Genomic DNA, 72,089 nt, shown 5'->3' with positions numbered 1-72,089 from the left:
TTTAGTACAGATGGGGTTTCGCCGTGTTGGGTAGGCTGGTCTCGAACTCCTGACCTCAGATGATCTGCCCACCTTGGCCTCCCAAAATGTTGGGATTACAGGCAGGAGCCACTGCACCTGACCACTTCATCTTCATTTGAAGGATACAAAGTTTTGTCATCCATTCTTGCTTCTGTGAATGCAAGGAATTCATTCCTTGAACAGAGAATAGAATTCATGACCTGTTTTTATCCAGAATTCAGTTTAGAACCTTGGCAAATGTCTTTCAAGAGAAGTAGGCATATTAAAATCACATTTTAATAAATTAAACTTACTTTAGTCAACTTTTCATGGCAGGGCAGGGTCCATCAAGCCAGGGGGATAGAGAAATATTTAAACACTGGTATGGCCCAAGTCCCAACCAGTTTTAGTATATGTGCTGCTGAAGTGAGCACCCAAGTCCCAACCAATCTGAATGAATCGTTCTACCATATCCAGCCAATATTAATATTATTCATAATAAAATCTTAATAAATGAAAGTACAGTAAATAAAAAATGAATATAAAATACCTAAACATAAATGTGTCTTGAAACACTAGTTGAGGGTTCTAAACATACCAAAAGTAACTGTTTCAAGACGCTTTAAAGCATTGCAATTTGTACAACCAAAAGGAAATACATCCTAAGGAAAAAAATGAATTGCCAAACAAGGACCCTAAAACTGTTTGTTGTTGGCATTGTTCATCTTCAATTTGTAGATCGGTATTATAGGATGAAGGAGATGAGGAGAAATAATACTTTAATTCTGTCATTCCTGTTGTCATTGAGGACCTAGGATTCTTAGTATAGGAGAAAGGGGATACAGATAGAAGTTACAGAGTAATAAACAACTACTTTATAGTCCTCAATTTGTATAGGACAAGTCATCATGGATTCATGATTTTTTTTTCTTTACAACCTACACTTTATTGATTTTATAGCAGGAAATTAGAATGGAGAAGATTAAAAACTTAAAGACATTGAACTGTCCCAGAATGATAACTTTAGAACTTGAATGAATTCAGAAATCTGAAAATTTAATGAATTTAAGTTATATTGTGGAAATTTCAAATTGCTTTAGAACTGGACTTAGTCCACATCTTTCAATATATCAGTGTGTTGTGGTTTCACAGACCTACAATAATACACAGAAATATTTGATACTTACAGGTTGCTATTTGTAGATTTTCTTCTTGTTATTTGGTTTGAAAGTGCATATGTTACTGCACTTTCATGCAACTAATATGATGGTTATTGGTCATCAGTAATAATTTATTGAGCTCATGACTGATGCAAAGCATTGTGCTAGGAGTTATGGTGGATACACAGAGGTTTAGAACTATGATCCTGGCTATAAGGAGCTTGCTATCCAGTTAGGTAGGACTGATGGGAGTTCCCCCCTTGAACCTTTGCACATTTTTCACTGAGAATTTACTGATCACCTAAAGTATATCGCAAAAACCGCTATACATTTTCTGTGTACTAACTCATGTAATCATCAAAATAAATAGTCTGGAAAGGAAACTGAAACTCAGAGGCATAATTTAACTTGATTCATGTCATGATATGTTTTAACTCTCAGAAAAAAGAGAACCCAGAAGGAAGGAGAACTCCTGTATGTATTCACAGAAAAAAGCACGAATCAAGGACCAACTTAGTAAGGCAGCATTTCTCACATCCAGTCTATATGCTGGAAATAACAATTTTTTTATAAAAAGAGATCAGAGTTCCTTGGAGAAATGCCTGAATTTAGGTCTGGACAGAAGATGTATGAGATGATTCTGGATCATTCTGACATATCATAAAATAAGGATGCTATGAAACATAACTAGGGTATATCAGGGGGCCTAGGAGATGACACGATGCTCCTACTGTCCAAAAACAGGACAATTGGAACTTCAATTGGTATACTAACAGCAATAAATGCATGGATTTGTAATTATAATAAATAAGTTTACAAGCAAGAAAAAGGCTGCCAGTGATCCAATTTATTATTTGGAAAGCTGATAAGGGAATAATTCATCTATTCTGCATTTCCTGTGTGGGTGGTGTCACTGGATAACTAACAGATCAAGGGGAAGTTACTTTTTATGTAAGTATTTCAGCTAATAAATGAAGGTGTAATGATAGCATTAGAATATTACTATTTTGCAACTCCTGGTGAAATAATAGATCTAGCGATTGATCATTGTATGAAAGGACAATAAAAATTGGGGACCCAGTTTACTATGCCAAAAGAAAAAAGTTAACCTGAAAGCTGAGTCATGCAAGAAGCCACCTTTCCTTGGCTTTGTAAGCAGTTACAGATAAAAGTTTAAACATTTCCACAGGTAGCTACCCTGTTCATCTTATCTAATCAAGTGCTGATTTATTGAGCATAAGATCAGTACATAATTGACTATTTCCCTACCTGCTCCTTTTGTCTTGCAATGTGAGGATCACCACACACTTCCTATTTCCTCTCTAGGTCACTTTTCCTTTTTAAATATTGAAGCCCTCAAAATCATCTTTGGAGAAAATCACAGACCACAGACTGTGTCTGTGATTCTGTGTTTATTTCTTCTGGGCATGTTCTTAACCTTGGCAAAATAAACTACTACATTGATTGAGACCTGGCTCGGATACTCTTTGGTTTTAGAATTGCTATGGTCTTAATGTATCCCTCAAAATGTATCCGTTAGAACTCTAATCCCTAAGACCGCACTGTTGGGAGCTGCAGCCTAATGGAGGTGTTTAGGTAAAAAAGCTACGTATTATTTGGAAAACTGATAAAGGAGAGAATAAATTATTTATCTATTCTGCATTTCCCATATGTGGATGGTATCTACTATCCTCTAGTAGGTGAGGGGGATGTTACTTTTTATATACATACAAAATAGTTACATCTTATATAAGTATAAAAAGAGCTTGAAGGATTCAGTTTCCTTTTTGTCACTCTTCTGTCATGTGAGCACATCACATCCATCCTCTCTCCCTTTCACCTGCCTCCATGTGAGGATGTAGTAGGAATGCCCTCTCCACAGGCCTCTTGATTTTGGACTTCCCAGCCTGCAGAACTGTGAGAGAATAAATTTCTGTTCTTTATGAGTTACCTAGGTTCAGGAACTCAGTTATAGCAACAGAATACTCCCAACTGGAGTTCTTCAGCACTCCCCAGTCCATCCCCTCACTAACCGCCCACCTGTCCAGTCTTATCTGCCTTTATATCAAAAGCCCACAGCTAACCCAGAGGGCTTCAGCCCTGCCCTGCCTGACTTCCTAGGAAGCCCCCCTCTCCACCCAGAACACTGTCTGATCAGAACACTGTCTGAAGGTTCTCTCTCACCATTTTAAAAAGAAATTTGTCTGACAGAGAGGTTCTGGTGAGGAGGCCAGCTCCCACATCGGAGGGAGATCGCAGTTTGGGCTGGACCAGGATAAAACCGTGCTGTCCCGGGGCTGGCCATCTGATAAGGGGCTCCAGAAAGTGCAGTGATGGACCCCTGGGAGGCTTTCTGCTCTCCTGTCTGCAGGTTCCTGGTGAAAGGACCTATTGGCCACTAGGGTGTCTGCATATGTGTTTGTATGTGTGTGTGTGTGTCTTTGTGTGTGTGTGACAGAGTGATGTGTGTGTTCTTGGCTTGATTGCTTTCAGCATGAAGCCCACTTTTTTGCTGAATGTATCTCATTGTTTCCTGAAACTCAGTGCCGTCAGCTGGTTCAAGGGTCCTGGGGCCTCACCATGTCATATTTGCACAAGCCTAGTGTCTGTGCAGACTGTATGCTGGAGTTCAGTTGTAAGACCCTTTTGATCCCTTATCCTGACCCTGTAATAGAAAAGCCATTTCATTCAATGGAACAGAAACCCAGATCTAATGGAGAGATGGTCTAATCTGCCATACATTGGAGCACTATCCAGTGATTTGGATTTTGTGGCATTGATGGAAATTTCCAGGTTCTCTAGGTGGTGGGCAGAGACCTCACTTTTTTAAGAAACTCCCCCACACCACCCCTGCCAATGAGGGCACTGCTTGAGGACATTCCTGTTAATGTTAAGTAGAAGAGATGGTTTCTTTTCTTTTCTTTTCTTTCTTTTTTTTTTTTTTTTTTGGAGAAGGAATTTTGTTTGGTCTTGTTACCTAGGCTAGAGAGCAATGGCCCGGTCTTGGCTCACTGCAACCTCTGCCTCCCAGTTTCAAGTGATTCTCCTGCCTCAGCCTCCCAAGTAGCTGGGATTACAGGGGCACACTCCCACGCCCAGCTACTTTTTTAATTTTTAGTAGAGACAAGGTTTCACCATGTCGGTCAGGCTGGTCTCGAATTCCTGACCTCAGGCAATCCACCTGCCTCAGCCTCCCAAAGTGCTGGGATTATAGGCATGAGCCACCATGCCTGGCCAAGAAATCGTTCCTTGATGTTGAATTTCAGGTAAGGAAGCCAGCTCCTGCATATCAGGGTGGCGGTGCTTGGGCTGAGACGGGTCTAGACAGCACTGTCTGAAAACGGGCTCAAGGAAGTACCTGTGAAAGGCCCCTGGGATGTTTTCTGCTCCCCTCTCTGCAAATGTCCTGGAGGGACATCCTGTCACTTTGGGGTATGTGTGTGTGTGTGTGTGTGTGTGTGTGTGTGTGTGTGTGTTCATCACTTGGTTTTGTTTGTTTTTGCTTTTCTTCATGAAATCTGCAGAGTTGCTCCAAAGTACCTTGTTGTTTTCTGAAAGCAGAGCCAATGACCACACTCCAGGGACTGAGTCCTCAAATCTGTGGTATTTGCTAAGGATGGGTGTATACCTGCAGACAGTGTGATGGGGTTCAGGGCCAAAGAACACTAGTTTCTGTGCCCTGTTTCTGTGTTAAAAAGACATTTCATTCAACTGGATAACAGGGCAATCTGGTGGAGAAAAGGTCTACTCTGCCATAGGATGGGGCAGCAGCCTGCAGTTCAGAACGCTGGTGTGTGTCTGGAAATTTCCAGAGCCTCCAGTTGCTGGTAGAGGCCCAGAAGGTAGGGGGCATTTGTCTGCAGATCAAAGGTGAGGGTTCTGCTCACCCCATTATCTGGGCCATGTGTGCACTCTTGAGTTTGCAAGGTTGGATGTCCTGACTGACTGTGCCATAGGAGGGTATGAGACTGAGGGTGACAAAGCTATAGGCTGTGGGGATGACGTACATAGGGAGCTTCCCTGCTGCCTGTGGCAAGAGTAAGGAGTGAAATGCTTGGGGCTGGGAAGAGACAACAAAAGTCTACAGAATCTATTGTCCCCAGATCATCTCCCATCGTAGTCCAATCATGGCCTAACATCCTTAGCTACCAATTGCAGAGGAGACTCTGTGCATTTGTGTTCATGTGGCCTTGGATGTTGGCAAATTCAGACTGGTGCCCCAGGCATCTGTGCCTGTAACTGCAGTTTCAACAGGCTCAGGACTAGGCTAAAGGGCCTCCAAGCTTCCTCCAGTTTTCTGGCGCATGCATGTGCAATATACTCCCCTGGCCTGGGTCTTTCCTGCCTCTTCTTGCCAGTTGGGTCAGAGCTAGCTTATTAACCAGTGTTTTCTGAGATTTAATAGAACTGGCTCAGAGCAGTTGGAGACTTGAAAAGGGCTACGTGATAGTAATAGATTTTTAAAGATACATTATTATTTTAGAGTAGATTTGAGTGTACAGCAAAATGGAGTGCAGAGTCCAGAGTTCCCATATGCCCTCGATTCCTGTACACTCTTGGGTCACTCCACCAACAACCTCCTACACCAGAGTAGAATATTTATTATAGTCAGTGAACTTACATTGACACATCATCATCACCCAGAGCAATACTCTTGGTGGCACACATTCTAAGGGCTTGGAGAAATGTATAATGAGAATGAAATGTATAATGAATGTATCATTATAGCTGTTATGATATCCTGCAGTGTATTTTCATTGCTGTAATAATCTTGTGCTCTATTTATTTATCCTTTCTTTTCCTAACCATTGGAAACCACCAATCTTTTCACTCTCCATAGTTTTGCATTTTTCTGAATGTTATATACTTGGAATCATAGAGTAGATAACTTTCCAGATTGGCTTCTTTCAGTTAGTAATATGCATTTAGTGTGTAATACACAGTTAGTAATAGCTCATTTCTTTTCAGAGGTGATTAATATTTCATTTTCTAAATATATCACATTTGTATTTATCATTAAGCTACTTAAGGACATCTTGGTTCCTCCTAACTTTTGGCAGATATTTTAATAGCTGCTATAAACATCTGTGTGCAGGTTTTCGTGTGGACATAAGCTTTCTGGTCATTTGGATAAAGACCTAGGGAGTGCAACTGCTGGATCACATAGTAAGATTGTGTATAGTTTTGTAAGAAACTGCCCATATTAGGAGAGTCTTTATGATGGTAGAAGAGAACGTGTTCACATACTGAGAATCAATCCCATGAAGGAGGTAGAACTTGAAAATCCAGAAACAATGACATAACCATGAGAGCTGTTAAAAGATACAATTAGGCTCTTTGGAACATTAGGAAGTATATTTGAGCATTCAGAAATGCATAAACCAGGCAGCCCGAGACTGCAAACATCCCAGAGCTCCAACAGAGAGGCTTAGGGAGGGTGGGGGAAGGCTTTTATATGGTGAATATGGAAGAAAAAGCAAATACTTGATTGGGTAAAGTGCAGCAGTGGCCTCATTTGGAACATTACAGTGGAAAGTCTCTGGTTAGATGGTAGTTAGTGGTTTCTGATTGGTTAAGCTTAAGTTTCCTTTTATTATTTAATTGAGTCAAGTTTTGGTTTGTTGAAGGAGGAACTGAGCGTACTGGAACCACCTCAGCCTCATAGCCATCTGTTTATTTGATCATTTTTAACAGAGAAGATCCTTTTAAAAATATGTGTTGCCCCACCTGGAGTGCAGTGGTGTGATCACGGCTCACTACAGCCTCAACCTTCCAGGCTCAGGTGATCCTCCCACCTCAGTGCTCCCCACCCTGAGTGGCTGGGACTACAGGCATGTGCCACCGCACCACCACGCTCAGCTACTTATTTGTTTGTATTTGTTTTAGAGATGGGTTTCCCTAAGGTGCTTAGGCTTGTTTCAAAATCGTAGGCTGAAGTAGTCTGCCTGCATTGGTCTCCCCAGGTGCTGGAATTACAGGCCATGTAAATCTTTTATCTCAGATTTGCCTTGTGAGAAAAGGAGAGGTACTTTTTCTGACATGATGAGGCAGAGAAGGATGAGGTGGGTGCATCCTGTGCATATTATTTTCTTAGGTGATGAGAGGATGATCGGCTCTTGCCTAACGGGATATATTTTCTCCTTGAATGATATGGCAAGATATTCAGGTGAAAGAAGTAGAATGAAAGTTAGAGGAACATAGAAAAGATTGGTTATACATGTTGGGTTTCTGAAGAAATGATGTCATTGGAGAAACAAAAGTTTTATTGATTTTTGGAAATATTTAGGGCCAATTTGTTGTGTAAGTAATTTGAATTTATGATGACACTCTGACCACTTTTTGATATTTTTCTGGTTCAGCTGAGTGGTGTCATTGAGCCAACACAAAGTGGTGCTCATCCAGGGATGAGATTTTGCCAGAGAAAAGACAAGCATTGAGTCAGGGAGCTTAAAGTAATTATGACAAAGTGACTATCTAAAATTGCTTAGGTAGGAAAGAGATTGGATTTTTGTGTATTTGGTATTTGGGAGAAGAGGGATGTGGGTATGTACATGAGATGTGTTGTTTATTCTCTTAAGAGAGAAAATGAGGGGATTAATGGACTGTAGTTCTGGACAAGGTGGAAAACTCTTAAAGTGGAAGTATTGGTGCAAGTGCTGTGACAGGCTGGAATGGTGCAGTCAGTCCCTTCATCCATAAATCAGTAGAATGTTAGCAGTTCAGACTCAAACCTTGTAAAAAATAGGTGGAGAAAAGGAAGTCCCTCGCAGTAACTGGCACCATAATCAAGACAGAATGTTTCTAGAATAAATGGAGTCATCTGCTTTCAGCCCCAGGTTGTAGCTATTGTCTGCCCTGATGACATGTGATAATAATTTGTGATCCCAATGTCTTAAAATGGGGTCACTCATCTCCAGTAGAATTCAGTCCACAATGAAGTTGTCCCCTCATCCCCAAAGAGATAAACATATATGATTGGACTGAGATGATAACAACTACTGCTCCCTGGGATCATGAGAGACCTAAAACGAACTGATAGGAAGTGAAAGGTGGTTGAGAAAATGAGAATGGACCCATCTGCAGAGGATCATGAAACCAGCAAAGACAAGGTCTTGTCCAAGATGCCTTCAGAAGCTTTGTCCATGAGAACTCTAAGGACTTCTCCATACCTGGTGGCTGCTGCTGTGATCTCTGCCCAAAAGGAGCCTCTGACCAGTATCCGAAGGGCTTCTGGATCCACTGGACTCTTCTGGAGGTACATTGGTCTCCCGAGTCACTGTTGTGGTTTTTTATTCCCTTTACTACTGCCTGTGTGTAGAATGATATTGCCTAATGGATTATGTGAATAACTCTTGATACATGGTACATCTGAGCATATGTAATTGGCTGCCATGTCATTGTGAAACCTCACAGCTTCAGTCAGTGTCAGCACAGCTAGGCAGCTTGCACCTAACACAAATATCAGTGGGCATAGTCCACAGGCACCTAATGACTCAGGCACTTTTAACAGTCACTAAGAGTGTATCTGCAAGGAATAGTCCAACAACACATGGCTGGCCTGACCCAAGGTAACTATATGTCCAATCCAGGGTCATACTGAGTGGACATCTGCCAAACACAGGTCATTCCCCCTGCCTCCCATTGAGCGTTCAAAAGTGACTGGTGTAAGCAGACATGAGTGAGCTTATTCAACTCAGTATTTGCTTCTTCCGACGGGATCATACTCAGGATCTAGGTCATTGTGCCTTATTGGAGTCCTATACATTTCACTTGTAAATGATATTGGAAAATTAAATTACCATGTTGCTAGTCGTTCACAAAACATTTTTAAAAATTACATTCTAGAACCCGTATTAACATCCTGTGACCTGTAGAAAACAATAGAGAAATGTATTAGGCAAAAAGTTCTGGCAAAGACCAGCCTGATACTGGCCTGATTACTCAACCTCAGGCATTGGTCACATTAACTCACAGAGCTAACAAAAATAAAAAGTACTAGTCTTGTTACTCAAGACATTAGGAACTATCGATTTAGATAGATAAAAGATTTTACCTAACAAAATATTATAATGTCATCCTGAAGAATATGTCCATCTTCCAGAGAACCTAGGAGGTTATCATCACATCTGGAAAGCCTGACCAGGAATAACAGTGAAAGTTACATAGCTGCCTGAGTGCAGAAATATAATCTCTACTGAAAATAAGTTTTATACTAGGCACAAATTTCAAGACATCCATAGAATTTTTGCTCACAAAGTCAAATCACATGTACAAATTCCATATGGTTTAGAAGTTAATGGTGGTAAATTCATTATGCTTAAGGGAAGCGAAGTAGGACAAATGATTGGAACAGCAAATAACTCCAGGATTCATGATGAATTAATTGATAGAGCACAAAATATCCAAGACCTTCATGACTTATGCTGTGGATGGGTAACAGAAGTTGGATGAGACAATACCCAAAAGTGATTCCCAGGTTTACCTAAACTAAACAATGGAAGACTGTAGAAGTTGCCATTAAGATATCTCATGAATATGGAGGATTATTATTCACTTCTGATGGGACAGGACGTTATAGGGCACCTGAAAAAATTCTCATAAAAAACGACTTTTACAAAATGTCAAGTTATGATATCCAAGATGAAACCAACGAGTCACAACATTCACATAATATACTGTACAACCCTGATCTCTTGACTGTCATAAAATCTTTCTTACCTCTAAACCAAAGTTTCATTTAATAATTTAATTTTTCTCATTTGTTCTGTCCTCTCAGCTTAAGAAAATATCATTACAACCTTTTTTTGTATGTTTTCATATATGCTTGCAAAGGATTGTAAAATTTTATTGTGATTATTCTTGCTTTAAGCCAAAACTTCCCTAATCTTTCTTTAGAGATTGTGGAATGGCATGCTAGTTTCCTTTCCATATCCAATAGTTTCTTCTGTATTCATTACCCTAGCTATATGGTCATGTCTTTTGAACCTCCCCTACAGCTAGGTATGGTCTTGTGACTAAGTTTTAAGCCAATAATTTGTAAGCACTGTGCTATAAGTACCTTCTAAAAAACCTTCCTTCTTCTTTACTCCCTCTACCCTGTTGTCCGGAATGAAGATCCAATAGCTGGAGATCAGTAGTCATCCTAGGTAAAGCAGGCAACATGGTCTGTTAACTCCCTTACTGGAAGATAAGTTTTACAAGAATAAGAACCTTGTTTATGTTGGTCCAAGCAATAGCCCCAGAACTTACATACAGTGTGCAGCATGTTTGCTAAGGGCTCAGGTACTAAATAGGTATTGAATGAATGGATGAATTAGTTTACTTTGGAGCCATAAAGAAACAAGGTCTCAGCTTATTTCACAGAATCAAGCTCCTGATTAATTCAAATCACAGCACTCTAACTTATTTCTCTTTGCTCTCTCAGACTTGCCAATGTCATGGTAGGATAGGATTTTTCTTAATGTACTTCAATATTGTCTTCAACCAAAATGTTTTAAAATCTATTTTCATAACAATGCTTCCCAATATTTTCCTGTTTAGAGAGTTTAAAATTCTTCCATTTTTAAAGTCATGGATATCTGTGGGCTGGGTGCGGTGGCTCACGCCTGAAATCCCAGTACTTTGGGAGGTCGAGGCGGGCAGATCACGAGGTCAGGAGTTCAAGACCAGCCTGACCAACATGGTGAAACCCCGTCTCTACGAAAAATACAAAGATTAGCTGGACTTGGTGATGTGCACCTGTAATCCCAGCTACTCAGGAGGCTGAGGGCAGGAGAATCGCTTGAACCCAGGAGGCAGAGGTTGCAGTGAGCCGAGATTGTGCCACTGCACTCCAGCCTAGGGGACAGAGTGAGACTGTCTCAAAAAAATAAAAAGTAAAGTAAAGTCATGCAGAGTGTGTCTGTTGTTAAGTGCAGACACTATTTTGTAACTTTGAATAGACATCATCTCAAGTCTACAAAAATTATCCAAAATGGTATCTAATGATATTTCTAGGTCTTCAGATGCTATTAATGCAGATTGTAGCCACTAGGTCCTGAGGGTTTTACTAGATATTGGTTACTGAAACTGAACTTTCTTGAATTCTTTTTTTTTCCCACTGTGTTTTCCCACATTTCAACATATCACCTATTTTTGTCCTCGAACTTAAATATTTTCAACAAAATTAAATTACATATGAATCATCCCTTCTTCCCTGATTTTTAAAATTACCCATTGCTTCCTATGATGATGATTCTTCTGGTCCTTTTTGTAGTGAACTTATGTTAGAGTTTGTAAATACTCACACATTTCGGAATTGCATATAATTTTCTTCTTCTTTTTTCCTCTTCCCCGAAAGTTGTCGTTACTTTTTTTAACTCTTTGTGGGAAAAATTAAACCCATGTTTCACTTTTTTGATATACTTATTGGTAATTGAACACCTTGGTTTACGCTCAAATTGCTTTTTCAGTTATCCACTTTTAGGGAAGACATTATTTGGGTTTTGTTTAGTATATCAAGCTTTTTTGTTGTTGTTGTTAGATGTATCAGGAACTGTAGACTTTTCTATACATAGTATCCTTTTTCCCACAGTAGTTTTTTGAAGTCTATTAAAATAAAGGTCATCAAAAGATCTCTTCCTAAACCTTTCCTCTACCAGAAATACCTCTGGAATGACGTGGTCCTTTCTCCTATCTTGCTTTTGTAGAAGTTCAAAGCTAATCTGCCCTGATCCGGATTGCATGCACTTGTGCCTTTTGGGGGCCCTTCTGCATTCGTTCTTCCTTCTCTTCTAAACTCAAAAATGTATTTTCTCGGTGGGCTCTTTCCCTTTAACATAGAAGTATACTCATCCTTTTTGTTGAATCTTGGAATAAAAGGCTTTCTTTACCATATTTACCCTTTAACTACTACCTACATCTCTCTTCTCAGCCAAATACTTGGAAAGAGAAGCCCTCAGTTTGTGTCATTGTTTTCTCACCTCCAGTTCAATACTTTACCCATTACCTGACATGCAGCTCACTCACACACACACAAGCCCAATAATTAAGTTACCATAGCCAATTTGTAGCTTTCCTGCCCTCCTGGCAACATTTGACTCTGTGCATTGAGATAGTATATGTTGAGTACCTATTGACCAGGCACTGTGTTAGGTGCTGCTGTTATAGAAATGAAAAGCAGACATCATCTCCTTTCTAATGACTTACAGAGGCAGCCATTCCTGATTTATATGCAAGTCTCTCGACTCCCAGTGCTCACTTTGCCAAGCTTCACTTAATGCCGTGGAAATCACCCTATTCTCCAGGGTTTTTTTTCCTCCCAATTCTTCTTACTGTACACAACTTCTCAAGGTAATCACTTCCATGCCCACGGCTTCAGTTGCATTCTCTATTCTCTGAGGACAATAGAATTTTAAATGTTTTGTTTCATGTAGTAGCTTTATTTTATACAAGGTGCCTCATTTGCTATAGCCATAGATTCAGAATTGCTCCATGAAAGTAATAAATGAAAAATGGTGATATTATTAGCATGCAAATTTTAGCAAATTTCCCCAGTTATTCTTAATGGTTTGATTTAGTATGTGTGTTATTTTTGAAAACATATGTTGGGATGTCACAAATGGACTTAGCCTACAGAGATTTATATTCAACTTTTGACCATAGAATTCCATTTTATGTGACACTGAGAGTAAAAAACTATCTTTTCCTCCTTACCTATTTCACTTCCTACATTCTCTGCCAGGAGGAAGGCACTGCTACATACCCAGTCTTCCCCAGCAGAGCCTGAGCAGCTCTGTTTTCCCTCTACTTCCCCTCTTCTTTCACATCTCTTGACCACGCACTTCCTATTCCATCTCTGAAATGATCGGAAAACTTTTTCCTCCACTTTTGTCACTGCCACTGCCTTTATCATTATTCTTCTTTTAGAGAAAGTCTCTTAATTGGTCTTGTTACTTCCTTCAGTCTTTCCTTATTATACAGACCACTATACACACATCTGACAGAGACTCTTCACCTTTGTATGGTTCAATGACTCAAATTTTTGGAATAAAATTAAAGCCATCCCAGCATCAAATTTGGGGTCAAATAGAGGTGGGTCTGTATCCCAGGTTTATACCCTGTCCAGTAGTGTGGTCTCAGAAAACTGAACTCCTTAAGCCTTTATTTTTGTATCTGCCTATGAGCATTAAGGGTTAGGACTGTTTTGGCCTGCCATGGTGGCTCACGCCTGTAATCCCAGCACTTTGGGAGGCTGAGGCAGGTGGATCACGAGGTCAGGAGATCGAGACCCTCCTGGCTAACACGGTGAAACCCCATCTCTACTAAAAATAGAAAAAATAACCCGGTGTGGTGGCGGGCACCTGTAGTCCCGGCTACTCGGGAGGCTGAGAAAGGAGAATGGCGTGAACCTGGGAGGCGGAGCTTGCAGTGAGCCTAGATCGCGCCACTGCACTCCAGCCTGGGTGACAGAGCAAGACTCCGTCTAAAAAAAAAAAAAAATAAAAGTGAAAGGACTGTTTCACACATACAGTTACTGGCATGTAGAAGGGACTTAATCAATGTTGAATGAAGCGGAGGCATTTTAAAATCCACATCAAAAAAATGTTTTTCTTTTAAAAATGTGCTAATCTACTATGTCACTTTCCCTCCAAGCTTGACTTCTACCTTTACTTTCTGATATTGTTTGGGCATGTCCCCACCCGAATCTCATCTTGAATTGTAATCCCATAATACCCACTTGTTGAGGGAGGGACCCAGTGGGAGATGACTGGATCATGGGGACAGTTTTCCCCACGCTGTTCTCATGATAGTGAGTGAGTTCTCATGAGATCTGATGGTTTTATACGTGTTTGACAGTTGCTCCTTCACACGCTCACGCTGTCTGGCCTGCCACCATGTAAGAAGTGCCTGCTTCCTTTTCCACTGTGATTGTAGGTTTCCTGAGGCCTCCCCAGCCATGTAGAACATGAGTAAATTAAGCCTTTTTCCTTTATAAATTACTCAACCTTAGGTATTTCTTTATAGCAGTGTGAAAATGGACCAATACACTTTCTGACAATCACGCTTGAGTAATTGGGGAATTCATACTACCTGGGATCAAATCGTGGCCCCAGCCTGCACAGTCGTGTGACCTTGGGGAGATAACTTACCTCTCCATTTCAATGTCGTCTGTAAAACCTGTAAAATGAGATTGTTCTGAGGGTTAAATGAGCATAGCATAGTTAGAACACTGTCAGGCACATACTGATTGCCAGATGTTGAATATTCATCTTTACTGAATTAGGACTGTGGTACCCCACTTTACGGCTCTCTATTTTGTATGACAAAATCATGCTTAATGCTTTGTTAGTAAAAGAGAGAAAATCTGAAAGTCCTTGCCATGGAAGGAAGAAACAGGGGAGAAAAGGGAGTTGGTAAGTCTCAGCATTTCAGAAATTGGAGGGACAAGTTAGGTTTCTATTTTATGGAGAAGGAGGTGGAGGCAGGATGGGTCCTAAGGTGTGATTCAAGACACACAGCCATAACTCTTTATTGAGAGTAGAGCTAGGGCCCCAGGGACTGCTATGGTCAAGCTGCAGACAAAAACTCCACTCACTGGAAGACAGGAGAGGAGTATTTAGTTACAAAAGCAGTCAACAATTCAGGTGTATCTACATTGAGTCAGCAAATAAAAGTTGTTCAACTTGGTTGCTAATGGGACCCACTCTACTAACCGAGGGTTTGTATAGAACTCATAGAGGAAGATGGCTTCAAGTAAGGAAACACCTTATGCTTTTCTTAGGACTAAAAAGCTCAGGAAGCTGGTGATGAATGAAAATCTTAGTCCCACTGGCACTGCACGAGGGGCCAGGAGAGCAGCAGCAGCATAAGTCACAGGGTGGGGCAGGCCAGGCAGGGGCATTCTGAGCTGTAGGGGAGCGGTGGCAGCCAGAGTGGGGCATTGTGAGCTGTCAGGGAGGGCATTGTGAAGTGTAGGGCAGGGCATTGTGAGCCACAAGCCTGGGCTCCCACCTGGGCCAGTGGGCTTCCGTCTGTAGGTGACTACAGAAGGAGGAGGAGCTCCATCTGTTCTCTCTTCAGGCAGTTGTTGTGTCTCTCAGCGCTTGTTGGGTTCACAACCTATTAAATAAGCTCGCTGGTCTTCACCCTCCCAGACAAGTCAACTCAGGGGAGGCGGCAGGGCACGGGCCTTGGCCTGCAGCCCCAGCCGGGGCTGGGGCTGGGCTGTGAGGTGGGCAGGCGAGCAGCGGGCAAGACCATCTCTGCATGTGCAGCATAGCCTCGGCCTAGGGCAGCGGGAGTGTGTGGCCAAAGCTGTGAGCAGAGGCACAGGTGGTGACAGGAGTAGAGGCACCCCATGGGAAACATACTGACCTGTTGTGTGTGTCCCAAGGCCAGCCCCGAGTTGCACCAGCACGAGGGGTCGGTGTGTCACTGTGAGTCTGAGACCTATGAGGCAGCAGCTGGGGACCTGATAGCAGGAGTGCCTGTGGCTGCGGCTGTAGAGCCTGGTGAGGTGACTTTTGAAGCTGGTGAGGGCCTCCACATGTACCACATCTGTGAACGGGAGATGCCTGAAGGTAAGGAGGTGACAGGTGCCTTCTGCCCTCGGCACACTTCTGGCTACTGCTATCCCCAGGGTCCTCTGGGAGGCATCCCCCACCTCAGGCTCCCTTCTGCCTGTAGCCAGCTATCCTAGGGCTCTCCAGGAACAAAACCTGGCTTGCCTTGCATTCCCACCCCTTAGTCTTTCCCCACAGAGTCCAGTTAGTTTATTGTTTCCTTCTCTCCAAAACTCCCAATTCTTGCTCCCTCATCTCATTCTCCCTTTCTGTCATGGGACCATTTATTTATGGCTGTTCTTGTCTGTAGCTCTGTTTAGTATCCTGTGGGACTTTGTTGAGGCTTCTTTGGAATATTCTCTTCCTTTTCTCAATAAAAACTCAAATATCCCAACTTTCCAGTACCCATCCCATTCTCTTTATACTTATCCAGATGGTACCTAAGTGAAGGGACCAGGTAAGTGCCTAATTGTTTCTTTTGTTAAAGTAGCCATATCTCAGGACAATTCATACTGAAATACTTGGGGATTTCTTATTTAAAATCAGAATGCAGGTTGCCATAGGAGAGACTATATGGGTTGCTTTAAGTCACCTTGATAGAAGCTGCTTAGTTTCTTCTAACTAATTTGAACACAGAAGGAAAGAAAATGCAGGGTGCTTAAAATAATTGGGAAAGGTGTGAAATGTCATGGCCAGGGCTGCAGAAAAATGGGTGTGGGGGGGGGTTGCCCCAAAGGAGTTTACCTATGAGGCTCTGATTACTTTAAAATTCTTACTTTAACACAAAATGTGTCTCCAGATTTATTCTGGCTTCTTAACAGACATTATTTACCTCTTCGTTCTAAAAGAGAGGTGCGGATGATTTGTGGTCAAAACTTTCGAAAGACATAAAACGTAAATGTAGACTTTGAATGTGTAATATAAAGATTGAAGGTTAAAATGTCAGACCTTGCCTGTGTAAGAGTGTTTGTTGCCATGGCTTCCCCTTTGTCATTCCCCCTCCTGACAGTAGCATCTTGTTCAAAGATAAGAAATTTAGGGTTTTTCAGTCTCTACACTACTGGGAGAGGCGGGGTATGGGAGGGGGTAGAAAAGAGAAAACAGTTGATTTGCCTCTAAAATTTTGCAAAGAGATGAATCTAAGTAAAAAGAATTCTGGGTAACAATATGGTTCTTGAATAAAAACTAAATTTTTCCAAATAGAAAACATTGTATCATAAAGATATTAAATCCACTGGCTCTTTGGTTTCATTTAAATGTCAGAGATTTATTACTGTAGAGGAAATGTCTTATAGCTCTTCTATTTAAACTTTGATTGGGCTTCGTATAGCCAAGACAATCCTAAGCAAAAAGAACAATGAGAACACATGGACACAGGGAAAAGAACATCACACACTGGGGCCCATCAGGGAGTGGGGGAAAAGGGAGGGAGAGCATTAGGACAAATACCTCATGCATGTGAGGCTTAAAACCTCGATTGTGGGTTAATAGCTGCAGCAAACCACCATGGGACATGTATACTTATGTAACAAACCTGCATGTTCTGCACATGTATCCCAGAACTTAAAGTGAAAAAAAACAACAAAAAAAACAAAAAACACTTTGGTTGGGCTTTTATTTTTTTCAGAGGTAGAATAATTAAGACTCATGATGAGTGTGACTTTGTAACTTGGAGTATTATACTCACTTTCCAAGATATTTAAGAATTTAGAATAAACAAATATGTGAATTAATTCATTATACCTTTATACCCAAAGCATGTAAGTACTTGTGTAAACATACTCCGCTTGGTGGTGTAAGGAAAGCCTCTGAGTGATTTTACACACCAGTTAATAGATGGGTAGTGTTGGATGAGAGCTCAAAAAAGGCTCTTTATTGTCATTCTTTAGGATTACAGCACAGTTTATGTATGTCTCATTTGGTTCTTTGCAATACAAATAAGGCCTATATATGTTCTCCCTACATTTTGCTAATGAAGAAATGAAGACTTAGAGATCTCATGTGACTATGGAAGACAGCTACTCAACAGAACTAAGGTTCTGTGTCCTCAGAATGACATAGAAGAGACAGATATGCTGAATTTACTTTTTTAAAATTTTAAAAACTCCAGATTACATCTTATATTTTGCCTATAAAATAGACCTGTCTTTTAAAACATACTGCCATCTTGTTTTATTCTATGCAGTTGATTTTACACAACTTAAAGGCAAATTTACCTTTTTTTAAAAAAAAAAATAAAGGAGAGTCTCACCATGTTACTCATGCTGGCCTCAAATTCCTGACCGGGGCTCAAGTGATTTTCCCATCTCAGCCTCCTGAGTAGCTGGGACTACAGGCATGTACCATCTTGCCTGGCTCTATCTTCTGTCTATACATTCATTTCAATGGATAAGAATAAAAGTAGAGGTAGTGAAACAGCCTAAATGCAGCAGTCAAATAAATGACTTGATAAATTTTTATAAATGATCACATCTTTTTTTCTTCTCTCCCTCCATAGATATACCTTTGGAGCCCAACCCTTCTGACCATCCAAAGGCAAGCACAATATTCCTGAGAAAATCTCAAACAGATGGTGAGACAACATTGTTTTTTCTGCCAAGAAAAAGATTGAAAACTCTTGTTGTTTGATCAGATGTATTATAGAAAGTATTTACAAAAACTCATATTGGTTTAATCTTTTCAACTTTTCACATATTCACTTGTCTTATTTTAATACGTGATATACTTTTTTTAGTTGTTACTGTGTTAGTGAAATCATGTAAATTTTTTATTTATACATTTTTCCATCTTTTTATCAACACAATTTGTCGTGTGATGGAGGAGTCATAGATTTATCTTTATTTATAATTCTTTGCCCCTTTTCCCTTGCTCCTAAGAGTACATTTTAAAGATAGAACTTAGGCTTCAGCTTGGTTTCCATTTAAACAAAAAAAAAACATAGTTGTTCATCAACAGAGATTGAATCTGTGATTTTGGCCTCCTCTTGCACAGTCCTCTGATCACATGCATTTATCACATCCAAGTTTATGCTTCTTGAAACTTTTAAGTTATTAACCTTTTCATCTGATGTAAATTTAAACATGCCCTACTTCTGCTTATTTTCCTTGTTTGTTTGCTAAAAAGCCATACACGGCCAAGTTTTCCAGTTGATTTAAGCAGCAAGAATACAAGTGAGGATCTATAATAATATGGGAAGTAATGCAGCACAGTAAAATATGGGAGTTTGTAACCTTTCTTTTTGTAGTTTTGAGTAGACTTTGCCTGTCTTGAGTAAGTTTGCCTGTCTTGAGTAAGTTAGAATTTGTGTTCATTTTTGCGTTACTATAAAGAGGTACCTAAGGCTGGGTAATTTATAACAATAAGAGGTTTAATTGGCTCATAGATCTTCAGGCTGTACAAACATGGCTTCAACATCTGCTTCTAGTGAGAGCCTCAGCAAGCTTACAATCATGATGGAAGGCAAAGGGGAAGCAGGTGGTTCCACACAGTGAGAAGGGAGGGAGAGGGAGGTAGAGGGAAGGTGTCACACTCTTTTAAACTACCAGAATGAGAATTTGCTTCTTACCGTGGGGATGGCACCAAGCTATTCATAAGGAATCCACCACCATTACCCAAACACCTCCCACTAGGCCCTGTCTCCAACATTAAGGGTCATATTTTAACATGAGATTTGGAGGGAGGAAAATATCCAAACCATGTCAGAGTTGTTTTTCCCAGTTCCTTCCAGAGCTATGGGCTTCTCACACATAGAGAGCATGGAAGAGGTAAAACAAAAGCTACTCCATGTCCCTCACTCTTCAGTGGTAGGAATGTTTGCCTGCAAGGTCCTTCCAGCATGAAAAGTGGAGGCGGTGTAGGAAACAAAGCATGGCCCAAGTCCTCTTGGAGCTTTTATTATGCTGGCCTTTTTTTTTTTTTAAGAAAAAAATGATTTTTTGTGCTGCAGACACCATGTCCAATCAGGTTTGTATAGTCATTTTAAAATTTAAATTGAAGATAAGTTACTTTCCAGTTGTTTTGTTTTTAGTGATGTATTAGTAGATGATCACTAAGTATGGTTCGAGAAGCTTACAGGGATTCTGGTGCATCCAGAGATAGGTGCCTGGCCAGAAAGTAGTTCTTAGAGCTGTTAACTCTTAGATTCTGGCAAATAAAGTAAGCTATGTGTAAATGCAGAATGAGAAAATACTCACAGCTCATATATGCAACAGTTAGAGTTTTTTATTAGCTAACTTTTTCATCTGTCCTCATTTTTTTTTTTTTTTGCCCTTTTGTGCACAAGGATTCTTTCATTTGTATGTAAAAGAAACAAAAAGTAAACTAGATCAAAAAGTAAAACTAAGTTATTAGATTTTACTTTATGAGATTTACCATGCCAGATAATTTAAATATAAATTGTTGAAAGTAATTTTTTTAAATGGAATTTTTTCCCATTTAGGAGTAATTAGTAAGACATTAACTACTACTCTTATTTTATGGTATTTGTATCAGAAGTGACCATTTTCTTTTTCATTCTTAGTACAAGAAAAAAGAAAAAGCAACTATACAAAGCATGTACGTAAACAGTCAAAAAGTTAAGAAATTGATAGTTTGATATAAAAATATGTCTCTCTTGATTCCTTTAGATTATAACGGGGACCCAGTGGTGATAACATGGACCTCTTTTTGTATTTTCCTAAGTATAAAATTTATTCAGAGAAGTCTTCAGCTTAAAAATTTTAAGAATTTCTGACATTTAAGTTAAATTTCAATATTCTGGTTGTGGTATAAAGATCTGCCTTAAATATTTAATCATATTCTTAATCAAATAACAAAAACAGAATAGCTAAGAATTAACAAATAACAAAATAACAAATACAGAATAACAAATAACAAAAATAGAATAGCTATCAGCACTGTCTATTGACTGTCGTAGCAGGTGAAAGCATACCTTCCTCACTATACCATGACCTTATTTTTCTCCCTCTGTTTCTTCCAATTGTAGCACACTTTTAATTAAATCAGTAATATTTACATGATTATGACTATGCAAATTCTATTCACTGCTAAGTCATATGATGTTTTCACTGTACCTCTGCATTATATGTCCTTCATTCTTTCTCTGAAACAGTTCTGAAATCTGAGCATTTCTGCACTTTTTCTGGATCATCTCTTTTTCCCTAGCCTATGTTACTTTACCCAGCCAAATGCAATAAGTAGCCCCTGGCTGGTCTGTTTGCTTTCACATCCATTTTTTTTTTCAGCCTGAAGCTAATTTTCTGACTATATTCATTTGCCTGTTTTCTAACAGCTGTTTTCCCCTAAGTGCTGCAGCATTTATCACATGCCTTTCAAAGATACTTTCCATCTGCTAAAACACATATGTTCCTTTTTTTTTTTTTTTTTTTTTTGCCTGGGGTGGGGGGTAACTTTCTTTGGCATTTTGTCATCCTAGTTCAATACAGAGTGGCTTTCCCTAGATATGCTCGATGTCTGCTTTTCTGTGCTAGCTCCTTGAAGTCTTTTGGGATCTCACATAACTGCCATCTTGTGTGGGATCACCTGAGTCCTAGATTCTGTTTCCTTCTGTCCTGTTATCCTCACTAGTTGTACTTGAGCACATTTTCCTGGGCAGAGATGTTTAGGGATCTGGCCAGTCTTAAAATCCCTCCTTTTAGATACAGAGTAAACTTCTAGGTTGAATCTAAACTTTATGGTTCTAAAGATATTTCGCAATTGTGCTCTCATTACAGTGTTGTTCTTGACTCTATTGCCATTGTGAGATACATTATTTATAACCAGGTTTTATGTCTCTGTGGAAGCTTTTTAGAAGCTTCTCTCTCACTGAGATTCTGAAATTTCATAACAGCTTGGTGGGAATCTTTTCATTTTATTGGGGCTACTAAGTCTGAAGACTATCTCTTCTTGAGAATTTTTTTATTTTCTCTGTTCCTTTTTTTCTGATAGTCTTGTTATTCAGACACTCAGCTGCTTAGACCAGTATACCTGCATTGGTTTTTAATTTTTCCCCTTCGATTTTTCAGTTTCTGTGACTTTTTACTCTAATATTTCTATTGAATTTTATATGTTTTTCAGAGTGTTTTCAGATTTTTTTTTTTAAGTTTTGCTCCTGATTTTGACTAGTCCCATGAATCCCTTTTTTCAATTGTTTTGATGTCTCTTGTTGGAGGCTTCCCTCCAATGTGTGGTGGTCCCTGGCTTTATTTGGAAGCAGGACTTCTGTTAACTGGTGGCACTCAGTGTGAGGTGTTGGAAGCCAAACTAGCTGTTCATTTGTGGGACTTCAGTATATTATCTGGGGATCCTTATTCGAGCCAGTTCAGTTTCTTCTGAGAAAGGATCTCCCAATTTTCTGCCTGGGAAGTAAAAGAATGGCTACTTGCTTTCCAAAAGCAGAATTAGGGAAGCAAGTTGGAGTTCTATTTTTGGTGTACAGTTTTCTTTATATCTCAGGTTTAAGCCGTGGTATTTCTGAACCTAGAAATTCTCAGGTTTGGTATATCCAGAGAACACACATCTAAGTTTCTTATCAGATGGGTGGACAGGTGGACTTGGGGCTCTAACCACAGATTTTCTGACCTTGCTGGCTTTTGTTTTACATTTTACCCTATTTTCCAAACTTCCATTTGCCTGTAAGTTCACAGCCTGCCTTTAGTTCTACAAGACAAACTGGCTTGCTTCTCTTCCAGTCACTCTCCGTAGGGGCCAAAGTTGTGCTTCTGTGTTATTTACCACTCCTTTATCTACATTTTATGTCCCAGCATTTATTAAAAATCATCTCTGTCAACCTTCTCTCTTGATCCTGTGTGTAACCTGTATTTTATGTATGACTAATGAGACTTCCAGAGGCAGAGGAAATAAATTTGTGTTCTATCTATTATATTTAATCCAAATTTAGGACCTATATTTACATGTGAATCAAAGTTTAATTTCAATATAATTAGTGGTATTAACCTAGACAATTTTTTTAGTGATGTATCTATAATAAGCATATTATACTTTTCTAAGGCCTTGTTTAATATTTTTATTCAAACTTTCACTGCTGTGTTATCCTATTACCTCACAACATAGATGGAGCTGTTTTCATGAATGCCCAAAGTGTTAGAAATATTTAAGTTAATTAAAATTTGTTTATTTTTAGCCTGGTCAACATAGCAAGAGTTCATCTCTACAAAAACATGTACCCTAAAACTTAAAGTATAATATTAATAAAATTAAAAGAAAAAAACGTTAAGGAACAAATTAGCCAGGCTTGGTAGCATGTGCCTTTAGTTTTACCTACTCACAAGGCTGAGGCAGAGGATCGCTTGAGCTCAGGAGTTTGAGGCTGCAGTTAACTATAATTGCACCACTGCACTCCAACCTAGGCAACAAGGGGAGACCCTGTCTCAGAAAAAGAAAAAAGTTATTATTTAAAAACATTTCTAAAATTTGTCCTGCCGAAAAGGAGAGAGGAAAACGTAAACTTGGGTTTTCATTTTATTTTATATTTGCTGGGAAGAATGCCGTAGTTTATTTATTTATATATTTTTATTTCCATAGGTTTTGGGGGAAACAGGTGGTATTTGGTTACATGAGTAAATTCTTTAGTGGTGATTTGTGAGATTTTGGTGTACCTGTCACTTGAGCAGTGTCCAGTGAACCCAATTTGTAGTTTTTTATCCCTCACCCCCGTCCCACCCTTTTCCTTGTGTCCCCAAAGTCCATTGTATCATTCTATGCATTTACATCCTTATAGCTTAGCTCCCCCATATGAATGAAAACATATGATCTTTAGTTTTTCATTCCTGAGTTACTTCACTTAGAATAGTAGTCTCCAATTCCATCTAGGTTGCTGGGAATGCCATTAATTTATTCCTTATTATGGCTGAATGGTATTTCTTAATCCATTTGTTGATTGATGGGCATTTGGGCTGATTCCATATTTTTATAATTGCAAATTGTGCTGCTGCAAACATACATGTGCAACTATCTTTTTTGTATAAATATTTCTTTTCCTCTGGGTAGATACCCAGTAGTGGGATTGCTGGATTGAATGGTGGGTCTACTTTTAGTTTTCTAAGGAATCTCCACACTGCTTTCCATAGTGGTTGTACTAGTTTCCATTTTTACCAGCATTGTAGAGAAGTGTTTTAACCACATCCACACCAACATCTATTATTTTTTGATTTTTTGATTATGGCCATTCTTGCAGGAGTAAGGTGGTATGGCATTGTGGTTTTGATTTTCATTTTCCTGATCATTAGTGATGTTGAGCATTTTTTCATATGTTTGTTGCCCAGTGATGTATCTTCTTTTGAGAATTTTGTATTTATCTCCTTAGCCCACTTTTTGATGGGATTGTTTGTTTTTTCTCTTGCCCATTTGTTTGAGTTCCTTGTAGATTCTGTATATTAGTCCTTTGTCAGATGTATAGATTTTGAAGATTTTCTCCCATTCTGTGGGTTGTCTGTTTACTCTGCTGATTGTTCCTTTTCCTGTGCAGAAGCTCTTTAGTTAAGTCTCAACTGTTTATCTTTGTTTTCATTGCATTTGCTTTTGGATTCTTGGTTATGAAGTCTTTGCCTAAGTCAATGTGTAGAAGGTTTTTCTGATATTATCTTCTACAGTTTTTTTGGTTTCAGGTTGTAGATTTATGTCCTTGATCCATCTTGAGTTGATTTTTGTATAAGGTGAGAGTTGAGGATCCAGTTTCATTCTCCTGCACATGGCTTTGCCAATTATCCTGGCACCATTTGTTGAATAGGGTTTACCTTCTTCACTTTATGTTTTAGTTGGCTTTGTTGAAGATAAGTTGGCTGTAGGTATTTGGGTTTATTTCTGGGTTTTCTATTCTGTTCCATTGGTGTATGTGCCTATTTTTATACCAGTACCATGCTGTTTTGGTGACAATGCCTTATTGTATAGTTCGAAGTCAGATAATGTGATGGCTCCAGTTTTGTTGTTTTTGCTTAGTTTTGTTTTGGCTATGGGGGGTCTTGTTTGGTACCATATTTTAGAATTGCTTTTTCTAGTTCTGTGAAAACTGATGATGGTATTTTGATAGGAATTGCATTGAATTTGTAGATTGCTTTTGGCAGTATGATCATTTTCACAATATTGATTCTACCCATTCATGAGCATGGGATATCTTTCCATTTGTTTGTGTCATCCATACTTTCATTCAGCAATGTTTTGTAGTTCCCAATGGCATATCAAAAAGAGAATCTGCCGTGATCAAGTGGGTTTCATACCAGGGGCAGAGATTGTTTAACATAAGCAAGTCAATAAATGTGATACATCACAGAAACAGAATTCAAAACAAAAATCACATGATCATCTCAATAGATGCAGAAAAAGTATTTGACAAAATCCAGCATCCTTTTATGATTAAAACCCTCAGCAAAATTAGCATACAAGGGACATACCTCAATGTAATAAAACCCATCCATTTCAAACCCACAGCCAACATAATATTGAATGGCAAAAGTTGAAAGCATTCCCCCTGAGAACTGGAACAAGACAAGGATGCCCACTCTCACCACTCCTATTCAGTGTAGTACTGGAAGACCTAGCCAGCCAGAGCAATCACACAAGAGAAAGAAATAAAGGGCATCCAGATCAGTAAATAGGAAGTCAAACTGTCGCTGTTTGCTGATGATATGATCGTATACCTAGAAAACCCCAAAGACTCCTCCAAAAAACTCCTAGAACTGATAAATGAATACAGAAAAGTTTCAGGATATAAAATTAATGTACACAAATCAGTAGCTCTGTTATACCCCAACAGCGACAAAGCTGAGAATCAAACCAAGAACTCAACCCCTTTACAACAGCTGCAAAAAAAAAAAAAAAAAGCTTAGGAATATAACTAAGCAAGGAGGTGAAAGACCTCTACAAGGAAAACAGCTTTAGTGTTTTTAATGGGTTAAAATTAGAGGCAGCAGGTACAGTGGAAGAAGTCAGTGGTTGGGCATCGGCGTCCAACGGGTACTGGACCTTTGATGGTAAGGCTTTGGTTTTGACTTACTAAAATATGAGGTATGATTATTGTCTAGTTTTTGTCATTAAACCTTAAAACCACTAAGTAAACCCTTCCATTTCTTGTTAAAGATTGTAAAATTTCATACTCTGTGATTTATGCTGACTGAAGTTAGATTTGTTTCTATTTTGTGACTACCTTAAATAATACCTATAAACAGTAAACGGTTAGTAGTATTTTTGCTGTAATTAAATGTAGTAAGACTTACCTTCCAAATTATAACTGAATTAATTTGTCAAACACTTGAACTTTTTGATTTATTCAAAATTTTATGCTGAGCAGCTGGAGGTAGGAACAGTTAGGGCTCTCCCTTACTCTTATGGAGAGGCGTACTTTCTCATGAGGTGAATACTCTGCTAGAATTAGTATCTTGTAATCAGTTAGTGTACAAAAAATCATGTTTTGGTGAGGCTACTGGCAAAGAGATCCAAGAGGGTAGATGGAGTCAAGCTTGTTGAAACAAGGAAGGAGAAAAGCATTATTCCAGACAGAGAATGGGGTAGAGCAGGAAAATGCCTAGGTGCAGGTCAAATGATTTATAGAATAAAATTAATCAAGTTTTGAAATGAATGGAAAGTATTCTATGAGGGTCTCATTTGAGTCATGTCATGGCAATCTCATTTAAACATGAAGTGAAAGTTAAATTTTTTAAGTTGTCATCTGTTTTCAGGGTGTGAGAGAATATTTAGGTGATACTCTTTTTATCCTCCACATAAGAAAACAGGACTAGAGAAACCTATGTCTTCCTCACTTGTTGGTGGCCTAGCAGCCTTGGTACATGAGCCTCTGAATCTGAAACACTTGTTTTGTCACAATATCACCTGAAATAATACATTTAGGATTAGTAACTTAGTAAATGCGTTAGTCTTAGTCTTGTATTCATTGCAGTAAAATGGTCTTATACCAATATTATTCAATACATTACATTTTACTGTAGTAAATAAATAACAGAAATAGAAATTCTCAGCTGTTTTATGTCACTATAAAAAATAAAATCTTATTTTAAACTTTTCTCATTATTTATAAAGGAAATTCATAAAATCCTTGTTAGTTTTGATGATAGGTACCACATTAAGGGCAGCCTTTTATAACCCGTATCTCAAACATCCTCTGTGGAAGTTAAGAGCCTCCGATGGGTTTTCTATAGAGTGCACATGATACCACACTCAGGTAGTTCATGGAGTGTAAGAAATATCCTAGTGCTTTGAAAAATTTGACATTTTAATCAATGAAAAAATATACTTTGATAAGTTTATCTTATACTTCACTTCCCTTTCAGGTATCTACTGAGCATTTTACTCAACAATACAGTTCATGTTTGACAATATTCCTTGATGACAGCACAGTCAGCCAGCCTCATCTTACAATGACACTAAAATCGTGAGTACAACTGTAATGCCAAGGGATAGACTCCCTTATTCAAAAATTATTTCAGCCATTTGGTTGTCCTCTTCAGCAATCGTTTTAAGAAATTGGAGTCAAGTATATATTGATATCCAGATTCTAAATATTAAGTATCAATTTCTCTTTTAATCTTAGACGTCATGGTGGAAGGAAAAATCAGCACATAAGCAATCCCAGAAAAAGTGCAGCTATTTATTTGATGCCTTTATGCCTTAAGACAATGTTGAATGCAATGAGAAGGATAGGTTCCCTTTATTGAATGATTTTTGTGAAATATTAGTTTTTCAGTGCATTGCGGGCCTAAATCAATGTGTACTACTTTGGACATTAGTCTTGGAAGAAGAAAAAGCTTTTTCTCTTCTGGCACCACAGTGTATCTGCATTTGATTTTCTCCCATTGTGCATGAGAACCTCATGGGTCACAAAGATGCGCTTTGAGAGCACCCTGAGATGAAGTTTATTTTAAAAGGAAAAACAACCAACACCACCACAAGCTCCACTGGGTTTGTCCAGTGTACATCATTATCACCTCCTTGGATTATGAGTATTGATTTTTAGAACACAGTTTGGAAAGTGCTAATTTAGAATATTAATGTCTTCTGACAAAGGCCTAATATCCAGAGTCTACAAGGAACTTAAACAAATTTACAAGAAAAAAACAAACCCATCAAAAAGTGGGTGAAGGATATGAACAGACACTTCTCAAAAGAAGACATTTATGTGGCCAACAAACATATGAAAAAAAGCTCATTATCACTGGTCATTAGAGAAATGCAAATCAAAACCACAATGAGATACCATCTCATGCCAGTTAGAATGGTGAGCATTAAAAAGTCAGGAAACAACAGATGCTGGAGAGGATGTGGAGAAATAGAAATGCTTTTACACTGCTGGTGGGAATGTAAATTAGTTCAACCATTGTGGAGACAGTGTGGCGATTCCTCAAGGATCTAGAACCAGAAATACCATTTGACCCGGCAATCCCATTACTGGCTATATACCCAAAGGATTTTAAGTCATTCTGCTATAAAGGTGCATGCACATGTATGTTTTTTGTTGCACTATTTACAATAGCAAAGACTTGGAACCAACCCAAATGCCCATCAATGATAGACTGGATAAAGAAAATGTGCCACATATACACAATGGAATACTATGCAGCCATAAGAAAGAATGAGTTCATGTCCTTTACAGGGACATGGATGAAGCTGGAAACCATCACTCTCAGCAAACTAACACAGGAACAGAAAACCAAACACCGCATGTTCTCGCTCATATGTGGGTGTTGAACAATGAGAGCACATGGACACAGGAAGGGGAATATCAAACCCCAGGGCCTGTCGGGGAGTGGGAGGCAAGGGGAGGGATAGCATTAGGAGAAATACCGGGTTGATGGGTGCAGCAAACCACCAGGGCACATGTATACATATATAACAAACCTTCACGTTCTGCACATGTATCCCAGAACTTAAAGTATAATTTAAAAAAACATGGCAGCCAGGCATGGTGGCTCATGCCTGTAATCCCAGCACTTCGGGAGGCCAAGGCAGGCCAATCACCTGAGATCAGGAGTTCGAGACCAGCCTGGCTAACACGGCAAAACCCTGTCTCTACTAAAAATACAAAAATTAGCTGGGCGTGATGGCAGGCATCTGTAATTCCAGCTACTTGGGAGGCTGAGGCAGGAGAATGGCTTGAACCCAGGAGGCAGAGGTTGCAGTGAGCCGAGATTGTGCCATTGCACTCCAGCCTGGGCAACGAGAGCAAAACTCCATTTCTAAAACCAATAACTACAACAACAAAGAGGCAAGTTTACACTTATAATAATGTCACTTCCTCTCTCCCTTATCACAGTAGTAGAGATGAAATTGTGTTTTAGTGAAAACTGGATTCAAACTCTGTCTCAAGTCCTGAGCTTTGGGACCTATTGAGTAATCACTAAATGTCTGTATTCAGCCAAGCCTCTAAATCCTTGAGGAAAAAAAAAAAAAAAAAAAAATCACTCTGGTATGTATCCCTGGCTTCTTGAATTCAAAAGTTTTGATGTGTTAGCATACAATTTAAAAGTAGTTTTAAACATTAATCTTGCTCAAACAAATTTCACGCTTTTTTCGTCATTATTCTAATGTTTAGAAGTCTACTTTTGAAAGTAAAGTAAGTTTTAATTTCCCATCAACAAGTTTGAGAAATTATCATTTGGTATATTCACTATTAGTGAAATAAAGGTTTATTGAGCAAATTAATAGGGCAAATTGACTTCAAGAAAAGATTTTGAAAAATGTTTATTATGGGTTAATAGTGCACTGTTGTCAATGGGGTAGATGGAACTCATTGGGATCACTTTTGCAAGGTTTTTTTTTCAAAATACATGTCTGCAAACATTTGTATCTTCTCACCTCAACCTTCCCTCTGTCTCTAGGCACTGAGAAGCCCTTTAGGAAAATAGAAATGGATGTGAGGCATCTTCTTATGAAGAAAAGCATCCCAGAAGATTCTGATTTTCACCCCAACTCAATCACTCCAAACTTTGCTGCACTTTGAAGTCACCAGGGAAATTTTTAACAACAACCCTAATGCCTAAAGTCCTACCCAATGCTAATTAATTAAATTAAAAAGTCTCATGTTGAAAATGAGGCAGTTATTAAAGCTCCTCAGTTGATTTTAATGTACAGCAAAGTTTGAGAGCACTGCTTAATTTGAGTTTAGGACGAGAAACTGCTCCTATTTGGTGGGACCTTGGGCAAGTCAGTTTTAAGGTTTGTTTCCCTGATCTGTAAAATGAGTGTTGGATTAAATGTCATGTAAGGTCATTGGTCCTTTCCAGCATGTAACTTCAAATTCTGTGATTTTAAAATGATTTTAGAGATGAAAACTACTTGAAGCACTATAGACATATCCATCTTAAATGCTAATGTTATAGGCTTTTTAAAAAGTGCTAATATTGTATAGACCTATTATTAAAATTCAGATTTTCCTTCCCTCAGTTATTTTGAGTCTCATTCTAGATGCTGAGGGCAAATGGAAGCACATAACTTATGTAAGAGAACCTCTTGTGATACACGGCATCTGTGAGTAACTTAGGAATATAGTTACATGTATCTGAAGAGGTGTATCTGTTCATAAATATTTCAGTTAAACTAATTGAAGGTAACTGCCATTCATATTACACTGTGTCATGGTATACTGCCTTGTCAGCACTGCATATTTTAGGATCACTGTACCTATCATTGATTTCCTGTGTGCTTATGTTTACTAATATATTTTTTAATAATTATACAAAAGTGATTTCAAATAATTTTGTTATAAAGCACTTTCATTATGTATTTTTAGGGAAATAATTAAAAATGGGTGGTAGGAGATAGTGAACTAAACTAAAATGCATGGCCTAACATCTTAAAAAGAAAACACTACTGTATGGCTTAAACATATGGACACATAGATGGAAACTGCATGAAGCTGTGTGTGGTGGCTCATGCCTGTAATCCCAGCACTTTGGGAGTTCTGAGGCAGGGGGATCACTTGAGGCCAGGAGTTTGAGACCAACCTGGCCATCATGGTGAGACCCTGTCCCTGCTAAAAATAGAAAAATTAGCTGGACATAGTGGTGCAAACCTGTAGTTCCAGCTACTTGGGAGGCTGAGGCATGAGGATCCCTTGTACCTGGGAAGTGGAAGTTTTGGTGAGCCAAGATCGCACCACTGCACTCCAGTCTGGGCGACAGAGTGAGACTCTGGGTCAAAAAATAGATAAATGCATAAAATAAATTGCATGGCATGAAAGGTTTTGTGGGTAGAAGAGCATATAACAGGGAAATATGTTGTTATTTATATATTATAATCATCAACAGAAACATGTCTTCTAAAAGCATACTGCCTTGCATTTTGGTTCTCATATTTTTGCTAAAAGCCAAGAAATGAAAATAAGAAAGTGCCCTTATGGTACTGTTCTGAACTATAAGATTTGAATTTCAGAGCCGCTAGGAGAGTTTCCTCTGCCCCCCTCTTAAAAGATGTCTTCAAGCCTAACAAATGATAACATTTATTCTTATGAATATTTTTTCCTTCCACAGTGTGACCTTGGCGATATATTATCATATCAAGAAAAGGTGAGCTTTTTTAGTCTTGTTATTCTGGCTAATTACTTTGCATGATATTAAGCACAGCGTTAGATCACAGCTCTAGACATCATAAGCTGTATTGTGCCTACTAAAATATTGAAGCAAATTATTTGTGTTTTCTTTGGTCCTTGAGACTTTTTTAATTCTTAAATGATTAAGTATCCCAATGAGTATGATTTTATATTGATTATATTGATATTTACTCTGATAGAAATATAAACGAGATTTTTTTCAAAATCTATTTTTAGTTTAGATTTCACAGTCTTAACACTATTGATATTATGAGCTAGATAATGCTTTGTTGTGAAGACTGTCCTGTGCATTACGGAAAATTTAGCAACATTCATGGCCTTTACCAACTAGATGTCGGTAGTAACCCATGACCCAGGTTGTGACAATAGAAAATATTCCTTGAGAACAATATTGTTAACATAAAATTTTAAATGAAAATATAACTTTTCTATGATAAAAAGTTGAGTAAAAAGTGTGTCATGTATTTTATTGATAGTCTGTAGTGTTGAGCTTAACAGAAGACAGCTGGATTCTCTAGCTCTTTCTTTGCAATTTGCTTTAAAGAAGCAATAAGATGACCTACCCTCATGCAAATATGTAGTTGGTAAAAGGTGTATTTTTCAAGCTTTAAGACAGTTGTGGGTATTCTTTAATACTAAATCAAAACTTCACAAGTGCTAGTTTCTTAAATTAGTTACAGTGGCATTTTACATATTAGCAAATGTATTCTCAGTACTCACCAATCTTTCTTGAACAATAAATGGTTCTTTCCCCACATACTTGCATTTACAATATTATGCATTAGTTATTTGGAAAATATTGGTTTATGTTTTATTGTATCAAAAATCACTTTTTTAATTTAACCACCAGTCTTATTTTAAAACGTCCTTAAGTATTGAGAAGCGGTCAAGCTTACAGTGGAAGGAACAAGTTTTTCAAAGTCCTTGGGGAAGCTTAAATTCTATCATTGGAAACAAATACTTATTTTCCTTGTGACATGAGTGACACATTTCCTTGTGAATGAGTGACAGCTTCATTTACTTTTGAGAATGATAGTTGTGCCTTTTTTTTAGACCGAGTTTCACTCTGTCACTTGGCTAGAGTCCATTGGCATGATCTCAGCTCAAGCAATCCTCTCACCTCAGGCTCCTGAGTAGGCTGGGACCACAGATGTGTGTCAGCATGCCTGGATAATTTTTTTGTATTTTTGGTAGAGACAGGGTTTTGTCATGTTGCCCAGGCTGGTCTTGAACTCCTAAAGGAGCTCAAGTGATCTGCCTGTTTTGGCCTCCCAAAGTGCTGGGATTTTACAGGTGTGAGCCACTGCACTGGCCCAGTTGTATTTTTAAATGAAACTGATGGTTCTCTTTAGTTCTCTGTAGTATATTCTCATGATGTATTTATTATTTTTAGTAGTTTAAATTAAAGGAAGCTAGAAAATCTGAATCACATTTACATTTATTAAAGTTCTAAAGAGAGTATTGCCCACCACTACTGCTTTGTAAAACGTTCTTGTGTTTTACTGTGTGGTTAGAGGAGTGAAAATGTGTTTGGTTTATTGCCATTGCCTGTTAGGGAGGGTCAATACTTACAGGCAGTTCTGACTGGTTATGGTATAAAAGACTTCACAGTACAGGACATGCTATGCTGAGGAAGAAGAGGTCAGGAAACCCTCCGCAAGTCAGTATCAAGGAGAATTTGTAAAAACTGTTTGTTTTGGTGAAGTAAACACCAAAGCACATAGGCACATAGGAGGCATTATTTTACTAAGCAGATATTATACTAAGATATTAACAGTTTTTGAAATAATACACATTCTTATTTTATAGAGATGCAGATAGATCTTTGGGCATATTTGATGAACGGTTACACCCACTTACAGTAAGTGTCGCTTTTTTTTTTTTTTTTTTGAGATGCAGTTTCACTCTTGTTGCCCAGGCTGGAGTGCAATGGTGCCATCTTGGCTCACTGGAAACTCTGCTTCCCAAGTTGAAGCGATTCTCCTGCCTCAGCCTCCCAGGTAGCTTGGATTACAGGTGCCCACCACGCCCGGCTGATTTTGTATTTTTAGTAGAGATGGGGTTTCACCATGTTAGCCACACTGGTTTTGAATTCCTGACCTCGGCCTCCCAAAGTGCTGGGATTACAGGCGTGAGCCACCACACCCAGCCCAGTAAGTGTCACTTTTATTGAGTTTGTATTTTCTTTCTTTTTTTTTTTTTTTGAGACGGAGTCTCACTCTGTTGCCCAGGCTGGAGTGCAGTGGCGTGATCTCGGCTCACTGCAAGCTCTGCCTTCTGGGTTCATGCCATTCTCCTGCCTCAGCCTCCTGAGTAACTGGGACTACAGGTGCCTGCCACAACGCCCAGCAAATTTTTTGTATTTTTAGTAGAGACAGGGTTTCACCATGTTAGCCAGGATGGTCTCAATCTCCTGACTTCATGATCTGCCCACCTTGGCCTCCCAAAATGCTGAGATTACAGGGGTGAGCCACCACGCCCAGCCTGAGTCTGTATTTTCATCATAGATTTGTATCTGTTTCATGCCCGCAGTCAAAGGCATCTTTCTTTAAGTCTTGTTCCCCATTTCATGTGGCATCTAGTCATCTTATTTTAAAAGTGTTGTAAAAAGAACATGCTGGAATAAGAACTGATCTGCAGGTATGTTTAATTAGTGAGCTAATGTGAGTAAATATACTATCCAAATAACAGAAAACGTATCTTTTTAAAAGATAATTGTTAATAGTATCAAGCAATATAAGTATATGTAAATACTTTTAACAAAGAAGCATGATTTTTATGAAGAGGGTTAAAAATAATTTAAGTTCGCTGGTTGTGGTGGCTCACAACTTTATAATCACAGCACTTTGGGAGGCTGAGGCGGGCGGATCACCGGAGGTCAGGAGTTTGAGACCAGCCTGACCAATATGATGAAACCCTGTCTCTACTAAAAATATAAAAATTAGCCGGGTATGGTGGCATGTGCCTGTAATCCCAGCTACTCGGGAGGCTGAGATAGAAGAATCGCCTGAACCCAGGAGGCGGAGGTTGCAGTGCGGCAAGATCACATCATTGCATTCCAGCCTGGGCAACAAGAGCGAAAATCTGTCTCAAAAAATCAAACAAACAAACAAAAAAAAGAATTTTAAGTTTATATCAACTTACATGGTGTAAAAATTTAAAAATGTACTTCCTTAGGTACATAATAGCCACATGTGGCTAGTAACTATTGTATTTATCAGCACAAGCTTAGAGCCTCATGGTTACAGGAAACTATATTTTTTCAAAGTTTATTGCAGAGAAGAATGACATACAGTCAGTAAGACATTAAAGCCTACTAGTAGCTTACATTTGGATGGAATTATGTGAGGGAAAGGGTAAAAAAGAATATAAACATTTTCTGAGCTTAAGCTCATATAATTTTTAAGTGAATGTGGATGAGTATTAAATCATTATGGTATTTCAGGATCCTACTGTTCATATTGTAAAAAACTAAAAGACATCTCACCAATCAAAATTATCGTAAGTGACACATGGGCACAAATGTGAACACTGCTGTCTTAAGAGCACCTCAGGTTTTTTCTTCAATGGATACTTACATTGCATCCTTTCTTCTTTCAGCGAAAAGAGGTTTTGGAGGAATATTTTAAGTATGATCCTGAACACAAATTGATTTTCAGATTTGTTCATGCTCTGTTTAAAGCCATGAGGCTAACAGCTGAATTTGCAATCATAAGTTTGGTAAGATATTTTCTATTTATAAAGCAGCTTTAGAAATTCTTCTTATAAACAGGGTGGTATTGTCCTGTTTTTTAATACAGTAGGTTTCTGAAGTTACCTCAGAATTTTAAGAGAAACTTTTGAAAGCAAATACATTTTAGTTGAATCATCATTATGGCTTAAAATGTCACAATTGCTTTTCTCATCACAGAACAATTGCTATTAAAGGCAGCAGGAGGGATTTCTGATTTCTCCCCCAACACATCAGTAAACACATGCACACACAGTGCACACACATCCAGGGCATGTGGAGGGCTTGGAATGGGGAGCAGTAACAGAACCATCTGGCTGATGGGCAGGAAAGGATGCCAGTGTAGGTCTAAGCTGAGTCCCAGGGTATATCCCCAGGCAATTCTGATGCATGTTGTCATTGACAGCTGCTGCCCTCAATTCTTTGTTCCTTCGATGATGTGTGTTTATCTATCCCTGCTGATCACCTGTGCCTGCTCATGAAGTTGCCCAGGAATGTGGTTCCAGTTGGTCTACCAAACCATAGCTGTGTCATTACATTTACATTATTCCTACAAATTCCTTTTGTAAACCTATCATTTTAAATAATAAATTCTGTTCAAATTGTTGAAAATAATCTTACTCCTCCCCACAACAAACCTATAGAGGAAAGTCAACTGCATGGCCAGGAATGAAAAAATACTTAGGTCAATACTTCTTTAGCAACCAGTTAGAGTCTAGGGGAGAAGGCTCCTGCTGTGCACTTGAATCAAAGCCCTCAAAGGGCACTGGACCAGATACAGGCCTTCTCGAGGAGCTGCAAGTCATTTGGAACTCTTAAGCTCATGCTAGAGGGAAGCAGGAGTGGTGCTTCCAGATGTAGAGACAGGTGATGCAGGAGGGAAAGCTGGATTGGAAAAGGGAGAGTTTTGTACATAGGCTAAGCTTGGTGTGCCTTTGAGAGAGCAGAGTAGCAGAGTCTAGTCGTCATTTGGATATACAGGACTAGAGCATGAATCTGATGTAGAGCTACAGAATGAAGAGAAACAGCAGCTGTTTAAATACCAAGAAAGTGTGTAGAATGAAATTGGACAAGCCAGGCATGGTGGTTTCATGCCTTTAGTCCTAGCTACTTGGGAGGCTGAGGTGGGGGAATTACTTGAGCCCAGCAGTTTAAGTCCAGCCTGGGCCAGATGATGAGACCCTATATTTTTTTTTTTTTTTTTTTTTGAGAGGGACCCTCGCTCTGTCACCCAGGCTGGAGTGTGCAGTGGCGCAATCTCGGCTCACTGCAAGCTCCACCTCCCAGGTTTACGCCATTCTCCTGCCTCAGCCTCCCGAGTAGCTGGGACTAGAGGCACCCGCCACAACACCTGGCTAATTTTTTGTATTTTTAGTAGAGACAGGGTTTCACCATGTTAGCCAGGATGGTCTCGATCTCCTAACCTCGTGATCCACCCACCTCAGCCTCCCAAAGTGCTGGGATTACAGGTGTAAGCCACCGCACCCAGCCGAGACCCTGCATCTTAAGAAAACAAAAAGTAAGGCCAGGTACGGTTTCTCATGCCTGTAATGCCAGCACTTTGGGAGGCCAAGTTGAGAGGATTGCTCAAGTGTAGGAGTTCAAGACCAGACTGGTCAATAAAGTGAGACCCATTTCTACTAAAAAAAAAAAAAATAAGAAATTAGCTGGACATGATGGCACATGCCTGTGGCACCAGGCACATGGCAGGCTGAGGCAGGAAGATCACTTGAGCCCAGGAGGTGGAGGCTGCACTCTAGCCTGAGCAACTGAGTGAGACCCTGTCTCAAAAACAGATAAAATGGACAGAAAATAGGTCGGTAAAGACTATTATCACTTAATGGACAAGCCCCCAGAGGAGTGGCTACTAGAGTGGGAAGAGGAAAAGCAGAAGAGGATAATAAAAGAAGAAAGAGTTCAAGATAGGAGAAGCTGTAGTCACAGTGCTGAATGCTGCCAAGCAGTGACTGATTTGTGAACACTCACTGGATGCTGACCCTGTGCCGCTCTTCTAAGTGCTGGGGTAGAGGAGAGGACAGGTGGAACACAGTTCTTGCTTTTATGAGCTTATTATATTCTAGGAAGATGGAACTTAAGTGTATGAAACAGCAGGAAGAGGAAGCAGGATAAAGGGATACAGAGTGATTGGGGGCTATTTTAGGTAGACAGACGAGGAAGAGCCTCTCTAGAGAGCTGACATTAGAACAGTGACCTGACTGAAGGAGTGACGGGAAAGAGTGCTGACATTACAGGCAGCAGGATGATTGCCAGGACAGACAGAAATGCGTTTCACGTGTGTTTGAAGAACAAACAGCAAGGTGACGAGCATAGTCAGAGTGAAGAATGAGGGGAACGGTGGAGATGAGGCCCCTCAGGCAGTACCATAGCTCACAGGGCCTTTTGGCTTGTAGGCCGTAGGAAGAAGTTGAGGTTTTACTCCAGTTTGATGGGAAGCTCGTGGGGAGATCTTGAGCAGAGGAGTGCCATGTTCTAAATGAAGAGGTTATGCTGGCTGCTTTGGGGACAGTAATCCATAGTTGGGAGGCAGAGTGGAGGCAGCGAAGAGGGTTAAGAAGCAACTAGGGTAATGCAGGTGAGCAGTGATAGACTGTGGGTCATCATCAAACCATGCAGACCACCAGTGAAGGTAGATGTAAGAGGCATTGCACACAGATTGGAGCAGGGGAACTGAAATGTAGCTATTTGGCCCCAACACCTAGGCAAATGGCAAATGGCAGAGCTTTAGTTTGTCAGCGTGAAGACACAAGAGACAAGTGCCTGTTGGCAAGAGGAGCCTCAAAAGGGGCAGGCAGTGTAGCTGAAGGAGAGATGGAAGATGAGGAGCTGGTATGAGGGTATGGTGCGGTGAGCACCAGTGAGAGGACACAGTTGGAGAGGAGTGGGGAGTGGGATGGGGACAAAGGAAACACAATTTGGAGGAAATTTCTGGTAGAGAGGAAGAAAATCTTCAGAAAGAGGTGATTGTGGGAACAGTGTGCTGCAAAAGTGAGATGGGATCAACTGCACTGAGGGAAGAGTTGGCATCGGTGGGAATAAAGAATTCTCAAAGTCACCCAGAAGGGCACGTGGCATGGATGAGTGTCAGCAGGTCAGCAGCTTAGCAGGAAAGGGGACAGGAAGTAGAGGGCTTGCCATGTTGTTTCAAAGGTCTCTGATTCCTATGCAGTTGAACCCTGGGAGGGAGTTTCACTCTTGAAATACTTGAGAGTGCAGAGTTTGGGAGAAAGGGAGCGGAATCTGTAAAATGTCATGTTCAATAGCCATTTGTTTTTGAAAACATACTTGAGTTTGGCAGTGTTCAGATCAGTATCAGATCTGGCAGTGTTCTGCAATCTGATACCCTTCAGACAAGAAATAAACTTGCTTATTTATATAAAGTTTTTTCCTTTTGTTTCGATGTAAACAGTTCAAGTAGCTCACAGACATACTGTTCTGCAGAGCACCCTCTGAAGTCACAACACCTCACAGCTCACCTTTAATCTTTACTCAGCTATTCACTTTGCCCAATTCTTTGTAGGACAGATGTTTGATAGGTGTAAAGTAATTCATAGGATTGTCTCACCAACTGCCTGGCAGGTGTAGAGGAATCCCAGGGATACAGAGACTGGCAGCTGTTTCCACCTTAAAACCAACAGAATTGTCTAAGTTGCAGATGGTGTAAGACAGAATAAATTTTTATGAAGGGATCATGAAGATGTGCAAAATAGGGGCTGTGAGAAGGACCATCCTTTATACACATGTGTTTCTTACCAAGTGAGCAACTGAATATGGGGAATGTTTTACAACCCCACAGACCTGCTCCTGCCATGCTGCTCTACACAGCAGCTGCTGGGAGGCTCTCTTGACCAGCAGTTTTTAAAGCTAGTGCCACAGAAGGGTGAGTTTTTGTGAAAAGGAGGTTAACATTTGCTCGCTATTACATGGGTTTTACATATTTAAGCTTGACGTACTTGTAAAATTCCCATCTACCTACCAGCTCTGTGTGAGACATTACATATGTAGGCACTTAAGGATTTATTGAATGACTTTAATCCACACTGGGCTTGTATGTCTGCTATCTTTTATGAGTGTGAAGGTGACAACACTGCCTGTCTTCGTGATGCCCTTGGCTGAGATATACGGTCATTCTTGTAACCAAAATTGGGCTGTGAACTTCTATGGGCAGAGTAGGTAGCAGAAGTATCTGACCTACAATTGTGATATGGCCCCTTGTCTGGCCTGATCAAGCAAATCTCTGTAGAACATAAACACTTACTTTCTGGTCAAAACCAGAAGAAATCTGTCATTCATAAGAATTCTTATCACAGCACTTAAACTGAGCTAAATCAAAGGCCAGTGCTCTGTTTTGCAGATTTATATAGAAAGACTTGTAAGTTATGCTAATATCGACATTTGTCCAACTAACTGGAAGAGGATTGTCTTGGGAGCCATTCTTCTTGCCTCCAAGGTTTGGAGTGATATGGCTGTGTGGAATGAGGACTACTGCAAGCTCTTTGAGAACACTACAGTTGAAGAAATGTGAGTTTGTATGGTTTTTGTGAACTTTCTAACCATTTTTCAGTACTTTATGTGCTCCCATAAACTTAAACACTCTAAGAAATATTTTTAAAGGTTACGTTGTGCAGATAATGAAAATGGACATAAACACCACATACTTTTTCCATCCAGCTTTAGAACGATAGTTCATATTTTTCATTGTTTGCTGGTAGGTCTTGGTAAATTGATGTTTTAATAATCTGCTCATAAATTGAAAAGTATTTTTCTGGTGAATATTTTTGGCATTATCTTACCAGTGTACTACCAGAACATAATAGTACAGTAAATATCTTCATGGCTTTTTCAAAGCTGTGTGCAAGTTCAGTCTCTTTGTAAGGAGCACATGTGTGGCCTTTGAAATAATTATTTGGCCAGTGACAGGTCTAAGGCGTCTGGGCTGTGAAAACTGTGTAGTTTCACCCTGAGTTACACATTGTGAATTTGCCTTTGCTGGTGTTCCCCCTGCTTTTATCTGAAGTTCTGTTTTATAGAAACCTTGAGATACAGAATATCCACAGATCCCTGTGCCCCTGTCCCATCCCAGTGGAGTGTTACATATGTTTGGAAATTGCGCTGATGAGTTAGAAGTTCCAGTGTTCCCCTCAGGCAGTCTGAGAAACATTGCTGGAGCATCACCCAGTGCTCACCACACTCAAGAGGTTCCCTGGGCACTCATAAAACCACTGCAGCACTTTGGGGGCCCCGAGTTACCTGTGGGAGTGCAATAAATCTTGCTGAGTCATGGGGTTGCTCACAGATGGCACCAACATGATGCTGAAACAGAAGCTTCATGGGGTCTTTCTTCCAGTCTGGCCTCATGATTGTTGTAAAGGGAAGGGCCTTGGAGCTGGTAGGCAAAGTGAGCCAGGGAGGCATTTCCAGCAGAGGCTGTCACAGTGTCCACTAGACAGCGAAAATGGCTTTGTGGGTGACATTTAGGGAAATCTGAAGGAATACCTCTTGATGACATTGAGCACCATATGAAGATCAAGATCATGACAGGCAGTGGCAAGAGGTTTTGGGTTTTTGTTTTTCTTTTCTTTTCTTTTTTTTTTACATTTGCCTGTTATTCCAGTTAAGACTGTCTTTCAGAATGTATGCCGTCACAGAGGTGGAGCCTGATGGCTGAATAGCAGTCTCTGCCAATTGTGCTCCCCACAGGAATAACAAATTTAGGAACTATCTAAATAAAAAAAGCACCTGCATAGGAATTAAAAATCAGGTAAGCATTCATAGTACCTGGTTTTAACTTCATATCACTGAAGGAAGCACTGAATAGTGTAGAAAAGACAGTCTTGAATTGCTGATGCCATTCCTCCCCCATGTCCCAGCAGTGGACCTGTGGTGAGAAGAGGGGCTACATGCTTGGGGGAGGGAGAGCACAGCAACTGTGGGACTTTGTGCTAAATTCAGCACTGCCTTGTCATAGCAGAAAGCAAAACAAGGCTGCACTCATCCAATGCCCACCCATGGAGGAAACATTTAGACTCGCCCTAGCCAGGGAGGAATTGTTCATGCCAGTGTTTGGAACTTGAGTTATGAAAGGCTACTGGCTACTGTGGGATAAAATACTCTGGGGTCCTTAATAAACCTGAAAGTCTGTCTAGGCCACAAGGACTGCTGTGCTGCCCTTGAAGCCAGTGTATTTAGGGGCATGTGACCTACAGAGACAGCAGCTGGGGCAGCTAGGGAGTGCTTGCCCACCCCGCCTCCAGCCCTAGACAGTGCAGCTCACAGGTCTGACAGAGACCTCTTTCTTCTGCTTGAGGGGAGGAAAGAGGACTTTGTCTTGCAACTTGGATACTAGCTCAGCCACAGTAGGAGAGGGCACTGGTCAGAGTCATGAGACCCCCATTTCAGGTCCCAGCTTCAGGATAACATCTCTAGACAAACCTTGGGCAAGAAGGGAACTTGCTGCCTTAAAGGGACTCAGTAATGGCAGGATTCATCACTTTCTGATGAAAGAGCCCTTGGGCCCTGAAGAATCATCAGTGGTGACCAGGTAGTATATACCATGGGCCTCGAGTGAGACTCAGAGATGTGCTGGCTGCAGGTGTGATCCAGCACATTCCCAGTTGTGGTGGCTGTGAGGAGAGACTCTCTCTGCTTGAGAAAAGCTGAGGGAAGAGTTAAGAGGATTTTTCTTGAGCTTAGATACCAGCTCAGCTACAGTGGAGAAGAGCACCAAGTGGACTGTTGGAGTCCCCGATTCAGGCCTTGGCTCTTGGATGGCATCTCTGGACCTACCCTGGGCCAGAGGGGAGCCCACTTCCCTGAAAAGTGAGTTTCAGGCCAGGCAGCATTCACCACAAGTTGACTGAGAGCACTTGGGCATTGAGTGAGAATCAGTGGTGACCTGACAGTAATCCCCATGGGACTGTGTTGAGGATATACGTGGGGACAGACTACTCTGCCTGGGGAAAGGGGAGGGAACAGTGGGAATGGATTTGCCTGGTGGATTCAGTGCCAGCTCAGCCATGGTAGAGCAGAACACCAGGTAGATGTCTAAGGTTTATGACTCCAGCCCTGGCTCCCAGACAGCACCTCTGAACCCATCCAGGGACCAGGAGAACTTACTGCACTTAAGGGAAGGACAGAAGCCTGGCTGGCTTCACTACCTGCTAATTGTAGAGCCCCAGGGCCTTGAGTGAAATAGGTGGCAGCAGGTAGGTGTTACAGTGGGCCTTGGCCTGCCACAGTGCTGTGCCAGCTTCAGACCTACTGCTGTCCCAGAGGTGGTGACCACAGGGGTACTTGCATTGCTCCTCTCTGAGCCCCAGGCAGCCTAGCACAGAGAGAGAGAGACTTCATTTGTGGGAAAGTAAGAGAAGAAGTGAGTCCCTGTCTGCTAACCCAGAGAATTCCTTCAGGTCTGATCTCAGACCACCAATGTGGTACCTCCACAAGTCTGCAAAAAAAAAAAAAAAAAAAAAAAAAAAAATGACATTCTTTACGGAAATAGAAATAAAAAATGAATTCTAAAATTTATATGTAACTACAAAAGACTCAGAGTATCCGAAGCTACCCTGAGCAAAAAACAAACAAAACTGGAGGAATCACATTATCTGATTTCAAATTATACTCTATAGCTATAGTAACCAGAACAGCATGACACTGGCATAAAAACAGACACATCAACCAATGGAACAGAATAGAAAACCCAGAAACCAGTTTATACATCTACAGTGAACTCATTGTCAACGAAGGTACCAAGCACATACAATGGGGAAATGACAGTCTTGTCAATAAGTGGTGCTGGGAAAACTGGATATTCATATGCAGAGGAATGAAACTAGACCTCTATTTCTCACCTTATACAAAAATCAAATCAAAATGGATTAAAGATTTAAATCTCAACTGGGTGCGGTGGCTTATGCCTGTAATCCCAGCACTTTGGAAGGCCGAGATAGAAGAATTGCTTGAGCCCAGTAGTTCAATACCAGCCTGGGCAAACCAGTGAGATTCTGTCTCTATTTTTTAAAACATTAAAAATTAAAAAAATTTAAATCTAAGACCTGAAATATGAAACAAATAAAACATTGGGAAAACTCTCTGGGATACTGGACTCAGCAAATATTTCTTGAATATTTCATAAGCACAGGCAGCCAAAGCAAAAATGGGCAAATTAGGTCACATCAAGTTAAAAAGCTTCTGCACAACAAAGGAAACAATCAACTAAGTGAAGAGACAACACACAGAATGGGGGAAGATATTTGAAAACTATCTGACAAGGGATTAATTACCAGAATATTTAAGAAGCTCAAAGAACTCCATAGAAAAAAATCTAATATGATTTCTAAACTGGGCAAAATATCTGAATAGGCATTTCTCAAAAGAGGACACATTAGCCAGGCATGATGACACGTGCCTGTGGTTTCAGCTGTTGGGGAGGCTTAGGTGCAAAAGTTACCTGAGCCTGGGAGGTTGAGGCTGCAGTGAGCTGTGATTGTGCCACTGCACTCCAACCTGAGTGACAAAGTGAGACCCTGTTTCAAAACTAAGAAAGGCATACAAATAGCAGATAGGTATATGAAAAGACACTCAACATCAATATCATTGATCTTCAGAGAAATGCAAATCAAAATTACAATGAGAGATCATCTCACGCCACTTAAAATGGCTTTTATTCTAAAGATAGCCAATAACAAACACTGGTGAGGATACAGAGAAAAGGTAACCCTCATACATGGTCAGTGGAAGTGTAATTTAAGTACAGCCACTATGGAGAAACGTTTGGAGTTCCTCAAAACTAAAAATAGAGCTACCGTATGATCCAGCAATCCTACTGCTGGGTATATACCCAAAAGAAAGGAAATCAGTATATCAGAGAGATACCTACACTCTCATGTATACTGCAGCACTATTCACAGCAGCCAAGATTTGGAAGCATTCCGAGTGTCCATCAACAGAAGAGTGGCTAAAGAAAATGTGGTACATATACACAATGAAGTACTATTCAACCGTAAAAGAGAATGAGATCTTATTATTTGCAAGAACATGGATGGAAATGTTGAATGAAATAAGCCAGGCACGGAAAAACAAACTTCACGTGTTCTCACTTACTTGTGGGAACTAAAAATTAAGACCGTTTTCTTTTGTTTGTTTTGTTTTTTGAGATGGAGTCTTGCTCTGTCACCCAGGCTGGAGTGCAGCGGTGCTATGTCGGCTCACTGCAACCTCCACCTCCTGGGGTCAAGCGATTCTTCTACCTCTGCCTCCCGAGTAGCTGGGATTACAGGCTCATGCCACCATGCCTGGATAATTTTTGTAGTTTTAGTGGTGATGGGGTTTCACCATGCTGGCCAGGCTGATCTCAAACTCCTGACCTCGTGATCCACCCGCCTCAGCCTCCCAAAGTGCTGGGATTACAGGTGTGAGCCACTGTGCCTGGCCTCAAACAATTTAACTCATGAAGATATAGAGTAGGAGAACTGTTAGCAGAGGCTGGTAAAAGTAGTATGGGGGATGAGGAGTAGGGGGTAATGGTTAATAGGTACACACATATAGTTAGAAAGAATAAACAAAATCTAGTATTTGATAGCACAACAGGGTGACAACACTCAAGAATTATTTAATTGTACATTTTACAGTAACTAAAAGAGTGTAATTTGAATTATTTGTAAAACAAAGGTATGCTTGAGGAATGATGGATACTTCATTTACCCTGATGTGATTATTACACATTGTAGTCATCAAAATATTTTATATACCACACAAATATATACACCTATAATATACCCCAAAAACATTTTTAAAGACTTTCATTCAGAATTACTACACTGTATATTTACCAGTGAATTGAGGATTCTTGTGACTAAGAAGAGACTCACTAGTGATGGTCGGTTGGTTTTGAAATGGCTGCTAAATTACTGCTTTGCTAAATAGTAGAAACTGAGTTGTCACGGTGATATTGCTAGTAGCCATTTTAGCAAAGGATGTAACAGAAAATGAATTTGAAACAAATAGAAGTACTTTGAAAGTTGCAGAAGCTAAAGTGCTCTTAATCACTACTGTCATCAGTCTGTAAACTGGTTTCTTGAAGGGAGCAAAATTTGTAATTATGAACACTTGGCTCCACTATAATGGCAGCTAAATTGTTCTAAAACCTGCAGCTAATCCAGTGGGGCTCTAGTTCTAATTACAAGGTCAGAGAATACACAGAGAAATGTTCAGGTTTCCACAGATGTGAGCTCCAGAAGCAGTGGTGGCAGAAGCCAGCTGCAGTTCTACACAATGCTGTTTGTGAACGCAGAAGCACCCTGATCTGTGCTCTGAACAGGAGCTATGTTGCAGATTTTTAGAAAATGTAAAACATTGCAACAAAGTGTGTAATGTACATTTATCTTGTCCCTCTGCTGTTGATTGTAAAGATCTCTTTTGGACTGTAAATTGAACCATTTAAAAGTTAGTGTTTATCAGATTTTTCTTAAAACTTTTCAACATCTGTTTGTCTTGTTAGAATATATTTTCCTTCAGAAACATCACTAATTATCAGGGAAATGCAAATGAAAACCACAGTGTGATACCACCTTACTCCTGCAAGAATGGCCATAATTTAAAAATTGAAAAATCGTACATGTTGGTATGGATTTGGTGAAAAGGGAACACTTACACTGCTGATAGGAATGTAAACTAGTACAACCACTATGGAAAACAGTATTGCCATTCAATCCAGCAATCTCACACTAGGTATCTACCCGAAGCAAAAGAAGTCGTATGAAAAAGACACATGCACATGCATGTTGATAGCAGCACAGTTTGCAATTGCAAAAATATGGAATGCCCATCAACGAATGGGCAGATAAAGAAAGTGTGGAATATATACACCATGGAATACTGCTGAGCCATAAAACAGAATGAAATAATGGCCTTTACAGCAACTTGGTTGGAGCTGGATGCCATTATTCTAAGTGAAGTAACTCAAGAATGGAAAACCAAATATCATATGTTCTCACTTATAGGTGGGAGCTAAGCTATGAGGATTTTATATGTGTATATATATATATGTACACACACACACACATACATACATATATACATACATACATATAAGTTAAACTGTGCAGCTCCTATTCAGAAAATTTGCTATGCCTGTAAAGGGTATGCTATTAGCCATTTAAAAAACAACAAAAAACTAAGAAGATACATATCCTGTAGGCATAATGGTTTTCCTCAATAACTAAGCCTTTATTAATAAACATGTTAATTATATAAAATACTATATTTTACACATTTAAAATATGCTTGTGGAAAAACATAAGAGATTATGAAGTGCATATATTCCTATAGTAAATTAACTCCTGATTAGCTGATTATTAAAGCATTATCTGATTTACATTCCTATAGTCTTATGGTTATATGAATAGGAAACTAATGTTAGAAGTAGTTTCAGTGGGGTTTTCAGTTAAACAAATGAGAAAACCACCTATCTGCTTATATCCTAACTGCTTTCCATACCAGAGAACATCAAGCATTTGTTGACTTAGCCAATGGATAAAATTTTAAAACCAAGAAACCAAATATGTTGTTGAGGTATTAATTGTTTTTATACAGTTAAGTCTTTATGGGGATTACTATGAAAGTGGTAAGATTACTCTAGTTTTATATTTATTTAAACATTTGACAAAGTGCTGGACACAGTGGCTCATGTCTGTAATCCCAGCACTTTGGGAGGCCAAGGTGGGAGTATCACTTAATCACAGGAGTTTAACACCAGCCTGGGCAACAGGTGAGACCCTGTCTCTACAAAGAGTATTTTAAAAAGATAGCCCAGCTAGGTGGCATGAACCTGTAGTCCCAGCTACTTGAAAGGCTAGGATCATGCCACTGAACTGTAGCCTGAGTGACAGAGCAAGACCCTGTCTCAAAACAAACAAACAAACAAAAATCTTCTGCCGGGACAGCTGAATAATCACTTGGCAGAGGGCTGCTCCCAGCCTGTTCCCCTCTCACTGCATTCTACTCATCCCCACACTCTGTTCTGGCCAGGAGTGACAGGTGCTGAGCACCTTGGGGTTTCATTTCCAACTTAGGAGAAACACTGTGTAAGGCCAGCGCCCTACCAAAAGGCTTGTCATAAAATGGGTTTAGTCTAGTCAAGGTGTTTCTCTTTGATCCTTCTACCGCCTGAAGTGTAAAGAGTATTCCTGCCCCGTAATAGTGACAGCTAATAAATGGCATCCATCATTTCTGTCATCTGATCACTATTGCAGTGCCTTGGGAGTGAGCATGGAGTCTGAGTTGTGCAATGGAACCCTCAAGAATGAGACCTGAGTCAGCTGCATGAGTGCAGAGAAGGCTGTCCCCTTTCTCCTCATCCCAAACTTGGGGTGCTGGATCCAGAATGGACTGCAAGCAGCTGTGCCCTGTTTGGACATTAGTGTAGGAATCCACCTGCATAGCCTGTATTTGTTTCAAAAAAGAATTTGGAGCTATTCTAGTAGCTCAGTGTGATATTTTTAAATAAACAGAGAAAAATTTTATTAACTGACTTAACAGAAAAACACTGCCTATTAAATTCATTTAATATTGTTTAAGGAGTATCTACAAAATTTTGACCTCAGTGTTCTCTTGCAAAAGAAGTGGAAGTAAGGACAGAGACCCTTTCAAATGAAGAATCACTGAGAAACAAAATATTTATAAGTAGTATAACATTTACTTATGCACATTTTTGAAGATTATGCCATAATCAGTTTGCATCAGGCTCTCCAATTTTGGAACACTGAGAGGATTTTCCTGTAGGGGAAATTTTCATATAAATGTTGAAGAAATTGTTAAAACTGAAAACTTTTCTGAATTTGGTAATCTACTAGGGTTCAAATCTAGTGTGCTTTCTTATATTTGTAAGGTCTGTCTACAGTGTGTGTTATCATGGGTCTTGGAGTAAATATCACATAAATGAAGGCATTTCCACATTCTATACATTCACAGGTTTTATTTCAGAAATGAGTTCTGTTCTTCATGTGGAACTGGAACAACCGAAGGCCTTACCATGGATGTTTGTATTTACAAGGGTTTTCTCCATTGAATCCTTTCATGTTTTCAAAGAAATGAAAAAGCTGAAGGCTTTACTTGTTTCTTAAGATTATGTCGTTTTTCTCCATATTAAATTCAAATATGTCTTTGAAAGCACGTGAGAAAATCAAGTTATTAACCCAGTTTTTACATTCATGTTGTTTTTGTTTTTCTAAGTTTTCAAAGAGAACTGGGAAAGTTGCATGCTTTCTTGTATTTCTTAGATCAATAGGGTTCTGTACAGTGTGAGTTCTTGCATGTGTTCTAATAAACTAGAGCACATGATGCCTTTACCACATTTCTTACACAAGAATAATGTTTTTGAACTAACATTGTCCTGTGTTGGTTTTGTTGTGTTTCTCCTTCCCCAGGAATGAGTTGGAAAGGAAATTCTTGAAGCTAATTAATTATAATATCAACATTACTAGCAGTGTTTATAGCAGATTCTACTTCGATCTTCACACCTTGGCACACAACAACGGCCTGTATTCACCAGTTTATCTTCTTGACAGAGAAAGAGCATGGAAGCTGGAGGTAAGGCTACGAAGTTACTAAGGTGGGTTTTCAGTCAAACACCAATGCCAACATCTGTGACTAGGTCATATTAAGTAGTGATTAGAAAAATGGAAAGCTTCAAAATTAACTAACATACTGAAGAGCTTATTACATTTTTGGCATTCTACTTCCTGCATCTTTTGTGGTTTCTACAAGGATCCACATCATTTGAAAATTATAGATATTATCTTCTCTTTTGTGAGAATAATTCAGAATATTTTAATCAAATTTAATTCATTTATAATCTTTCCCTTTTGAACCTTTACCCTTTCAAATAATCATATATAAATGATTTCTTGTTATTGTATTCTGAGCAATGTCTACATATATAATGCACTTACCACTCTTGACTATTTTTTATTACTTAGTTTGCGAATTTATGTCATTTTCTACTGTATATACCACAGTGCAGTCAGTCCCATGGGTTTGTTAGACACAGCATTAGTGCCTAAGCCAAGAGACCTGCACTTACACTGTATAAGTTGTGCGTGTCTCAAATACTGGATGCGGGAAGTACATGGGATTTTACTGGAAATGATAACTTTTATGAGACAAAGTAATATTTATGGTTTGTGACTTTTGGTAAGTACACAGCAGACTTACAGCTGACAAGGATGAACATTTAAAATAGGCACATTCTGTGGTACCTTGGAAGTATTTTAAAATAATACATTTTCTATCATAATTAATGTACAAGTGAAGTAGTGCCTTTTGATGCTTGAGTCATTAGACTTCTTTGATGTTCCAATACAATCCAGCATATGCCTGCATCGTTAAAATTTGCTTTGAGTGTATAATAACTACTGTAGATTGGGTAGAGTTTGAATAGATTAATAAACTAACTTTTTGCAAAAGTGTACATTCATTATGTTTAAGGAACAAGTGCACAGGTAACATGATACTGCTCTTAGAAGCCTGTCACAATACTGTGACATCTTTGGGAGCCCAATTTTTAAGTAACTTAATAAAACAAGTTCCCCTTTGCTCCAGCAATCTAATTCTAGCCCTGAGATTACCTTAATGAGTTGACTGAACTTGGCAGTGTAAACCTCAGCCAAAGTAGCTATAACTGGGCCGGGCGTGGTGGCTCATGTCTGTAATTCCAGAACTTTGGGGGGCTGAGGTGGATGGATCACGAGGTCAGGAGTTCAAGATCAGCCTGGTTAAGATGGTGAAACCCCATCACTACTAAAAATATGAAAGGTCAGGAGTTCAAGATCAGCCTGGTCAAGATGGTTAAACCCCGTCACTACTAAAAATATGAAAATTAGCTGGGCATGTTAGCAGGTGCCTGTAATCCCAGCTACTTGGGAGGCTGAGGCAGAGAATTGCTTGAACCTGGGAGGCAGAGGTTGCAGTGAGCCGAGATTGTGCCATTGCACTCCAGCCTGGGACTCCTTCTCAAAAAAAAAAAACAAAAACAAAAAGTAGCTGTAACTGAACTATCTAAAGGAGTTTGCATGTGTGGCTTATCATCAGTGGTGATTGTTAAAAGGTTGGAAACCTTTTTAAAATTGTACTTCTTTTCTATTTGACATTCTTAGGCTTTTTCAAGGATGGAACAAGACAAAGTTTTCTATAATGCTGCCAAGAACGGGTCTTTGAGTGCTGATGATTTAATTCATCTTCAGCGTGCTAAGGCCATCCTCTTCTGAAGGAAGAAATGAGGAGTAATGTAATACCTGAACCCCTCATCAAAAAAGACAGGAAAATATCACCTCTCCTGCTAAAGAACTAGAAAAGTTGGTATTGTCAAAAGAAGAAACACCTCAATTCAAGTTAACTCAAGGACAACTAAGATTGCACTTCATAGTAAAGAATGGGATTATGTGTGACTTTAGCACACTGTTTTCAAGTTTACGTTTTAGTTAAAAATAAATCACTGTTGGTTTTTTTTTAGAATTAAAATTCTAGCCACTCAGCTTCAGTGATCCTCACTAAATCCTGATAATATTGGTGTATTTTTATCCATTTTAATTATTTAGTACCTAAGGTAAAATCTTCAACTTATCACCTTATCTTGATGAATTGCAAACTAGAATCAATGATCTCTATTAAACTTAGAAGAAAAAGTGTATGATGAATCCTTGCTTATAAGATGGTTTGCACCTCATAATATGCCATTAACTAAGTAGAAATCCTGACATATATGAGTGGTCAAAGATTTAAAAACCAGTTTGACAGAGGGACACTGGACTGAAATTCGTGACTTCAAGAGTAAGTCAGGGCTGAGCACACTGGCTCATGCCTGTAATACCAGCAGTTTAGGAAGCTGAGGCAGGCAGATCACTTGAACTCAGCAGTTGAAGACCAGCCTGGCCAACATGGCAAAACCCCCTCTCTACTAAAAATATAAAAATTGGCCAAGCATGGTGCCAACCGCTTATGGTCCTAGCTCCTTGGGAGACTGAGGCATGAGAATTGCTTGAACCTGGGAGGCTGAGGTTGCAGTGAGCCACGATCATTCCTGCACTCCAGCCTGGGGTGACACAGCAAGACTTTGTCTCAAAAAAAAGAGTAAATCAATAGAATAAGGAACACTAACATTGTTCTGTCCTTTGGCTTGAATTCTAGAAGGGAATGCAATCATTTAGATAAATGAAAAATTGGGTCAACTTAGAATAAGAATATAAATGTCACTGAAACTGGGCAGGTTCTCCAACAAATGTTATGGGGCAAGGAAACTAAGTTGCTAGTAGGTGGTAACTATGGCAGTTTTCTTAGAGTTTGATACCTGGGAAAGATAACTTCTTTAACATAAGACTATGAAAAGGATTATCTGAGTACCAAAGCTCAAATTTACTTTGACTTTTTGGGTTATTTTAACGTTTGTAATACAGACCCCCAGTGAAATTTTACTCTAGTAGAGTGTGAACTAAAACTTTTACATCTTCATTACAAAGAAAAGACAAAGATCTGAAATATGTATTTAAGCCAAGTGAAATGGCCATTTTTGTAGCACAAAAGCAGTTGCCTATTGGCAGTTTTATATAGTTTATTCCAAGATGAGCTATCTAATCTTAGGGCTCAATGTTTCTAGAGAAATTTTATTCTGGTCTTTTATTCACATTTCTTTTTATGTAACCTAGATGCCCATACATTACTGAAATCAAGCAACACTAAATCCCGATTTTATTACAACTAAAGGTTCAGTTTTTTGATGTAGTTTTCCAACATTTCCAGATACACTATTCCTTTGTTTAAAAAAAAACATGCCGGCCAGGCGTGGTGGCTCACATCTGTAATCCCAGCACTTTAGGAGGCCGAGGCAGGTGGATCACCTGAAGTCAGGAGTTTAAGACCAGCCTCAGCATAAAGAAACCCCCCCTTCTCTACTAAAAATTTAAAATTAGCCAGGCGTGGTGGTGCATGCCGGTAATCCCAGTACTCAGGAAGCTGAGGCAGGAGAATTGCTTGAACCTGGGAGGTGGAGGCTGTGGTGAGCCAAGTTTGCATCATTGCACTCCAGCCTGGGCAACAAGAGAAAAACTCTGTCTCGAAAAAAAAAAAATGCCAAAGCCCATCTTAACCAAAAGCCAAATTACTCTTGATTCAGTATTCAGGTTATGCAGTGTTTCTGGAAACTAATTTTGCTGCAGTGTGCTGGTTAGCTAGAATCTTTCATCACCCAGCCCTTTCCCTAGCCACGTTTAAGATTTCTGTGGCTTCATTATTTCCTCACACTGCGCCCTTGAATATGGAACTACATCTTTGACAGCTGGCAGAGAAATCTCCCAGGTAAGTGCTAGTTTCTATGCAAATTTGTAGAGAACACCCAGGATCTATTAAGTTAAGGATTAGATGACCTTAAGTCTAATGGCCAGACACTTATTACCCAGTTGGGCCCAACATTGTGCCAGCAAGTGGTGCAAAAGATCTAGGAGCCCTTCATTGAAGCCTGCCCCCTAGGACACAGGTTTCTAAGGCAATTTCTACTGAAGTCTATCTTTTTTTTTTTTTTTTTTTTTTTGGGACGGAGTCTAGCTCTGTTGCCCAGGCTTGAGTGCAGTGGTGCAATCTCAGCTCAATACAACCTCTGTCTCCCGGGTTCAAGCAATTCTCCTGTCTCAGTCTCCTGAGTAGCTGGGACTACAGGTGCCCACTACAGGCTGGTCTCGAACTCCTGACCCTGTGATCTGCCCACCTTGGCCTCCCAAAGTGCTGGAATTACAGGCGTGAGCCACTGTGCCTCACGTCTATTGAACTCTTAAATGCATTTGGCAAGTGACAGAACATGTACTTAATGTGAAATTTAAAGAATATCAGCTTGTGGTTTAGGATTTCTAGGGTACAGAAAGAACAACTAACTGGGAAAGAAAAATGGTATAGACATAAGAATCTTGAGTCCATTGGAAAATGGTTAACATTCTTTAAAAAAGAACAGGTTAGGTGACTCTTATATCTGGTGTTAGGAAGCTGAGCAATTGGACTGTGATTAGGAAAACTCAGTGATAGTCCCAGAACCTAAGGTCTTTAGTAAAATATGAGTAGTATCTACTTTAAAAGACCTCCATGGATTCCCAAAATAGGCTGCTTGTTTCTTAAAAAAAATATATTGCTTCATCTTCACCTTCTCAATTCTACAAACCTTTACCTGTCACCTCAAGCTGGTGACTCCTGTGTCTCCTCAGTGTGACAACTGACTCACAAGCAGAGCTTCAAGTGTTTTATCCACCTCTTCTTCCAGCCCCTGTTTCACCCAAGACCCTTAGAACCCTCCTTAAACAAAATCGATTATCCCAGCCTCACCCTTACCTTTTCTGCTACTTTCCAATGTGGCAGTGCTTGATGTTTGTCGTCATGACCCACTGCCAAAGCATTAGCACCAGGTTCTGGAACATGCAGGTTGTATGTAGCTCACAAGCTAACTGACCCCTTGTAATTCCCTTATGTGAGCCCTCTGTGTGCGGTCTTTGAAACACCTGTTCCCAATTTGCTGCACTTGCTGATTCTGACCTACTCACAACCCTACTCATGTATTCTCAATCTAGCCTGAGTATGAGGTTGTACCCCTTCCTTCCAAAACCTATTTTCTCTGGCATTAATGCCTTGTTCTGAAGGTAACACCCTCTCATCTAATGGAGAGGGTTCCATCTCTACCTCTAAAATTAGCCTTCTATACTCATCTCCTCCACCAATTCTCCTCTTCAAAATTACATTTCACCTCCCCAACTTGGGGCTGCAGCAATTTTGTTTCATTCCTCTAAAGGTCCCAGTGTTTTTCAAGATGTGATCCCCACCCACCTCCCTCTTATCAGCTGAAAGAGCTTGTGAAAAATACAGCTTCTCTAAATGCAGTATGGTATCCTGGATTTGATCCTGGGACAGGTAAAGAACATGAGTGGAAAACCTGATGAAGTCTGGAGTTAGTAGTAATGTGTCAACCTTGACTTTTAGTTTTAACAAATGTACCATGTCAACACGAGATGTTCACATTAGTGGGGAACTGGTAAGGGCATACAGAAACTGAGTTATTTTGGTGACTTTTTGTAAGTTTCTTTTTATAAAACAGCCTTTTGGGCCCCAGAACTAATGAATCTCAATTCCTGGGAATCTAAAATTGTAACAGGTATCCTAAATGATTAGTAGATTCAAATGGAAATCCTTGTCTTGTCAATTTCCTTTTATTTCTTGTCTGAACAGTTGCTTCTGCCTTGTTTCACTTATCTTAACCTGAGTTAATCCTTGAACTCTTCTGAATCCTAGGATTTAAGTACTGTTATCTGTTTTTCCCAGATGAGAAAACTGAATAGTAAGAGGTGGAGTGTCCAGGATCACAGAGCTCATAAAAGGTGAAGCTGGGACTTATATTCCCAATCAGCCTGGCTCCCAAGTCTATGCTTATAGCCACTCTGCATTAACCCTATTTCTATTCATGATGAGCTCAAGAGCTTTGTAACTAAATCAACCAAAAGCAGCATTCTCACCAATATTATCCTGGGCCCACCTATTTCTCCACCTTTCTAAGTCCAGCAGTCCCTCTTGCTTCAGCATGTGAACTTTGCCCTTTCCTTTCTGTCTTTCTTTGTTTATTTGTTTTGTTTTTTTGTTTTTGCTTTTTTTGAGATTGAGTCTCACTCTGTTGCCCAGGCTGAAATGAAGTGGTGCAATGTGGGCTCACTTCAAGCCCTGCCTCCCACGTTCACACCATTCTCCCGCCTCAGCTTCCCGGGTAGCTAGGACTACAGGCACCCGCCACCATGCCCAGCTATTTTTTTTTTTTTTGCATTTTTAGTAAAGACGGGGTTTCACCGTATTAGCCAGGATGGTCTCGATCTCCTGACCTCATGATCCGCCTGCCTCGGCCTCCCAAAGTGCTGAGATTATAGGTGTGAGCCACCACGCTGGGATTACAGGCATGAGCCACTGTGCCCGGCCCCCTTTTTTTCCACTGGAGGAATATGAGCAATGGGAAAGCATGGGGAAGATGTGCTGATAACAGTCCTGCATGCAGAAGGTGGGAGGTGCAGTTGCCCTTCCCTCAGGACTCAGCTCAACAACTATATTTTCTGGTCTGCTTCTCCCAGCTGCTTTAACTTACATACTAATGTAATCAAGTTCACAGTGCCCACCTTGACATGAAATTACATGCTCTCATACATTGCTAATTCACTTCTCACTAGATTTATGTGGTCTCCCTGAAACACTTTAAGCTCCTAATTACTGAGTCATGTCTCCCACATACTATGTCTCAGAGTATGATGCAGAATGCTGACATACCAGGCCTTAAAGTGAGGTGGTGTTAGTAGATTCGTGGCCAATCTTTATTTTGCCAAAGCAGCAGTCAGCAGAAAGTGGTGGGAAAATAGCATTTCAGGCTCAGTAAGCATCTGTTTAGATTACCAGGGAGAAGCCAACTCTCAGTTTGTACCTGGGCTTCCTGATGTGGATTTACAGCTCAACAGCAAGTTGTGGATCCAACAGCTGAATAGAAAAGTTTTGGGAGTTTCTGTCCTCCAACCAGATGCACAAAAAGCACCGCATCTATTCAGATTGTTTCAGCATAAATGGAGCATTTATAAAATGGAGGGCAATCTCAGGCAATGACTGTTCCCACGTATCTTCATTTCTTCAAGTGGATCATGAAACAATAACAGGATTGCTAGGAGAAACCTAGGAAGTATATTCAATTAAAACTTGTTTTAATTAGTTCTGCTTCTGTGATTGGAATTTGCTTGAGTTTAAGATTAATAAAATTTTTGCTGCTTATATTTTAAGTACATTTGAAAAATCTGATTCTAAAATTAAAATCCACATCTCTCCTTACATATCCTTAGGAAGCCGTGTATCTCTGCATGCAAACATGAAGAGAAAGAGACTTCTATGGCATCTCTTTATTTTCTTTGCTATTGCTTTAGTGCATTTTAAAATTAATGTACATTAATTGGGAATGAAGAAACAAAAGCACATTTCTTTTATCATACATAACTAATCTCCATATTTAACAAAAAATCATTATTTTACCTTTCTACAAATACAAGCAAAACTTTTTTTGCAAGTAATAAAGTTAACAGAAATATATGGGACTAACATAACAAAATACAGCTGCCATTCTACTGACTCTCAGGAAGAAAATAAAAACAAGACTTACCAAGATGCTCTGGGTTTTCTTTTGTTAGTGTTACAACTTCAGATTTATAATCTCATCTATATTATATAGATTTTAGCCATGATAATGTCCATCTGTGGTACATTGTCAAAAACAATGGGACTTCATGTTGATTCAAACTGTTTGTACAGGATGTACATTTTGTAGTTGTGTATCTACAGAATATATATAATGTAGATGAGAGATTTAGTGGCTTTTGATATGAGTTTGGTGCAGGTGGACTACTGAGCCAAGTGAGGTACATACTAATTCAGTAGTTTAAATGCAGGCATTCAATACTCTTTATGGTGTCCAGATACGTATAGTACCCGTCCCATGCAATGTATGCACTGTCATGTTAAATCCAGAACTTACACATCAGCCAGTGATATTTTATTTGTAGACAATCAACTTGAATCTTTAAATTATTACTGGTAGGTGATTATAAATCTGCTTTACCCTTTATCTAAAAAGCTAAATCACTGTGTCATAAAAATTTTCTTTTTCCAACCCCAGTTTCCATTACTTGGAGACATATTGCTGGTCAGCCAATTGAGTGGTGATACTTAGGGGAAAGACAGAAATAATTCCTGCCATCTGGATTTTTTCAGAATTGGGAAGGAAGAAAAACTATCCCCAAAGACAATGAAAATCCATTCTAGCAAGATGATGCAATGACCTGCAAAGAAAAATGCACTCCAGGCACACTCAGGGCCACAGTGAAGAGGCTCTCCAGAGGGTGGTCACTGAGTACTTCAATGAGCAGAATAGGGGTGAGAGGATCCATATGATAGGATATCATGACTTGACGCTAGAGTCAGGCATATTAACATTCCAGCCAGTACTGCCACACCCTGAGTGTGTCATCCTGAAAAGATTTGTTTTCTTATTTCAACTTGCATTTTTATTAAGTATTCAATGCATTTTATTGACAGATCTTGAAAGATAGGAAAATATTCTCAAAAAAAGTGACTATCACAAAAAATCTAATGATATATTTAATTTGTTGAAAATTCTTATTTTTATTTGTTCTTCTCCTGAGAATGTGTAATAAGTATCTGAGGTCTGTACCTTCCGGGGGTGGTTTCAAGCAGAATCTCAGGGCTTAGTTTTAGGGATCTTACTAGGTGAGAAGGAAAAATTCTTTTCCTTTATACCTGCAGAGAAATTAATATAGTTCCACAAGAAATTGTGGTAGGTCAATTGCTGATTTACAAAAAAAAAAAAAAAAATCAGTTTCTCTTTTTGTAGGGTGGAGTATTTGTGATAGTGGATAAATCTATTCTGTAGGTGGGTGCGGTGGCTCATGCCTGTAATCCCAGCACTTTGGGAGGCTGAGGCGGGTGAATCACCTGGGGTTGGGAGTTTGAGACTAGCCTGACCAACGTGGAGAAACCCCGTCTATACTAAAAATACAATATTAGCCAGGCGTGATGGTACACACCTGTAATCCCAGCTACTCAGGAGTCTGAGGCAGGAGAATAGCTTGAACCCGGGAGGCGGAGGGTGTGGTGAGCCGAGATCACACCATTGCACTCCAGCCTGGGCAACAATAGTGAAACTCTATCTCAAAAAACAGAACAAATAAAGAAAAACTAAATGAATAACCTTGACTGGAAATCAGAGACCTGAGCCCATTGACTGCAGGCTAAGGCCAATCTTGACCTGTCAAAGGAGTTCATGAATAGCACAGTCATTTCTTCCTGGGGAGCTTCCCCTGGAGCTGTCCCAGCCTGCTTAGAGCAGCCATTGAAGGAGCCTTTATACTGAGTGAAGCTACAGAGCCCTGGAAAGCTGGGAATCCACAGGAAGACATGGTGAGAGTTGAGATGGGAGGCAGGTTGTGATGTCCTCTGTGAGTGTGTAATTGTTATTATCCTGAGGCTGTTTCTTGATACTGTCAAATAAATTCAGATATAGGTAAGAAGTGACTTTATTCGAAAAGAGTATTGCAATGGGGAAAGCACCAAGCATCAGATCTACAATCATCTCAAGAGAGAAAATGTCTGTGTTTCATATGGAGGAGCAAACAAGATTAGAAGGAAGGTGGGAGAAAGAGAGGAGAATGGAGAATGGCAAAATCAGATTGAAGGGTAGAGAATGTTCCACCCTAAAGTCAGCCTTTTCTTAGGAGAGGCATAAAGGTGGAGTATATGTTAGCTCAGACTGAAGGTGGACCAGAGTCTGGGAGCCTGAGGAAAAGAGAGAAACATAAGCAAAGTTTATTTAACAAGTATTTAACAAGTATTTTGTTCTGAACACTGAAGACAAAGTTATTTGTTTATGAGGGAAAAATGAGAATTTAGAGAGTCTGTGAATTTGTGATATCTAAAAGAGGAAGCATCATCTAAGTCATAATGAAAAGGGTATTTATTTGCAGTAAGCTGTTCCTACAGAATACAAAGGATGGAGGGTTCTTAATCATGGCTGTTTATCAAGATTTACTACCCACCTCATTTTTCCCCGCCTTATTTTGTCCTATACATTTTTTTTCCATTTGGTTTTCCTGAGTTGTATCCTACATAATAACATGATAAACGTAGGTAAAGTTTCTCTGCTAAGTTCTGTGAGTAGTTTTATCGAATTATTAAACTTGAGCAAGGGGGTTATGGAAGTCCATGATTTATGGACAGTAGCTCAGAAGTATAGACGGAATCGTTGGAACCCAGGAGGCAAAGGTTGCCTCCTGAGATCACACCATTGCACTCCAGGGTGACAGAGTGAGATTCTGTCTCATAAAAAATAAATATTTTAAATAAAATCTTGTTTTAACCAATTATTTTTTGTATTCATGTAATTTTGTTAATATCAAAGACCCACCACTAGAAAGACCATTATAATTCTTAATCACACCCAACTAAAGTATACAACCTCATTTTCTAAAAGAAACACAAAGTTTCTGTTAACTAACCTTTCTACAACCTATGTAGATGATGCGCAACGTGCTTAAACTTTCTGTTTTGCCTAAATAGTTCTCTTTCTTGAACAACCTAGTCATTTTAGGAGAAAAAATTTACCACACAAAATGTCTTCTTATGTAAAATTGTTTCCTTTTCACCTTTACCAAAAATACCTCTTTATATCTTTAACTTTCTTACATCTCTTATTTCCTGGTTTCTTTTACCTTGTTTTATACATAACTTTTAAAGAAGCTTTGAATTAAACAGAGATATTTACCTTTAAATAAGAACATTTAAAAAATGTTTTCCTGTGTTTTTAAGTTGGAAATTACCTACTTAATATCTATTAATAATCTTAGATCCCTAATCATATGGCAAGTCTCTTTACAAGCATTTATTCCATTACACTTACCAGATTTTTTAATATTTTACCTTTTTTTTGAGATAGTTTCACTCTTGATGCCCAGGCCAGAGTGCAATGGCATGATCTTGGCTCACTGCAACCTCCGCCACCCCGGTTCAAGCAATTCTCCTGCTCCAGCCTCCTGAGTAGCTGGGGTTACAGGTGCCCACCACCGTGCCCAGCTAATTTTGGTATTTTTAGTAGAGATGGGGTTTCACCATTTTGGCCAGCCTGGTCTCAAACTCCTGACCTCAGGTGATCTGCCTGCCTCAGCCTCCCATAGTGCTGGGATTACAGACATTAGCCACTTTGCCCCCCCTTTACCTAGATTATTTATGAAAACTTTGATAGTCATTATTTAAATTGAATTCCCTGTTAATCATTTTTATAGTTGTGAATTTCAGATGTTTATTTGAGACTCTTAAGGTTAAATATAAGGGTATTTTTACCAATAATTTAGAATTTAGCTGTTTTCATTAAACCAAGATATTCCATGTCCTATTTATCAAAAATTACACAAGCAAAGATCATTCTGTCTTGGGCTGGGTTTTATACTTTTATAACCCTTATGGCAAATCTTCCAGTATTCTGCAGGAATAATCATGAAGTCACTTAATCAACAAATGCAAACAAAAATGCTAATAATTCTTACAACATTTCTAATATTATTTTGCCAATAACTTGAAAGCCAGCTTATTTATAAAAAAATTTACTTAAGTCACATGAACTTGAAAAACCATTTGACTAGTCTTTTTTATTGATAAAATGGTTGATTTATGCACTTGTATTTTTCTTTAAGACAACGAATTAGAGCTCTTTATTTATAGTAGAGAAACATTGTGTGCACAACACATAAATACGTAAACCTATTAGGCATGCTGACAGAAGTATGTCTTATAGATTCATAAGATCTCTTTTCTTTCCTATCCTAGACTTTTAAATTTTTTTGTCTTTTTATTTTTGTTTTTTATTTAAATGGGTTTTTGGGGAACAGGTGGTGTTTGGTTACATGGATAAGTTCTTTAGTAGTGATTTCTGAGATTTTGGTGTACCCATCATCTGAGCACTGTACATTGACCAATGTGTTGTATTTTGTCTTTCACCCACTTCCTACCATTTCCCCCAAGTCCCCAAAGTCCATTGTATCATTCTTATGCCTTCGCATCCTCATAGCTTACCTCCCACTTATCAGTGAGAACATATGATGTTTGATTTTCTGTTCCTCAGTTTCTTCACTTAGAATTATGGTCTCCAGTTTCATCCACATTGCTATGAATGCCATTATTTTGTTCCTTTTTATGGGTGAGTAGTATCCATGGCATAAATGAGGTCTATGGAATGCCAAGGCTACTGAAATTAGGTGGGTTAGAGACATGGGAGAGAGTAGATAATTCTTATTCTCTAGGTCCTCCCTGCTTCATGGGTGCAAGCTGCTTTGGCACTTATGGGTGGCACCTGCCAAGGTTGCCAGGACTCAGGGATCCAAGGATGGAAGTGGGAAAGAGGACACTCTTCCTTCTCTCACTCACATACCATGGGTATATCTGCTAGGAAGAGAAGGGAACCAGGCATGCCTGCTCCCTTCTTTCTAAATGGGTAGCCATTCATCTTCAGTCTGTGACCCTTTTGAATGCATCCTGAAACACTGGGACTCCTTTGATAAAAACATCTTTTCCTTTCTCCTCCTCTGTCCTCTCTTCACAGATAGGTAGTTGTGTCTCCATACTACGGGATGCTTTCCTCAGATGCATTCTCCATACTGGAAAAAGTTAATTTCCCAAACCTTCAACTGGTTGGCTTAGCACTGGGCTCAGGGAAAGGGAACCCAGAAGCCCAATATGCTGGCAAAAGGATCAAGTTTTGTTGTGGTTGTTGTCATTGTTGTTTTACCAGTTGGGCTTTTGGCTTCCCTCTCCCTGTGCAAACTGGTGAAAGGCCTTGGGACTTTTGAGCTGTCCTTACCCCTCCTCTTGTTTCCTTTTGATACATGTTTTCTAATAACCTGCTGTGTCTCTTCTTGCCTTCGGCCATCAAACTTTGAATGGTCAGGTAGCTGGAGCCTCAGACATTGGCCCCTTCTGCCAGGGACCCTTAGATAGGCCTCTGAGGGTACAGTTGAGTCCCCAAACTGCTCCTGATAGCAGGAAGCAGTATCCTTATTCTAACGGTAGTTAGATGTACTTCTTTAGAGGGAGGAATGAGGCAGCTGAGTAAAAAGGGGCCATCAGAGAACCTCCCACCAGCCTGCACACTGGGAGGAGTGTGCACTGGGGTGGAGCCTTGGGAAGTTTGTGATGGGGGGAGCCTGGCCCCTTCCCTTCCTGGGTGGAACCTGGAATTCAATCTGTGAAGCAGGATGCCTATGCTAGCAGGACTTGTACTGCTGAGGGGCCCTGGTTCCCCTTTATCCTTAATAAATTCCATTTTTCTCACCCTTCAAAGTGTCTGTGAGCCTAATATTTCATGACCGTGTGACAAGGACCCCGTCTTTAGCTGAACTAAGGAAAAGTCCTACAACATCTTTAAAAGGAAAAAAATGTTTCCCTTAACTGAATTTTTCCAGTCTGGAATGTTTTATGTTGGTCATTTATGCCTCATCATGCATTACCTGATAAAGAATCACCACAGCAAAAAAGTGTTTTTTTGTTTTTTTGTTTGTTTGTTTGTTTGGTTTTGGTTTTTATTTATTTATTTTTTTTTGAGATGGAGTCTTGCTCTGTCACCCAGGCTGGAGTGCAGTGGTGAGATCTCAGCTCACTACAACCTCTACCTTCCAGTTTCAAGCTATTCTCCTGCCTCAGCCTCCCAAGTAGCTGGGATTACAGGTATGTGCCACCACGCCCAGCTAATTTTAGTATTTTTAGTAGAAACAGGGTTTCACCATGTTGGCCAGAGTGGTCTCAGACTCCTGACCTCAGGTGATCTGCCTGCCTCGGCCTCCCAAAAGTGCTGGGATTACAGCTATGAGCTACCATGCACAGCCAAAAAACATAGTTCTTTAAATTTTATTTCAAAATGATTCATTGAAATAATTTTAATGTTGTTTTTATTTCTAACACTTGATACTAATGCTGGCTTTTTATTGAAGAAATATTGATTGAGCATTTAATAGCACTTATTATTTGGAACATATGTAGAAAATGGTTCCTGCTTTCTTGTTATTTATAGTCTAAAGAAAACCTGTGTAACCTCCTTTACAAAAACAAATATTTTATTTGTTTATATCTACCTTATAAAAATAATTTCAAAAAGATCTGACATTCTTGAATAAATTCTATATTTATTTTTGGTTTGATTCTCCATGATTGTGAGGGAATAAAAATCAAAAAAAACATTTTATATTCTGGTCTGAAAAATGTTGTCTCGACAGTTTTTTTAACTTACAAGTTTCAAGTTTCATGTCTTCGTTGTATTTTTAAAGATGCTATTTTTTTGAACTTACAATTTTTATTGAAATTGCCCCTTTAGAAGTCACTACTAGCTAGGGATAAAATTTTTGTAATTTACTAATTCATTATTAGGCTTATTACAGAGTCAATTATTCAATACTTTGTGTTGGCATACTTTCTGAAACATATTTTGATTTTAAATAATTTTGATGTCTTTCTAAGGGAAGGATTTTGAAACATGAGATACACTTAATAAATTGCAATTGTGTTGAGATATTTTGTAAACCAATTTAATAACTTAATAGTTTTAAAAGTTAAATAGACTGGGCTCAGTGGCTCATGCCTGTAATCCCAGCACCTTGGGAGGCCAAGGCAGGCGGATGACGAGGTCAGGAGTTCAAGACCAGCTTGCCCAACATGGCGAAACGCTGTCTCTACTAACAATACAAAAAATTAGCCAGGAGTGGTGGCAGGCACCTAATAATCCCATCTACTTGGGAGACTGAGGCAGGAGAATCACTTGAACCCAGGAGGTGGACATTGCAGTGAGCCAAGACCATGCCACAGCATTCCAGCCTGGGTGACAAGAGCGAAACTCTGTCTCAAAACAAAAAAAGTTTTAAATAAAATTTAAGAAAATGAGTAGGACACAGAGTATCAAACATTATCCAATGTTCAAATATAATGGAGCAAATAGGAAAATAGTTAGAATTAGTATTCCTTTTATAGTTAAGTTAACAAAGGTAAATAATTATTCATCTCCTGGCATCTGTTTTACTTGATTAAAACTATGGGTGACTAAAATTAAAATTAAATATATTAGAATTTCTACAAATATATTTTATTATATGTCTTGTGTTTTTTACAGGAATACATCTCCACTGACAGTGCTGCATTCCCATATCTATAATGAAAGAGTAAAATCTTGATCTCATTAATGGTTACTTAGTGAATGCAACATTGCTGCATTATTATGATTATTTCATGGAGTTATTAGTCTATTTGTATTTTCTTATAATTTAAACCCTTAGAATATTTGTAGTGTTCTTCATATGTGGAAAGATGATGCCCACGATTCGTACTGTATTTGATGACAAAACTTACTAACAGTAACTATCCATGTGCTTTTTTTCTAGAGAAGAGCAATCTAATCAGAATTATCTTTCATTATGCATGAATGCCCAACAAAGGTAGGGGCTTAAGTCCCTTTCAGTTTTGTGGAACTTATTTGTGCTTTCTCTGTCACTGTCAATTTTTTATTGTAAAGCTGTTATTTCATGTTAGCATTATATTTCATTTTCAATATGGTGTCTCTTTGTCAGCCATTTATCCAAACTCAGATCATTATGTTCCTTTGGTAGATTTTTTAGGAGAGCAATTGTTATCTGGAAAATCACCAGACAATATTAGCTATGTCAGTGTGAGAGTTCACAGAGCACGAGCATCACCATCTTGGAGAAGCCCTTCATTCTAAAGTTCACCTTGATGAAAAACCTCCTGAATCCAAAGGGCATCAGCCTAATGCCTAAGGTCAGCATTACCATAAACCACAAATACCATCCCTGACCAGAAACATTCCAAACCCCTCCCCAACCAGAGACATGCCAGCCCCGAGATAAGCCCCCTCTGGCTGGGAAGATGCCAGCCCCGAGATAACCCCCTTCTGGCCAGAAGGTATTAGCCTCAAGATAACCTCCTTTCCACCCAGAGACATTCCAACCCTGCCTTAAAACTTATCCCCCACACAGAAACATTAAGCTTGTGATAAGCCCCCCTTACCCTAAAATCAATATATACTGTTAGTCTGTAAAAGAGAATGCTTCTGACCGAAATCGTCCAGAAGCTCCTCTCCAGGTTATTTCTCTAAAATAAATCTGTCTTTAACTGTTGAGCCACATTTCGTGTTTCTTTCCTCTTTCTTTAACTCTTACATTTGCTGCGGAAACCCCAGGATGGGTTCTGGGGACAGAGAGTCTCTTGCAACCAAGGAAGCAGTGGGAAGTGGCAGCTCATCCTGAGTTAATTCCTGGATCCTGAGGGTCTCTGGCCATACTCTCCATCTTTTCTGTCATTTCAGTTTTTGACTGATTTGCGAGAGGAGGACAACTAACCTGAAGGGGACTGCAAGGCTCTGGCTGGGGCTATTCCCCAGGAAGTTCTCTAAACCCTCAGGTCTCCGGAATCCACCTCTGACTGCCCACAATGGGTATTTTGCTCTCTTCCCTCCTCTTCCTCCCTCATCCTCCCTTCTCTCTCTCTGTCTGTCTTCCTCGTGCAGCTCCAGTCAAAGAGGCCCTTTACCTATTCCAACCAGAACATCCAACATCAGATAGTCATCCAGCTGATGGGTAAGATCTGTCCTCCCCTGGCTTTCTTGCAGAATCTGGGAAAGTCAGGTCTGCTATCCTGGTCCTTGGAGGACCAGCAGGGCTAAGCTAGAAGAAATCTTGGGGACATCCAGTTTCTTCTCAGGTTGACCATTCTCTTTAGAAAGAGGACTCCAGGCCTCTGTCTTTCATCTGGGGATGCCTAGAACAAAAACAGACACCCTCAGCTTCTTCTCCCCAGTCCACATGGGTGCCAAACAATCCCACATTCCTACATCCTCTCCACTGGGCTATCTCCTTCAAAACCTTGCCAAAGTTGGCTTCTGGGGAAGCATAAAGCCAAAGCATTTAGTCTTTAGCCAAAGAATTGCAGCATGGCCTGGCCTCAATAAAAATTAGATAATGACAGCTGATGGCCCAAAAATGGCACCTTTGACTTTCAAATTCTCAGGGACCTTGACAGCTTTATAACCAGGAATATCAAATGGCAAGAGGTTCTCTATATTCAGGCTTTCTTCTACTTTAGATCTTGACCCTCCCTATGTCAAGTTTGCACCCCTCATAAAATACTTCTTCTCAATTAAATCCCTCCCTGGGTCTCTCCCTCCCCTGAAAACCCCTTCCTCCAAAACCCCTTCCATCAAAACCCCTTCTTCTGAAACCCCTTTTGACCTGGCAGATGAACTCCCCCCGTATTCCCATCCCCTGCATCTGCTCCTCAACTGTCTGAACCCTCTGCCCCAGTTGCCCCTCATGCCCCCAAGCCTTCAGCCCCAAACCCCACTCCTCCTCCTCCACCTGTTACCTGTTCAAAAACTACCACTCAAACCACCTCTGCCATTCTTCCTCTCCAGTAACTGGCTAGGGTTGAAAGCATTGCTCATGTTCACATCCCTTTCTCCATATCTGATTTGTTGCAGCTCAAACAGCATCTAGGATCTTTCTCTGAAAACCCCTCCTATGATCACAGGGAATTCCTGCATATAACCCAATCCTTTAATTTAACTTGGCATGACATTTATATAATTCTAACCTCCACCCTCACTACTGATGAAAAAGAGCATATGTGGTGTTCAGCTGAAGCCCACACAGATGGACTCCATAACAAAGCCCCTATACAAAATCCAGTGGCCAATGGCGCAGTCATCCATAGAAACCCAGATTGGACTTACCAACAGGGAGACAATGGCACCAGATGAAGGGACGACGTGATTACCTGTCTCCTCTCAGGGATGAACAAAAATGCCCATAAGGCAGTTAATTATGAAAAACTCAGAGAAATTACACAGGAACCCCAGGAGAATCTTGCCCTTTTCTTATCATGCCTCACTGAAGCCATGCTAAAATATATCAATCTGGATCCAGAATCTAGAGAAGGGCAAACTTATCCACCTCCAATTTATTTCCCAGTCTGCCCCAGATATCCAGAAAATATTACAAAAATTAGGGGAGTGTCCCCAAACATCTCAGTGGGACCGCCTAAATGTGGCCTTCCATGTCTTTAACAACAGAGATGAGGAACAAAAAATTCAAAAAGACAAACACCTCTGATTAAAATACCAGATGCTTGCTTCTGCTGTCCAAAAGTCAGTTACACAAAAGCCCCCCAATAACCCCAAGGGAAACTCCCTCACCTCTCCAGGAGTGTTTCATGTGTGGCAACAAAGATGTTAAAACAAAGGCTTGTTCTAACCCCTGGCCTCCAACAAACCGTGCCCAACTTGAAGTCTTTGGGGACACTGGAAAATGGACTGCCCCCAATGGGGACACCCTCCCCATTTGGGTGCGGCTCATAACCAGGCCCCCTGACTGTCACAGGAGGAAATGTCTTCACTGCTGGTGCTGACAACGGAAGATCCTTAGCCCCCATGTCCATTGAGGACCAGGATCCTTAGCCCCCATGTCCAGTGAGTCCACAGAACCCAGGGTAATTGGTACAGTATCCAGTAAGATTATTCTCTCTCTCCTGGATACTGGGGTGAGCCTATCAGTATTAACCAAATATCAAGGCCCATTAGAATGTTCATCCATTTCTTTTGTTGGCATGAAGGGCATACAAGAAACCCCATGCAAAACATTGCCCGTATACTGCTTATTTCAGGGAACCACCCTCACTCTTTCTTTGTCATTCCTCACTGTCCCACTCCTTTACTAGGAAGGGACATCCTACACAAACTAGGGGGAATCATTCATTTATTGGCCCTACATCAAAGCCACCCTAACTTATTATGTCAAAAACAAAACCCCTCCTCAGACTCTCCACATCACATAGTCTTAAAACCCAAATTCATCAGCCAGGTAAATCCCATAGTATGGAACACCAACTCCCCCATAATAGCTACCCATCATTCTCCAATTAAATTTCATTGAAGGATCTTAAGTGCTACATAGTGGCCCCACAATATCGCCTCAAACCTAATGGATTATGGGGACTCAAGCCCATCATATTCCAAGTTTTGGTTGCAAGTATTTTTTTTTCTTTGAGATGAGGTCTCACTCTGTCACCCAGGCTGGAGTGCAGTGGCACAAACTTGGTTCACTGCAACTTCCTCCTTCCAGGTTAAAGCAATTCTCCTGCCTCAGCCTCCTGAGTAGCTGGGATTACAGGTGCACACCACCATGCCTGGCTAATTGTTGTATTTTAGTAGAGATGGGGTTTCACCATGTTGGCCAGGCGGGTCTCAAACTCTTGACCTCAAGTGATCCACCTGCCTCGGCCTCCCAAGACTCCTAGTATTTTAATTTCCACCCATTCTCCCCACAATACTCCTATTCTCCCAATCAAAAAACTGGATGGCTCCTATAGACTGGTTCAGGATTTGCAACAAATCAACTCTGATGTTGTTCCTTTTTATCCTGTTGTCCCAAACCCCTACACCCTCCTATAGTGAATTCCTCCCAACACTAGCCATTTCTTGGTATTGAATCTCAAGGATGCCTTTTTATTATTATTCTACATCCCTCCTCTCAAAACCTTTTTGCTTTCACTTGGACTGACCCTGACACAGGCTACTCTTAACAACTCACCTGGACTGTGCTCCCCCAGGGGTTTAGGGACAGCCCTCACTATTTTGGTCAGGCACTTCAATTAGACCTCTCCCAGCTACCTCTACAACCTAGCATCTTGCTTCAGTATGTGGATGATTTACTTCTTTGCAGCCCCTCTCTAGAACATTGTAATCAACATACTACCAGGCTTTTAAGTTTTTTGGCTAAATGTGGGTACTTGGTGTCCAAAAGGAAGGCCCAATTAACATCTCCAAAAGTATCATACCTAGGATTAATCATAACTCCAAATACTCCATTACTTCCACCAGCACGAAAGCAAGGCATTCAACAAATCCCTTTTTCTAAAACAAAAAGGGACTTACTTTCTTTCCTTGGATTATCGGGATATTTCTGATTATAGATAGCAAATTTTGCCATTATTGCTAAACCCCTGTAGAAACACACGAAAGGAAAGCGTGACCAAACACTCACTCCCACCCCAGACCATTATCATGCTGTCTCTCACTGAAACGTGCCTTATTACAGGACCCTGCTCTAGGACTTCCAAACCCCTTGAAACCCTTACATCTATATTTACACAGTTCTCATAATCAGGCCCTTGGACTATTAGAACAGCCCGTGAGAGATTCCCTCCAACTGGTAGCATATTTTTCAAAACAACTAGGTGCCATTTAGAAAGGCTGGCCCCTTTGCTTAAAAATTTTGTCCACACCCTCTCTAATTATCCCTGAGGCACAAAAATTCACATTCTATGAACCCCTTCAGGTATTTTCTTCTTACAGTCTGCAAGACATGCTCAGCCATAATGCAATCACCTCCATCTCATGCTCTCTCATGCAGGCCTTACATGCAACTCTCCTTCAACTGTCTATCTCTCTTCATAGATGCTCCCCATTAATCCTGCCACTCTTTTGCCTTCAGCACGAATTTTAGACCCCAACCACCACTCATGCTCTGATTTAATTGAAAGTTCTTGGCCGGTTGCAGTGGATTATGCCTATAATCCCAGCATTTTGGGAGGCCAAGGCCAGTGGATTGCCTGAGCTCAGGAGTTTGAAACAGACCACCCTGGGCAACATGGTGAAATCCCATCTCTACTAAAAATACAAAAAATTAGCTGGTTGTGGTGGCAAGCTCCTCTAGTCCCAGCTACTCAAGAGTCTGAGTCATGAGAGTCACTTGAGCCCTGGAGGTGGAGGTTTCAGTGAGCCAAGATCACGCCACTGCACTCCAGTTTGGGCTACAGAGTGAGACTCCATCTCAAAAAAAGAAAGAAAAGAAAAGAAAAGTTCTCTCACCATGATTCACCACCTTACTTCCACTCACATAAATGGAGCCCCAGATTGGTTTATAGATAGCAGCACATCAAAAAACCCTCCCCTCCAAGCAGGATATGCCATCATTGAGGGATATCATGATGATACTCACTCTCTCCCACCTAGAAGAGTCATAGAGGCTGCCCCCTTGCCTTTGGGCACATCCTCCTTCTCCCAGCAAGCAGAATTAGTTGCCCTAATAAGAGCCCTAGCAAAAAGCACATAAGTTAATACATACACCAATTCTAAATATGCCTACAACATCATCTATTTTAATGCCCAAATTTGGAGTGAGTGGGGCTATCTTATGGCTAAGGGAATATCTATCATTAGTGGAAAACTAATCCATCATTTGCTTCCAGAAAAGTTTGTAGTTATCCATTGCAAAGGACTTCAATCAGATAAAAACATTTCATTAGGAAATCATTAGGCTACCTATTGGGCAAAACAAGCCTCAACCAATCATCCAATCCCCCAATACCTATTTCCTTCTATACAACATATCCCTTCTTTTATCCAGAACACCAAATTCAACAACTAGTCACAGCGGGGGCACAATTCAAGCCCCCATACTGGTTCATACAAAACAAATTAGTTGACTGGGTGCAGTGGATTATGCCTGTAATCCCAGCACTTTGGGAGGTCAAGGTGGGCAGATCATGAGGTCAGTAGTTCAAGGCCAGCCTGGCCAACATGGTGAAACCCCATTTCTACTAAAAATACAAAAATTAGCCGGGCCTGGTGGTGCGCACTGGTAATCCCAGCTACTCGGGAGGCTGAGGCAGGAGAATCACTTGAACCTGGGAGGCAGAGGTTGCGATGAGCCGAGATCATGCCATTGCATTCCAGCCTGAGCAATAGAGTGAGACTCTGTCTCAAAACAGAACAAAAGAAAAACAAACAAACAAAAAACAAATTAGTCCTACCTGACCCTGAAAAACTACTGTTGTATGGGGACCTTATCTTACAATATTTCTTAAGCTCCCATATACGCATAAGCCCAGATATAAAGGAACAGCTAAAAGCCATTTCCCATCAATGTTCTATTTGCTGAAAGGCTTCACCCCACTCCAACAGTAAACCTTCTTTCCCAAGCCAGGGGACACCTTCTAGGACAGGATTGGCAAATTGATTTTACCCATATGCTCCTAGTAAAAAAGATTTGATTTCTTTTAGCTCTGGTTGATACCTTTTCAGGATGGGTCGAGGCTTTTTCCAAAACCAACAAATGGGCTTCTACTGTCGCCTCCAAATTAATAACAGAAATCATCTCCACGTTCGGGGTGCCTCTTTCTTTTCAATCTGACAGTGGTCCTGAATTCATCTCTCAAATTACTCAAACACTTGCACAAGCCCTACAAATTGCCTGTAAGCTATGCATCCCCTCTCTACCTCAATCTTCAGAAAAGGGTGAGAAAATGAATGGCACTCTAAAAAACACCTCGCCAGGTACTCACTCCGAACACATAAAGGCTGAGTTACACTTTTACCTTTGGCCCTTCTAAAAATGTGGGCTATCCCACATAAACCGTTAATGCTCAGCCCCTTTGAACTCATGTATGGGAGACCACTTGCCCCATTTGTTCCATCTGTGGGTCAAGTGCCACCTCTACCAACTCCCCTTGTTTCCCCTCTTCTGCATACCATATGCCATTTCATTTGGAAATATGCTGACAAATACTGCCACAACTCGTTGCCAACTCTTCTAATCCCTTCCTACAGCCAGGACTTTGGTCCTGGTAAAAGATCCCAGCCCTACCCCCAATTCCTCCCTCACACCTAAATGAAAGGGACCTTACCAAATCATTCTTACCACACCCACGGCAGCAAAACTCTAGGAATTCCCTAACTGGATTCATTATACTCCTCTCAAGAAAACAGACTTCCCTTCACCACATACCCAAACAACCAAATACAAAACCCCTTCAGCCTTCTCTTGTGTCTCCCCAGGACCTGTCTCTCTCCCCAAAAATCCACATAAACCACTTATGTGTCTTTCTCTCCCAAACTTTCATCACTTCCTAACAAACCATGTTACAGACCTTCAGTGGTACCCCTACGAAACTCCCATTATATAACCTGATCAGCTTCTTAACTGTTCTTTTATTTTTATTTTTATTTTTTTTTGAAATGGAGTCTCGCTCTTTTCTCCCAGGCTGGAGTGCAGTGGCATGATCTCAGCTCACTGCAACCTCCACCTCCTGGGTTCAAGCTGCTCTTCTGCCTCAGCCTCTCGAGTAGCTGGGATTACAGGTGCCAGCCACCACGCCCAGCTAATTTTTGCACTTTTTAGTAGAGACAAGGTTTCACCATGTTGGCTAGGCTGGTCTCGAACTCCTAACCTCAGCTGATCCACCCATCTTGGCCTCCCAAAGTGCTGGGATTACAGGCAGGAGCCACCATGTGCCAGCCCACCCCCTTGCTGTTCCATGGGACCTATGGCTTCAAGGAACTTTCCAGGATTTTACTCCTACCCAAATAACCTTTTTCTCTTTTTGCTTGTTTTTTTTTTCAGTATAAATTC

General features: G+C 40.0%; 1 protein-coding gene across 1 annotated transcript; it reads left to right on the top strand.

Moving 5' to 3' along the window:
• The first annotated feature begins 15,159 nt into the window (after positions 1 to 15,159).
• Positions 15,160 to 50,708, top strand: LOC129006300 (cyclin-Y-like protein 2). Its single transcript, XM_054435850.1, has 10 exons — positions 15,160 to 15,721; positions 18,201 to 18,275; positions 20,223 to 20,257; positions 27,004 to 27,104; positions 31,198 to 31,233; positions 33,087 to 33,138; positions 34,878 to 34,997; positions 39,380 to 39,546; positions 48,450 to 48,612; positions 50,178 to 50,708. The coding sequence occupies exons 1-10, from the start codon at positions 15,499 to 15,501 to the stop codon at positions 50,286 to 50,288; spliced, it is 1,083 nt and encodes a 360-aa protein (XP_054291825.1). The 5' UTR covers positions 15,160 to 15,498; the 3' UTR covers positions 50,289 to 50,708.
• The last annotated feature ends 21,381 nt before the right edge of the window (positions 50,709 to 72,089 follow it).

The sequence above is a fragment of the Pongo pygmaeus genome, chromosome 8 (genome assembly GCF_028885625.2).
Source record: "Pongo pygmaeus isolate AG05252 chromosome 8, NHGRI_mPonPyg2-v2.0_pri, whole genome shotgun sequence".
NCBI classification, from domain to species: Eukaryota; Metazoa; Chordata; class Mammalia; order Primates; family Hominidae; genus Pongo; species Pongo pygmaeus.
This window is presented reverse-complemented; position numbering and strand designations above follow the sequence as displayed.

What these genes read in the sequence shown, in the direction of transcription:
- LOC129006300 (XM_054435850.1), top strand. Translation starts at nt 15,499, where the DNA reads ATGGGAAACATACTGACCTGTTGTGTGTGTCCCAAGGCCAGCCCCGAG. An exon ending in CTTACAATGACACTAAAATC is followed by an intron (nt 27,105 to 31,197) that starts GTGAGTACAACT and finishes TTCCTTCCACAG; the next exon opens with TGTGACCTTGGCGATATATT. An exon ending in AATTTGCAATCATAAGTTTG is followed by an intron (nt 34,998 to 39,379) that starts GTAAGATATTTT and finishes TCTGTTTTGCAG; the next exon opens with ATTTATATAGAAAGACTTGT.